The 72,089-nt window shown below is 38.6% G+C and overlaps 1 long non-coding RNA gene across 1 annotated transcript; it reads left to right on the forward strand.

Annotated features, from left to right (window-relative positions):
* Positions 1-16,137: 16,137 nt before the first annotated feature.
* LOC141373565 (uncharacterized) lies at positions 16,138-47,891 on the forward strand. Its single transcript, XR_012379689.1, has 4 exons — positions 16,138-16,178; positions 25,319-25,412; positions 27,807-27,857; positions 47,841-47,891. It is a non-coding gene; the product is annotated as an uncharacterized lncRNA (long non-coding RNA).
* The last annotated feature ends 24,198 nt before the right edge of the window (positions 47,892-72,089 follow it).

A 72,089-nucleotide genomic window follows, 5' to 3' on the forward strand; every position in this document is an offset into this window, starting at 1 on the left:
AATATGTTTCACTTTACCATGTCCCAGCAATTTCACTTCTAGGTATATACCCAAGAGAAAAGAAAACATCACATGCACACACACAAAAAATGTACATGAATGTTCATAGCAGCATTATTCATAATGGTTAAAAAGTGGAAATAGCATAAATGTCCATCTTCTGATAAAAATATGGTATGTCCATACAACAGGATATTATTCAGTGGTTAAAAGGAATGAAGTACTACTACACGCTACCACAGGGCTAAACCTTGAAGACATTATGCTAAATGAAAGAAAGCTATCACCAGAGATCATATAGTGTGTGATTCCATTTCTGTGGAAGCCCAGAGCATGCAACTCCATGGTGCCCCAGTGTAGACTGGAGTGCTTCCAGCTGGCAGGGTGGGGGTGGGAAATGGACAGGGGCTGCTAGGGATGAAGGATTTGTGGGGAGGAGTGATGACAAAGTTTTAAATTTAGACTGTGGTGGTGGTAACACAACTCTCTGAATATATTAAAACCATTTGGTGAATTTTATAGTATGTGAATTTTATAGTATGTATCTCAATAAAGATGTTTTTAAAAAACCAGAACCATACAAATTCTCATGCAGCCTTGTCAGAAGATGGGGGAAATTCCAAAACTCACTGTACTTCTGAGATATTTTTGAAATGTTACATATATTTTAAGAAATTTGTGTAGGCATGTATTCAAAACATCCTGATGTACAAATCAAACTTTTTTTGATTTAAGTAAAATGAGATGGAGTACACTCAAAATGAAGTTAATTCTATCAATGTGATGTGATACCATTGCAGAGTTATTTGATTTTCTCCACTTACCATATTAAATTTTATAGCCTCTTCTTAATTGCTCTTTAGATGAGTAAAATTGTGGTATTATTATGTAGGGCAATATTTAAGTATTCAGGCTTAATATCCAGCAGTTACAGTAATTGATGGATATCCCATTCTTCTGTTGTTCTCTTAGGTGATGGGGATAGATATACCTCCATTGACACAATAAGATCATTTTATACCAATTTTAATGCACCAGCTGGACACAGAAAACAACTTTGATTTCTTGTCCTGTGTCCTTTTAGTCCTGGTCTGGAAACTCATTTTTTCCCACCCCTTGGATGAAATCTTGAGTATTCACATAATAATAAAAACTCATCTAGTCACTTTTAGTTACAAATATAATCTCATTTTATCCACTAAAATATCTAGTTCAAAATTCTCAACTCATGGCTAGTTAGTCCTCATTCCCTCTCACAGATCAATGAGAGGGAGCTTATAGCAAGGAGAGGGAGGGCAGACACATTGTCTTCTTCAGCCTCCTCACTCACTAGCTATGGTTTCTGATTCCTGCCCCCCACCCCTCCACCCGTCCCTGCCCCCACCCTCAGGCTAAGGAATGTAGCTCAGAAACCTGGAAGCGGGGATTTGGAATCACTCAGCCAAGGGGGCCTATGGGGATTGAAATTCCACTCAGTCTGCTCACCAATCCAAGTGCTCTGTGTTCACTGGGGAAAGAGGCACCCTTCGAATTGGCGGAGGGTTACCATCTGTTCACAAGCCTTTTGCCCATGAGGTGGGGCACCATCTACTTTAAAAGAATACCATCTACTATTCTTTTTAAACTAGGAAGTTTTCACCATCATAGAGATGTAACCAAACTAACACGAGTTAGCTCCTTGGTGGGTTCCAGGTAGAGACTACACCAGGCGAGTTGTCACACAAAGGAGACTTTATTTGCAGCAAATAAGGAGGTCACAGGGAATAACTTCCAAAGCTGTGATGACGCAAGTGGCAGTGAGTGCCACCCTTTTATTTAGGGTGAGGATGAACATTCAGAAAGGGGTTTTGTCATTGCATGTAGAGGCAGATATACAAGGTTGTGCAGGCCTACTTAGAAAACTTGCCTAAACGTGTATCCTAGTTATGTTAATATTAAGGAGCTTGTGCTCCTCCTTGGGTGAAGCTTTTAACATTATAATGAGGTAGCAGTAACTGTTGGACACTCCATGGTCCGTCTGCATAGGTGTGAGTGGATGCTTGAGCTCAAATTGGTCTAGGCCACACCAGAGCTCTTTCTGTTGTCTGCCTTTAAAAGATTAGGTTAATATTCCTGTGCCGCAGGGTGCGGTCAGTGGGGGTCTTGCTGGTGACAGTTTGAACCTCATTAACCCTATGTGGCATGGTTCCAAATCTGGAACTCCCCTGTACCACCACTCCAATACTTCCCAAATCTTGGGGGATGTGTTTTCATTTCATTATTCTATGGGCTACCAGAAGCCTTGAACACAACTGCATCTTGCTTCAGCGACTGCCTCACCCTGTGCTTCACCCTCCCTCCGCAATCCTCACTGTTTGTCTAAATCATATCTTTACTTTCAGTTCGCCCTTCTTTGTGAGATCTCCTGATTGCCTTGGTGTCTCATCCCCCCAGGCTTTGAAAATCCAAAGCACTCAGCACCCATTTACTGAGTACCTTTCTAACAACAGTTCCTTCCCATCCTTCCTCTTCCTTCTCGGTCTTCTCCCCTTCCTCCCTAATTTTCCCCTGCCTCACTTTCGCCCTTGTCCTTTGTTTCTCTCTCTCTCCTTTTAATCTAACTTTTACTTCCATCTAAATATACGTACTTAGTGTAAAAAGAAAATTGTTATAACTCTCTTAACTATAAAGAATAGTTTCATACTTCCAACCTTCAAGTTCTACACTTCAGAATGATGACTTCCTATTGCTTTTCTTGTCTCTTTGGGCATTTACCTCCATGTTTCTATGCCTTTGGCTTATATTGCCTACACTGCTGCCTCTAGACTTTCTTTTTCAGATTTATAAATTATCTCTTTCATTCCCTCTAAAAAAGAGTAGGATTTAGTACTTTTATGTCAATGCCAATGTATATACTTCTCTCCCCCCCCATCTTTCCATCATCGTTCCATGATACTTTTTAAAATCACTATTTAGTGTTTGTTTTATTATGTTTAAGATGAATTTTTGTTCACGTTGAGTCTTGTAAACAACATGGTTACATTTCCTTTCTTGTATAATGTTTAGTTTTTTCTTGGATTTAATCATTGCTTCATTTATTTGCTTGTATCTATCATTAATGCATCCATTATCTGTCTGATTGAACTCTAAACCCCTATAAATGCAGTCAGGCATACTAGTTTTATGGGTTTCTTGATGAAACCCTTCCTGGAACCCTGTTTTCCTATTTTGAACTTAATTGATTGCTCTATTAGCTTTGGCACACTTATTCTCCTGGGACTTTCCTTCATCTTCATCTTGGGAATTCCCTTAGCTTCTCTCCTACATTGAACTGTAGTTTCTGATTCATTTCTCTTTCTTTTTTTTTATTTTTTTTAAAAGATTTTATTTATTTATTTGAGAGAGAGAGAGAGAGAAACAGCATGAGAGGGGGGAGGGTCAGAGGGAGAAGCAGGCTCCCCGCCGAGCCAGGAACTCGATGTGGGACTCGATGTGGGACTCGATCCAGGGACTCCAGGATCATGACCTGAGCCGAAGGCAGTCGCTTAACCAACTGAGCCACCCAGGCGCCCCATTTCTCTTTCTTGATTTTTGTCCTTGATTTGGAATACATATGCCAGTATCCTCCCCCAAAAGCGAGTGTCTCTGGTGTGTGTATGTGTGTATGTGGAGAGTGGGGGATATGGATAATTATTTAGAAATTTTGTTTCATGCCTGAAAATGTCTATTCTATCCTCATACTTGATTGATAAATTGGTTTGGTATAGAATTCCATGTTGTAGGGGTGCCTGGGTGGCTCAGTCGTTAAGCGTCTGCCTTCGGCTCAGGTCATGATCCCAGGGTCCTGGGATCGAGTCCCATATTGGGCTCCCTGCTCGGCAGGAAGCCTGCTTCTCCCTCTTCCACTCCCCCTGCTTATGTTCCTGCTCTCGTGCTCTCTCTCTCTCTCTCTGTCAAATAAATAAATAAAATCTTAAAAAAAAAAAAAAGGATTCCATGTTGTAAATCATTTTCCCTTAAAATTGTGAAGGTTTGGCTCCATTGAATTCTAGCTTCCGGCGTGGCTATGGGAAAGCTCAAAACTGTTTTGATGCTGATTGTTTTCTGCAAGTTTTTAAGATATTCTCTTATCTCAGGCTTTTCTGATGAAGGTCCTTTTCATTCATTGCATTGTATGTAATAGATTCTTTAGAATTTGTGCTCCAAACATTTATGAAGTTCTCACTCTATGCAGGAACTATTTTAGAATTCATGTCTGGAGTTCTGTGAAGTTTTCCTTTATAACAGTAAGGAGATCTTACTACATCCTACCTTCCATTTTCTATTTTCTCAAATTCTGGAGCTCCTATTATCTGTCTATTGGATAGTTTGACTTGATTTTCTAATTCCTTACCTTTTCTCTCCTGTTTCCAATTTCTTTTTCTGTTTATTCTCCTAGTCAGGAGATGTCCTAAGTTATTTTCATTCTTGTTTTCAAAATGCAATTTATTTTCCTAACTGTCTGATTATATTAATTAAAATCTTTAAGGTTTTTTTTTTTTTCCATTTTTCTTGTCTCCTCTAAGTTCTTTTTTTTTTTTCTTCCTGTTTTGGATTCCATATTTAATAATAGCAGCTTCTCTTATCACTGGCTATCACTCCATTTCAGAGTGAGGTTCTAAAGCATTGAGAACAAACTATGGGGACCAGGCGCATAGATTAAAAGTGTTTTCTCTCAGACTAGTAAATTCTTCTAAAGCTCTTTTCCATTCTCCTGCCAAGGAATACAGTTCTGGCAGCCTGCAATCCAGGACCTCCAGGGGAAGGGGTGGCCCAGGTACCTCACCATTTAGGATGCAAATGGTCACCTAATGCCTTCTTTCAGTGCTGGCCCCTCTTCCATGGTCAGTGTGTCTGGTGTCCACCACTCCCAAGCTTCATTTTGATGGGACTCTTCATGACAACCTTCTCAGTTTCTTCCAGAGCAAGGGAGGGGAAGCCGACCAGCCGTGTGAATGAGAAAATCCCCATCTGGGGATTTGATCCCCTACAATGTTTCAGTTAATGCATCTGGGGTCAGCTGCCTTCCCATCTTCTCCTCCTTCTGCGCTGTCTGGTGCTTCCAGTCCCCGAATCTTTTCAGGGTCCTGTGGTCGCTGTTGGCTTCTCTCCATCAGGCGTTCCCAGAAATTCTCAGAATTCTCAAATCTAAATTCCCAGAAAGCTCAAATCTATGTGAGTTACCACTTACCCATGACTCATCTGCTTTTTTGTCTACGCCTCTTCTCTTTGTTCTTGTCATGTGGGGGCTTTGGGAAGATAAGATATGTGTTCAATCTGACACATTTAATTTAAAGTCTGCTGTATTGTTTCTTTCTAACCATTGGCCCTTTGGTCTAAGTATTTTCTCTTCCCCTCACTTTACTCTTCCCAGTATCCATTTACCCCACGGCAGTGGCTGTGGCCTGCTACTAGTCTGTGTAGTGGAAAGGAAAGTCATGGCAGGATTGGCTGTCAAAATGGCAAGGAATGAGGGAGAAGCTGAGAAGGGTGGCCTGAGCTCAGGGACATCATTCCGTGCTCAGAGAGGCTGTGGGTGTGGATCACATTTGGAGGACAACGGACTGGGCGCGGGATGGGAGGTAGCTGGTCAACAACAGTGACCCCAGGCTGGGGATTGCTCCAGACTTCCTACAGAGGAACAGGCTAGAGATTATCTGGGCCTGGTCAGGGAAACTCCTCAAAAACTCTAAGCAAATCCAGAGGTGGTCCAGAGCCCTGGGTTCACCACCAGTGGACATGCTGTCGTGACACGTACAACAACAAAAAGCAAGAATGATCTTCAGAGTCTGTCTGCTGCATTCATGTCAGAGCTCCATGGTCTGCTAGTTGCAGAGACCCTGGAAAACTTGCTTAACTCTCTGCGCCTCATGTTTTACAACTGTGAGACGCTATCATTAGCCATACCTTCCTCCCAGGGTTGTTGTGAAGATTAAATCTGTTAATATACATAAAGGGCTTAAAATAGTTTCAGATACTTCACCATAATTCAATAAAAAAAATGAGGGGGTGGGGCTAATCCAGTCATGTTTCATGTCCGACACATTTTAACACATGCTCAACAAGTGTTTTTTGATGAAATAAATGAAATATATTTAGAGATATATTTCATATGGGGCCATTTTTGGCTTTGAATTTTATTGTCAGTTTCTATGCCTGGCAACAGAACTTTCAAACAACCATTTTCATGGGTGCTTTTAGTTGGAATAATTAGCCACATAGCACTGCATTTGAAGAGACATACACTTTCAAGTCTCTTCTAATAACACTGCCAGATAGACAAATCATGACTGATTAACCAAGAGCTATGCTTTGTTTGGTCCAGTAACAACTCTGCCCCAGACACGTCGGCATAGTCTTCCAGGACTCTGACTGATCAGCAAGGAACCAAATGGCTGGTAATTTCTAATTTATAAACACTGCTTGACGTAGGCAGTTGGGCACTCTGCCACACTGCTATGGCCTGAAATGGCCTGACCACTTTTCAATGCACTAAAAGCAATTTCAAGTGGCTTAACAACTCCTTACCCACCCCTCCGCTGGGGTCCACAAACGCCATTGCATGGAGACGCCTTTGAGTGGCCTTAGGACAACGGGTTCAGGTTACAGCTTCATGGGGTTTCCAGCTGAACAATGAGTATATTGTGAAGGCCCCATCTGTCAGAGTAATCAAAGTATAAAGAGGGAAATAATACAATTAAACCTTTAATATGCGTACATTTATCTTTGGTTTTTCAAAACTGATCTCCATTTGGCAAGATTTCCTTTGGCAAAGAAGTCAGAAATTGGCATTCTTTAATATAAATTGAGATCTTGCCTAAAATGAGTCTCTGGGTACAAAGATGAAAATAAGGAGAAGCAACTAGTACTATCGTGGGGGGTGGAATCCTGTTTATAAACCAAGTATACCAATAAGACAGATAACTAACTAGCTTAAATTAAACACAACTTTTATCATTAAAAACAATAAGACATTTCCTTTTGTGGATAGCATGAGAAGGCTATACATGGGGAAAGGAGAGAATAGAGATCATTCCTGATGGTAAAGGAAAGCTGTCCTCTCTGGTTGCTGAGACCCCAGCAGCATCACCACTGGAATCTATGTTCCCCCAGTATTTCCCATCTGTTTTCACTTTCAGCCCACTTGGCAGCTAGAGTCACCTCCTGGACCCCTGCTGTCTGAGTCTGGTGAGATGCTCCTCTACCTGGTCAGATGTCTTCTCTCTGGTCACCCCAAAGTCATTTCTCACTTTGTGTCATTATCCGTCTATGCAGCAGCTACACACAAGTCCCACTTCAGGGAAGCCATCCTCCCTCTGTGACCTGAGCCCATGTGGCCACACCCAAATGAGCCATCCTTGGACTCTGCCAGGGTCTCAGGCTGTGGCCACATGGTATGGGTTGTGATTTCCCCACAACTGGTTTTCAGTGCATTGACAGCAATCATTACCCATCAGGCAGGAGAACTCAACATCCTCTTCTATCTTCTCCATTCCCTTAGGCCAAGCCACAGAAGATACACCACCCAGGTGCTATGACCTCTTCTTGTTTTTCTGGTAAATGATTTATTGGGTATTCGGGGCACCTACAACCTTGTCTGGGTCCAGAAGGGCACTGAATGAAAGGCAGACACCCAGACATCCCTTAGCAACTCTGAATGCCATTAGACTGGTGTCCTTCCTCCAGCAAGGTACGTTAGATCAAGGGCTCATGCTCATTTGTCTAGACAAGATCCTGATCTATTTAATGAATCTAGTCTTACAAAAATCTCAGGTCCAAGCAAGGGCACAACCCCAAGACCAACCCTAAAAAAATATGTGTTCAAGAGTTCAAACGGGGTTTCTGGGCCATGTTTTGTCTGGCCAATATGGTTGCATGATGTTAACATGATATTGGTAGAATGACCCTGAAGATGATTAGAGATATGCAGTAATCTGTGTAGTACACTCTTGATTACCACTGAGTTGTTTTCTATTTTTCTATATTTATAGTAGAAACAACCTCCTTGGGAAAGCAAAGGGTTTGCCCAGTCCTAGTCACATCTGTAATGTTTCTGGCATTTAAAATCTGGGTTAACCCTTACTGTGGTCTTAGTCTATTTGACCCTACCTAGAGAGAGACCAAGTCTTCTGACTTTGAAGGAGGTAGGAAATTCCTTCCCAGCATTAATGTCTTGAGGAAACAACATGGCCAAAGTCAATCACCTAACCCTGGAGCAAAACTTTCAATGATCAAGTCCTCCTTTGGCCACCTAGACTGCCACCTCTTAGAAGAGTTAAAGCAGACCTAGAAACTCAGGTTTCAAGGGATCAGGTCAACACTTTAAGGAGTTTCATTTCTCCATCAGGTAAATTAGAAGCAGCCAACCAGGAAAACAGCATATCTATCAAGATGGACTATCTGTACAATAGGTTACTCCAATTGCAGAAATATTCCATCCTTACAACTTTAAGCTATAGAGGAATGAAATGAGTCAGTAAAAGCAACTGATCATTATGCTATGTCCCCATCAGTCCCAGCCTTTTAAGCAAAACATCCACTCACTCTTGGTTCAGAGATCGTAGAATGCACCTGTGAGCATCAGACTCATCTCAGATATTTTCCCATCACCCTCAGGCTTTCCTACTGGACCCACTATTCTCAGCTCTTCAATCTTCTGGTACTTTGGATTCCTAAAACCTGACTTTAAGGCCTTTTGCTATTTTATTTATTTATTTATTTATTTTAAGATTTTTTTTATTTATTCATGAGAGACAGAGGGAGAGAGAGAGGAGGAGAGAGAGAGAGAGAAGCAGAGGGAGAAGCAGGCTCCCAAGGAGCAGGGAGCCCGATGTGGGACTCGATCCCAGGACCCTGGGATCATGACCTGAGCCGAAGGCAGACGCTTAACCATCTGAGCCACCCAGGCGCCCGGCCTTTTGCTATTTTAGTACTCCATTGGAAGCTCTTTAATTTTTTTTAACCTCAAGCTCCTACTAAAATCTTGGGACATCAGCAAGAATATTTCTTTACAAGTTTTGGCTTCATGGGGGGCCAACTTTCACTCTTGTCCTGCCGTTATGGACAGGTCAGCTCTCTTAAACTCCTTTTTTCTTACTAGAGAATGACTATACATTAACTAAAACATAGTAACATAAAATATCTTAATTTAATTTTTTTTTACTTTTTGCTCTAACTGTATTCCTCTTCTCCCTACCCAAGCACACAGTGTTGTAAACCAACCTTACTTCATTTTTGGAGACTTCATTTAGATGTGCTCTTATGGTCTCTCATCTGTACACCCATGGCCATGTCCCCATGTTCTTGGCCCTGAATTAAGCAATCCATCAATACACGCAAACACAATCATAATAAAAAAATATCACACTGTCTTTCATCCTTAATTCCCTCTTGCAACTGTATTGTTTTTGCCATATCTTGAAGATACGATTTTTGGCCACCATTTTTTCCCCAGGTTTGGTTAGTTAAGTGACTTCTTCCCATTTCTACCATTTTCTCCCAAATAATTCCCCGGCCACCTTTACACAGCACTGAATTCTGCAACAATCCTAGGAACCAACACTGAAAATTCAGTGTTTGTTCTACAGGACAGAACTCAGGACAGATAAGGCAAAATTATAGCAAAAGCAATGGCATGTTAACATAAGGAAAATCTAGCCATGTAGGGTATCCCACAATGATACTGGATGTTGCAGAAGTGAACTCAACACCAATGAATAAATTAAATTCCATTTTTTTCTGAGGTACAAAAGGCTGAGAGTAAGCATACCAAAGCCGGGTGAGAGGGCAGACCACTTGCAAAGGACATGCTAAGGGAGTGAAACTGGTTCTGTCAGCAGAGAGAATCACCATAGCCAGCCAGGAAAAGAGAAATGCTGAAGGAGAGATAATCAGAGTGGACTGCTCCCACCTTCTCAAGCCAAGTCTGAGCCTTGAATATAGAGCTTGATTTATATCCCTGGAGGTAGAGGGAAGCTGGGGAATAAGGAAAGGGATCAGACACAAACTTGAGAAATTTAAACAGGAGTGACTAAGGCTGCACACTGTGTGCACTTTCCCCAGTAGGCTCAGTTTCTCCATGGGGCAAATGAAGCTGGCCTTGAGCCATTCTGAAAGAGTCTCCATCCAAGAGGACTGCCCAAATAAAGAGCAATTGGACCTTAATAAAGAGAATCTGTATGTGAAGAAGTACTAGAGATCCAGGAACTAAGAGAGGGAATAGGAAACTGACAACAGGACAAAGCATTCAAGTATCCAATAATATTCAGTTGATAAACACACATCCCCATATGTGGAGGTCCTTTGTGTGTTTTGAAGGTGAGTGGAATAGATGGCCTGGAATGATGGTGAGTTTGGGGAAATATCATTGGAGGGTTATATATTAGGACCACCCTTTTAAGGGTCCTGACTGTGAACCTAAATTCCACAGAACAAACCAGTAAGTGAAGTTCAGTAGTTATTGGACTAGAAAAGGTCATGATTATAGATCATATTCTTCCTTTTTTTTTTTAAAGATTTATTTATTTATTTATTTATTTATTTATTTGTCAGAGAGAGAGACAGAACACAAGCAGGGGGAGAGGCAGGCAGAGGGAGAAGCAGGCTCCCCGCCGAGCAAGGAGCCCGATGTGGGACTCGATCCCAGGACCCTGGGATCATGACCTCAGCCGAAGGCAGACGCTTAACCGACTGAGCCACCCAGGCATCCCAGATCATATTCTTTAACAACCACTTATTTCCCTGTTATGGACCAAATTTTCCCAAACCTGAACTGATGTCTATTGAGGCCTACTCTTTCATATTCTTTCCTGTATTCTTGTCCTTAGCTTTCTCCCTTCCAAATTTTTTGTTTGTTCATATGCAATGAAGTCATAGTCAATCTTGTCTTCAGTGTCCTATGCTTGTGTTATTTTGCCTGCTGAAATCCTACCTACTTTCTGTGACTATTAACAGTTTTATCAGAGATTCCTTGTTCCACCTCTTATCCACCAAACCCAAACTTCCTGTCTGATATCCTCACTTTCTTAAAACTGCATCTCGTTCTATCATCAAATCATATTACTTGAGCCTTTGCAAACTCAACTCAAAACTTGGTTCTCCTATGATGCTTGTAAGACTTCTGCATAAATATGGACATTCTCCCAAAGGAAAAATTCCAAATTAAAGTTGTTGAAAATTACAACCATTCTAAAAAAATTCACTGTGATCCACCTCACTCCCAAATGCTATTTTTTTCCTTAGCTCAGCCTGGGCTCTTTGATATAGGGCTATGTTTTGAAGATGTACAGTATACCTGAACAAATGTCTTACTATTAAAATTGCTAATGATAAAGATGCCTGTGTGGCTCAGTTGGTTAAGTGTCTGCCTTCGGTTTAGGTCATGATCCCAGTTCTTGGGATTGAGTCCTGTGTCAGGCTCCCTGCTCAGCAGGGACTCTGCACCTCCCCCTGTTGATGCTCTCTCTTTCTCTCTCAAATAAATAAATAAAATCTTTTAAAAAATAGCTAATGTTAACAGTAAGTAGTTAGATAAATGCTTTTGGCCACTTTCTAGCTCTGAGAGTTTCTAAATAATAACAATTGATGATATTAATAGATAATCATGGAAAGAATGAGCAACTCCTATATCTGTAAAACTTTATTTTTCAGTACCCATTACCATGGTCTCTTGATACTTCTTTGCGTATTTTCATTTGTTTACTTGATGCTACAGTCCTGGAATTGCTCTTGTGGGACACATACAAGGAAAATGTCTCTGGTCTCTGAGTCTTTCTTGATTCATCAAAATTTATTAGAGAAGTGATTATATTGGCAAAGATTCATAGTATTTTGCTGCATTTGTTTGAGTTTTTTTGTTATTGTTAAAATAACTCACATTTGGAATAAAGACTCATATTTTATACAGTACTGTTTGTTACCTTTATTTTACCTAAGGATGCCATTAAGTATATTTTAAAAATAAGTCTATAGAGAAGGATTTTATTTTTGCTTTTTAGTTTTAATGTTTGAGGGTATATATATGTATACATATATATGTTTGAATGTGTGTGTCTGTGTGTATTTTAATGATTCCTTTAGATTTGTTCAACATATCCCTTTTTGTCTGTTTGTGTAGCTTTAAAAACCAATCATCATTATTCTGGCTTCATGTTAAAAAGTTCAGATAAAATGCAAAAACAAGAAATTGCACCTGATACTTGAAAGCTGCTATTCCTGACAGCACTTCATCTTCTCTCATGCCCATATTGGCTTTTCTCCCAGCCCATCCATTTCTTAATGTAAGTGTTATAAATTGCTCTAAAGTGCCATAAAGCATAATAAACATAAATCAATATTTCTTGGTTAAAAACTTAGAAATGCTGATCCAGCCCAGGTTGGTTATAGATGTCCTGAACCCATCATGTCCCCTGGTTATTTTATCTTACCAGAAGCCATTTCTGGGAGCAAGAAGGCCTCTCTTTTTGTTTTTCTCTCTGCCTTAGTCACCCGGACACTTGCAATGACACATCAGAACGGATTGTGGGGAAGATATCATCCGGCAGTCTTAAAAAAGCCCCATTCTTTTTCTTGTTGGCCTCTGATCTTGGCAACTTTGGAAGAACGGAGTGACATTCTCAGACAAAGTTAGACCACAGGCCGGCAATATGTCAAGCTCGTCTGAGGCAAATTCCAGTTTGTCGTGGGAAAAAAAATGCTCATTTTCTTCTGAGACTCAGTGAATTAAGCAAAAGCCCACTTCTTCCGTTCTGGCTTGCAAATGTGGCATCTGATCTAAATGGAACACCTGCAGGCAGCTTAATGACAAAACCGACCCATTTGAATTTCTGCTATCTTTGGAATTTTTAAACATGATCATATGCTGCACCCTTGGATATAAAGCCACACCCTCTCCTGGAAATGACAGCTTGCCCCCACAGCCAACTGATGCTGTTTAGGTGGTATGGTTGTCATTTATTCTCATCTCAAAAGGAATGATTGAATGGCTCTGTGGTTTCTCCCAAGAACTTGCAGAGTTATAGAGTATGAAATCTGCAAGCTCAGGTGATCGTCTTTCTTGAGGAGATTTTCACAGGCAGCTCATTGGAAATTGCACGAAAATGTTGATAGGACATTAGACAAAGTGGTTTTATTAGACTTCTTGATTCATAGCCTACTTTTCATACCAATTGGGATCCAGTGCACATGGAGGGCAGACTGCCTTCTCCCCCAAAGCTCATCCTCCTCTGACCAAAAGCAACACTCTTCCCACCACCACCTCCCCCCAGAGATCTGAAAGCAGATTTTGCCCTAGAAAGAGGCAACTGCTTAGTTTGTGTACCATGTGGATGAAGGAGGGGGAATTAGATGGACTCCATTTCCCTGATTATCTCCTTTCCACTTTCTCCAGTCTGAAAATCTTCCATTAGCCATTCATTCCTTTGGATTCTGGAAACTTTTGGATCAACAGAAAAAAAAAAAAAAAGAATGACCTCTAAGTATCTGAAAAGATGCCAAACTGTATTCATAATAAGGGTAATATAAATTAAAATCATACTCAGATACCATTTTTTAGCAAGGAGATTTGCAAAAACAAAATTTAGCCCTTTTTTTGGTGAATCTTTGTACAAATAGGCATCCTCATAGCATTGTTGGTAGGTACAATCCTGGTGACGGAGAATTGGAAATGGCTATCAAACTTATAAATGCAGTTACCCTTTGATTCCAGCAATCCCAGTCTTGGCAACTGATCTTACAGTAAAAACTGCACATATGAATGAAAAATGGACAAAGTTATAGATTGAAAAACTCTAAATATCAAAATTTCAAAAAAACCCAAATTCCATCACTATGGGACTGGTTCAGTTGATCACGGTAGAGTACAAAATGGAATATTATGCAACAGTCTACAAGAATAGGGCAGCTCTTTATATACTGATAAGGAAATATCTCTGGGGTGTATCTTTAAATGGATAAATGAAGGCATAGAACAATGCATATATGTTAATATATTTATACATAGAAAGGGAGGAATAAAAATTCATTATTATTCTCTTTTGATATTTGCATAAAGATATACTGAAAACATACTTGAGAAACAAATACCAGTGGGTTAACTGTTGAAAGTGGTAAAGGGAATGCAATGGATGGGATCCGAGAGAGGAGTAAGAATTCTGTGTTTACCGATTTTGTTTTGGGACCATGTGAATGCGTAACCTATCAAAATTTTTGTTTTTAGTTAGAGGTCATATATTTATGTACTTAAGTATGCATTTCGTATGTTATTGTTTATTTTGGTAAAATATAGATAACACAAAATTTTCCATTTCCACTATTTTTAATTGTCCAAGTCAGTAGCATTAATTACATTCATGATATTGTACGACCCTCAGTACTATCAATTTCCAAAACTCTTCATCATCCCAAACAGAAACTCTGTAACCATCATACAGTAACTTCCTGTTCTTCCTTTTTCCTATTCTCTAGATACCTCAAATTCACTTTCTGTCTCTATGAATTTCCCTATTCTGGAAATTTCTTATCAGTGGGATCATACAATACTTGTTCTTTTGTGTCCAGTTTATTTCACTTAGCATAATGTCCTCAAGGTTTGTCCAGGTTGGTCCATGTATCAGAACTTCATTTCCTTTTATGCCTGAATAATATTCCATAAAATATGTATATAACATATTTTATTTATCCATTCATCTGTTGGTAGACACTAAGGTTGTTTCCACCTTTTGGCTATTGTGCATAATATACTGCAATGAATGTTAGCAGGTGAGTATCTGTTTGAGTCCCCGTTTTCTTTTTTTTTTTTAAACACTTCTTTTTTCTTTTTATTTATTTATTTATTTTTATTTTTTAAATGTTTTATTTATTTATTCATGAGAGTCAGAGAGAGAGAGAGAGAGGCAGAGGCAGAGGGAGAAGCAGGCTTCCCGCGGAGCAGGGAGCCTGATGTGGGACTCGATCCCAGGACCCTGGGATCATGACCTGAGCCGAAGGCAGATGCTTAACCATCTGAGCCACCTAGGCGCCCCTGAGTCCCTGTTTTCAATTGTTTTGGTTATATAACTACAGGTGGAATCGCTGGGTCATATGGGAATTCTGTGTTTAACTTTTCAAGGAATTACTAAACTCTTTCCCTAATGGCTGCACCTTTTTGCATTCCTACCAGTAATGTACAAGTGTTCCAACTTCTCTACATCCTTGCCAACACTTGTTATTTTCCATTATTGTCATTGCAGTCATGCTAGTAGGTATGAAGTTATATCTCATTGGGATTTGACCTGCTCAAATTTTAAATTAATGAGAAAACTTTCATAAAAGTCTTCTATTAAAGTATAATAACTATGAAAAATCCACCTCAATCCTGTTATTAAATTTAAAAGTTCGTTGACAGCTTGCAAGAGCCCTAGCTGTTGGGGGCAGGGACTGGGCAGGCCTATCTTCTGAATGTACATAAAAGCCACTCATACTTATGGTTATAATTATTGAGTGTCTACCAAATGCTTACTGCTTTATGTCATTATTCTTCCCCCACAATACTGTGAGATAAATATTTTTATCCCCTTTTTACAGAGGAGAGAACTGAGGGCCTTCTAGGATAAAGAACATAGCCAAAGTCAGATCTTTAGTAAATGGCAGTGCCAGAATTTGAATCAATTATCTGCTTGACCTCTGGTCCTATGCATTTTCCATCCTAATCGGGCGTTAGAGGGACAGAGGCCACCAGCAGGGGACAGAAGGCCATTGGGTAACATTTTACCTACTATAATTTTGCACACATTGGTTTTTGTCAGTCAAACTTTTTCTTGTCCAAAATTTGTTTCATTAAGCCCAAGCTTTTTCCTTTCTTTCTGATTCCATACTGTGGCATCTGTTCTAACTTGCACCATTTTCTCCAAAATCTTAGACACACAAAATACTTTGTCAAAGAACAGAGGCCTTCCTGTCAGCCTGGAACCTGAGGTTCTCTCATTTCTCTGGGACCTGTGAATGTCTCAGGACTCATACCGCAATTTTAAATATGCCTCCAGCCAAATGGCAGATTCCTCCAAAGAGAGGAGTAAGATGTCATGCAAAAGAGACAGGCTGAACTCCGCGCTGATCTGAACTGGGGCCTGCCAGAAGGAGATAGGAGAGCACACCCAATGGCCAGACATTCCATCCATGATCTGGTAAGTGGAAGGAATGATCAACACCTCGGATAGATTATCATGCCCTGTTCTGGGCATAGGGCCCTCATCTGTGCATAGTAACCACCAAAAGCTGCTTGGGAGGTACCTACCCCACCCAGGAGAGTTCACTGCAGAACTAACCAATCACCTCTACATGGGTCCACGTGTGGGTGATGCTGTTAGCAAGGCCGAGGCAGCCCATTACTACACAGAGAAATGTCAAACCCTGGGAGAATCTTGCCAACTGTGCTAAGCTCTTTTCCTATAGAAACACAACACAATTTTTCCCACTCCATCTCAACACAAAGAAGCTTTTAATGGAATATGTTACAATGGAGGCATTTCACCCGGAGAGGAGTGTGTCAAAACAAGATAGTACTCCAAGATGGATTTGTGTCCTTTGAATGATTATGTAAAAATAATCTTTTTAAAAAAACTTTTTTGGCCCAATTTATGAGAAAGTCTTTTTGTGCTAATTTTTAAAACTACCCATTCAGAAAAAAAAAAAAAAAAAAACTCTGACCACATTGGGTAGGCTGTAGATTTGGGTTCAAAGGGAAGGTCAAAAGCGTGTGAAATCCAAAGCCTCTTGGAAAGATCTGGAATCTGTATGCCCCACCGTTTCTTTCTTTGTGTTACTTGTAGCATTGTGACCAACCACAAAACCCAGGACTATGTAAGACCCTATTCCTGCCCTCTTTTTTTCAGGTTTAATTATTTTCAAATTAGTTTTAAATAGGAAAAGTAAAATGTGAGTTTATTTTCACTGTAAACTTTAAGTAGAGAAAAAGTGAATCCTCCTTAACTCTCCAATCTCAGTCCACACAAGCATTTTCTATAATCAAGTTAGTGTGTATCCTTCTGGGTCTTTTACAAACATTTGCACTGACGTAAGTACATTGTGACCCAGCTCTTTAATCAATGAACATCTATTCAACAAATATTTTTTGAGCACTTACTATTTAGAAGGCTTTGTGTAGGCACAGGGGATGTGGAAAGATTAAGTCATAATAGATTAAACACTTAATTAACTTATGCCAGGAATTTACCTTTAATGTTGGATTTAATCAGCACAAGAACCCCTGAAAAGATGTACCACTGTTTGTTTTATAAGTGAGAAAACTGAAGTTCAGAGAAGCTAGGTAATTTACCCAAGATCACAGATGACAGAGTTCAGATTCAAACTGAGCACTAGCAGTTTCAAATCCATATCTTAACAACACAGCATGAGAATGAGACACATTCTCATGACACAACGACACAAAATGAGACACAACGACACAGCATGAGAAATTATTACTGAAATGATAATTGTCATTCCTTCAGTGTGCAAGACACCCTTCTCGGGGTTTACCTTATATTGCCTCATTTAATTTCCACAACAACATGAATACAGACTGTTATCACCCCCATTTTACAGATCAGAATCAGTGAAGTTAATTAACTTACCTAGATTATGTTAGTGATAAGTGGTAGAGCTGGGATTGGAATCCAGATTGACTGGTTGCATAGCTTCCTCTCCTACATTACATCACTGATCACAATATTTTGTGCATAGATGCATACTCACGCTTACACTATGCGGCTCTTAATCACGTTTGCTTAGAATTTTAAACAACATGGAAAAATGCTTAGTTGTAATGTAAATAAAATAATAGAATTCAGAAGTGCATGCACAGTGTGATCCTAATTATATCGAACATATATGGCATGAAAATTTAGTAAGAACTTAATTTGTTTGGGTTCCTCCTGCTTATGGGTGTTTTTTCCTTGCCATTTCCAAAAGGTCACCAAGTCTCTGTGCTCTCTTCACTCAGCTTAGATTTTGTGGGCCAAAAACAGAAGTTGCCAGACACTGAGCAGCTCCCACACCCACCTTCCACACATCCTCCTAGAGGAGATGATGCCAGGTTGTGGGGGTGGGGGTGGTGGCTGGAAGGCAAGTGTATTGGGAGGAGAGGAGGTGGAAACAGGACAATTGGCAAAAATCTCTCATCACTGGAAAGCAGCTGTTTTTCTTTTTGTTTGTTTGTTTCGTTTTCTGGGTGGAGACCAGTCCACACATCCATGGTGACACCCACCCCACCAATAATATGACTGGAAGGAAAGCGCAAGCGCATGGTGAGGGGCTGGGGGAAAACAGGGGCGCTAGGGGCTAAACATTAAGAACTGTGGAGAAAGAGGCCATATCAAAGATCCCAGTTCCTGGCTTTAAAAAGTTAGATAACAATAGTCACCAGTATGGAATGAAAAAAAGGGTATCTTTCCAGAATGTTCTTGACGGCAAAAGATAACATAAAACTTTTTTGGAAGACATCCTTCCACCTAACTTCCACACATAGTATAGGGATTAATAATGACTGAGATTTCCCTCCAAATCTGCTGAGGAGGCCTTAGATAAAACTTGACTTGAAGACAAAAAGGAACATGAGATTCTACACAGAGAAAAGGAACAGGAAAACCTCAACAGTTGTCTTCAGGTAGTGGAACTGTTGGTGATTTTTTTTTTCTTTATAATTTTCTATATTTTGAAGTTTTCTATGATTCTCGCTTGTTACTTACAAAATCATAAAACCAATTACTTTTTTTAAACTCTTATTAATTATGTCACTTCCCCGCCCATCTGGCTTAGTCATGCTTTATTTTCATCTAGACATTTTTACACTGCAAATGTTTGGTGCAAGTAGGACAGCTAGGATTTTTCTCTAGGATCCAGTCCTAGAATTTGCATTTAGATATATGTAAATTAAAGCAATTTAGGCCAACATTATTCTATATCCTACTTGAAAAGAATTTTTAAAGTGTTAAGGAAAACCAGAGGGATTTAATCAGTTTGTTCCATGCCAAACTCTAAGACCAGGATCAGGCCCATAAATGATGGCAGGGGCCAGGCCAATGTCATGAATGAGAGAAGCAACACTTCAACTAATACTCCTGAGTGGTTATTTTGGCATTTAATCCAAACTTCTAAAAAAAGGGAAATTGGGCCAAGTATACCGATCTAAGAGAAAACCCCTACAGGCTGCTTGCATAATAGGAGCAAACACTTTGCAACTTCTCGAGTCAATCAACTGGTTTACAGTTATAGTTATTCACTTCAATTAGATGTGAACTGATGCTAAAAATAGGCGCACTGTGTCAAGTTACTTTATCTCAGACTTTAGCAAGTCTATTATAATGCTATAGAAACTAGTGCATTTTAAAGACCATCTTGAGACAGATCCGTCTTTAGCCAGAGCCCCAAATACAAAGTGGATCCTTATGCCTCAGATCAGCGCCAGGTCAATGTCAGTCTTCCCAGGTGCTTTCTACGCCGGTCTCACATATCTGAGATTTGTCTGAAGGATTCCAGTTGTTTGTTACCAATACATTCCTCTGTGTCCCATAGTCTCATCTATAATTTACCCTCCAGTGTTTGCAAGAACCTATCTCCAGAGCACTGTTTTCCCTTGAGCCATGCCACTGTTTTTTTTTTTTTTTTTTAAGATTTTATTTATTTATTTGACAGAGAGAGACACAGCAAGAGAGGGAACACAAGCAGGGGGAGTGGGAGAGGGAGAAGCAGGCTTCCCACTGAGCAGGGATCCCGATGTGGGGCTCGATCCCAGGACCCTGGGATCATGACCTGAGCCGAAGGCAGACGCTCAATGACCGAGCCACCCAGTTGCCCCCAGGCCACTGTTTTTGAGTTTATTGTCTCATTGTAAGCTAGCTGAATACACACAAACTGGGTCCCACTGCTCAGCCTTGCTTGATTTCTTTGAGCCCACTTGCCTGCTTCCCCAACACTGCCAGACACACCTTAGAAGTATGCTTGGGTACGTGCTTGCCATTCATGGCTGTGGACCTGGACCATCCCTGCTAAAATATCTCGCCCTTGGTATCTCCTCCTGTTCCATCTGTTTCAGTAATGCAAGAGTCCATCCTTTTACCGTCATCTGTCTACACTCCAACACATAAACACGCTTTGTGCCTTGTGATTCTTCACCTCTCATATAATTAAGTTAAATAAACCATTTATTGAGTAACTACCTCATGTGGGTACTATTTCAGGGGTACAAAGATGAAAAAAATTAGATCTTTGCCCCCAAGAGATTTATATTTTAGTGGGTGTAATAGCTTCCTAGGGCTGCCTTAGCAAAGTGCCACACACTGGGTAGCTTAGAATAACAGAAATTTATTGTCGCAGAGTTCTGGCGGCTACTTCTGAAATCACAGCAGTGACAAAGATGGTTCCATCTCAGGGCTGTGCGGGAGTCTGCTCTTTATCTCTCTTCTGGTTTCTGGTAGCTGTGGTCATTCCTTGGCTTTTAGATGGTGTCTCTCTGTCTTCACTTTGCCTTCCCTCTATACCTGCCTGGGTCCAAATTTTCCCTTTTATAAGGAAACCCATCATATTGGGTTCAGTCCCTAACCTACTCGTCTTAACTTAGCTAGGCTAAGTCACTTCATCTTAACTTAGCTGATTACATCAATGACAACCCTATTTCTAAATAAGGTCACGGTGCGAGATAGTAGAGGTTAGTGTTTCATCATATGGATTTTGGGGGACCATGATGCAACCTGTAACAGTAGGAAAATGCACACAAATGACATTAACTGGAATAAACTATGAGAAGCTGACGAGTAATGGTAAGCGTTAAGGGCTAGCAAAGCACAGAGGAAGGGTGTACATTATGACTGGGGTCGACTGGGCAGAGACAGCTCATGGCAGAATGAAGCTGTCATTTGAACAGTATGATCAAGGATTCTCCTGGTGGTGCTGCCACAGAGCAGAGAAGAATGTCCAGCTGCAGCTGAGCATATGAAAGCCTCCTCCTCCTGTGGGCAGTAGGCCAGAGTGACTGGGCTCCTCAGGGCACTCCTTTGACCTGGTTCTGAGTCCACCACAGAGAAAACAGTCTCCCCACAGCATACTCTGTATATCTGCTATCTGGGTGTCAGAGTCTACTGCACTTATCAGATTTATTAGATAGAATTGCCGGAGGGCGGAAGTACCAAAAAGTATGAGTAATTAAAACACTGAGCCGCAATATTATTAAAGGTATATTAAAATCAATGACATCCATTTGAAAAGATATATTTCACACCCTGTCCTCCACAGTGGGAGATGTGGCTGAGCAGAAACAGGTCAAGCAGGGAGTATTGTTAATGAAGGTCCTTGTGGAAAAGGCTGCTGGAGACAAAATGAGTTAAAATCTTTATTGTGTCTTGACAGCCCACATGAATCTATGATGATGATAAATGTTCTCATTTAGAACTTTTCTTTTCCTGAGACATTTTACATGCTATCTCCAATTTGCTTTGAATTTCTCAAAAGACATATGTTCTCAAAAGAAAGTCTCTGCTTGCTTTTCATTAAGTAAGATCTTATCAGGGTTTTTGCATGTGGCATCACGTTTAAACTATTAATCTTATGACAGGATATTAAAAAGAGGGGAGGGGGATTCCTTAACAGGTCGAGGGCCATTACACTTGAGAAACAGCCCTCAGCACCCAACAACAAGCACTGGCCCAGGAACTCAATGCAATGATTAATAAGCACTTTCCTGAAGCTAATACTCTGGGAGAGAAGGTTGCTCCTCAGAAGGGCGCACAGTGGACAGTGGGAGCGAAAATGGCTTGTGTGCCACTGGGCTGGAACTTGGTGTTGCTGGGATCATTGACCTGTAGAATCCTGGTGGGGCACCATGGAACAATTGTTAATTCTCGGCAACATTAAGGCTTCTCTGGTATCGAGACATAAACCAATGGGGTGACAACACAGGTCTGGGGAGAAGGAAAAAGATGACAATTCCCTATCTCTACTATAACAATTCAATAAAATACACGAGCGCATACACACCTGGGAACACACACACACACACACACACACACACACACACACACTCAGACCAACAGAAACATTGGCTTAAGAAACAGCTTTAAAAAAAAAAAAAAGAAAGAAAGAAAGAAAGAAAAACAGCTTTAAAGGTAAGTCTATACTTACTGGGCCATAACACACTATGATAAGACCTTTGACTTTTGTCCTAAGACCATTGGGAAGTCCTTAGCGGATTTTAAGCAAGAAAATACACGATTATATTTGCACTCTTCAAAGGTCATTTTGACTGCAGTGTGGGTAACAGATTTAAAACAGAGCAAGAGACAGAAGCTATTGAAGGAGTACAGGAGACCACCTTGGCCTAAGGCAGGCTGATGGAAACAAGCAAAGCATGTAAATCCCAGCAATATTTTGGATGTCAAATCAAAGGATTTGATGGTGGCTTGAATACTGGGAAGAGAGGATGGTGTTAAAAGGGACTCCTGGATTTCTGGGCATGCAACCAGCTGGATGGTAAGGAATTTTCAGAGACAGGAAAGAATGGGGATATTCCAGATATGATGGAGCCGGTCATGAGTTGGCTTTTGTACGTTCGGGTTTACAATGCTTGTAAAATATTTAAGTACGGATGTTAAGTTGGGTATACCCAGGCTTAATGTAGCCTGGCATCTAATCTATTCAGTATTATCTTACAACTCTCTAGATAGATATCTTTCATTTGTTTTTCTAAGTCAGTCTTAAAGTTTTTTTTGTTTGTTTGTTTTAAAATTCAAATGTTTTTGTAATTGGAAAGAATAGGAGTTCTTAGCTTGTGTCATATTTGTAAATTGAATGTATATAAAATGTCCCAGGAGCTGCTTTTCCCCTTTTTTTAGCCTGGAAAGGTGTTGTCACTTAAGGGAGTAAAAATCATACAGGGGTCAAGGGCCTACCAGAGCACCAAAAAAGCAGGTCAGAGAAAAGAAGTTTATCATCAGTAGGGAATATGTGTTTCCTGCTCGATGTTAACCAGCATTTTCTATTCTTCTCCAGATTATATCCATTATATCCATTTTGTATCTCTACTCAGGGAACACAGAGTATGGCCACGTGGTACTGTTCTGCCAATATGTCAGGGCAAAGCTGCATTTAGACTACCCACTGGGGGTTTAGAAATATGTCCACTCCATGTTCCCTCCAACTAGCTTGAGAAATGTCTCAGAATTTTCTGTAATATTATTCCGAATCATTCTATGAAATAAATGTCAAGTATTTTATCTCCATTTCCCTAAAAGAGAGAACGGGTTGCTAGGGAAAATGCCCAAGTCAGTCATAAAACATTTCCAAAGGGAGGACATATTGAATGAAAATGATAATTCTTGTCTTGTTTAACAAGTTCTCATGGCAGCTCCTGGGGGCAGTAGAATTTATACCCCTACCAGGACAGCCCCAGAATATGGCATCAGCACTGGATGGAAGGCAGTCCTGGGAAACTGAGGACGGTGCTGTTGTCAGCTCCCCTTTACTTGACTGAATAATTTGTCTGTCGTGCCTGGGAGGTTTGCACCTCATGGGGTGGGAGAGGATGCAATCAGGTAAGAAATGTTTTACTTAATCTTTTCTCAAGAAAAAGGATGAGCGAGTATGGCCAGAGTGAAACAGAACTGAGTTTAAAATTTACAGTATCCTGAAACTGAAGACTGGGTACTGAAAAGGGATTTGCACTTTTTGAGCTGCCCCGGGCTGAGAGAGATGGGGTAGCTAGAGAGACCCCAGAGAGACTTGCAGGATGGAGCAGTGCGGGCCATCTTACTGCTCAAGGAACACAGAAGCGTGAAAGAACACCAGGTTGCAATAAACACTGGGTTGACCCCCATTCCATACTTATTTTTTATGATTTTCAACTTTCTCATAAGTCAGATGGAATCACTAAGACTTACCTTATAAAGTATTTGTGAAGATGAAATGAGTGAATGATGCCAGATGCAAGAGCAGCACTTGACACCTGACAGGAGGGCTCTACATAGCAGATTATTAATATTGAAGTAAAGGTTAAAGTATTATTATTAGGAAATTATTATGGATCACAATTTGTTATTGTACATAAGATTTCATATAAAGGAAAATATCTATTTAAAATGGAAAAAAAAAACGACACTTCTGCCTTTTGTCATGAGATGCAACTCATGTTTATGAAGAATGAATCAGAATATTCCCTCGTGCCCATAAAAACCAGTGGGTATGCAGGCTGTGCCTAAGAATTTGTGATGATGTTTAAGGCAAGGCTAAAATGTTAAGATCTTGAATATTGCCATTTTTTGGCAAAAGACCTTGCTGATCTTTTCTGATTGGGTGGAGGAGTCCCAGTATGGTATTTTGGAAAAGTCTCTTTTAAAAAGTAAGGGCATCATCTTTTATATATTTTTCCCTACCGCTTCCTGCTGCTTGAAATTTACATCTAATGATTGGTGCTTATATAGCCATTTTGGGTCATGAGGTGTCTTTAATAGAAATCAAGTAAAGCAAAGCAACAGGATTGAAAGGTTTGTGATTCCAGGTACCATACTAGTACTATGCTAGCTTTGGACTAGAGTATTAATTGTGATAAAGGCCATGCTTCTTTAGAAAAAAGAACCCCTCACTCTGATGGCTAAAACAAGTTAGAAATTAATTTCCCTTTCATAGTTTGGATAAGAAGACCGAGCGCCTCAAAAATCACCCAGGGACTAAGACTGGCAGGGCACTCTGTCATTCTCAATATGCGGCTTCTAGCCTGCCTAATTTTTACTATTTCAAGCCAGTGGAAAGAAAAGAGCACAAGGAGCACACATCCAATGACAGAAGGCACTTACCATTTCTGCTCACATGGTTTGGGGGAGACCATAGCCTCTCAGCCACACCTGCATGTTGGGGAAGCTAAGAAATGCAGTTCAGCTGGACAATCAGCTCCTGTGTCCCAGCGACAACTTTGTTCTAATAGAAGAAGGGTATAGTGCTTTTAGTGAGCAAAGAACAGTCTCCACCAAGACTGCTAATCCTCATATTCTATCCAGATGATAGAAAAATATCATCCATCTTGTTTAAGACGAATTTGGGGCTTTTATTTTTCACAGTTGTACATAATCTTAATCGATATTCTCTTTTCATGGTTTATTCAATGAACTTCTTATCTGTAAATCATAAATTTGGATTGTTAGAGAAAGGCTAAATTACATTCCAGCTGTAAAATTCTAAGAATCATCAAACCTTTCTTTCCCCATGTCCTTAACGAACAACTTGCAGGTTAAAAAACAAGCATTTAATTTTTTTTCCCTCCGGCCCTATGTATGCATTGTAGCCGTCACTTGCAGAGGGCCCGTGGTGAGCTGGTTTGCGGTGAAGGTGAGAAGGCAAGAGTGGCTGCGAGTTGATTCCATCAAGAGCTGGGAAGGGTAAGTCCTTCACCCATGAAAGATGTTGACAGAAGCAGCCACTAAGATTTTCAACCACAGTGAATAGCAGCAGTTGGAATACCAGGTTGGAGAGTCTCTTGTTCAAGAAGGCTTCATCTTCTCAGCCTTCCTAGCAAAAGGCATTCCCACAGGATAAGGGAATTATATTAGTGAGAACAATTTTGTTTGCAAGTGACTGAAAACTTAAGCCAAAAGGGTTTAATAATATATGACTAATATATCTAGAGATATGTTTGTTTGGAGAGAATTATTTCAAGAAGAGCTTGAGTCCTGGTTCAGATGATGTCACCAGATTTATTTCTTGGTTCTGTCTCTTTGGAGTTGGCTTCTTTCTTTCTGTCTCCCTCAGTCCCTCTCTGTCTTTCTCTGTCTCTCTCATCACCACTCCTCCTGCTCTAGAAGATTCAGGTCCACAACAGCAGAAAAGAGGGAGTCTGCCTCCCTTTTCAGTAGTCTGAGAATTGAGTCCCACTGCCCTAATTGGACAGGCTTGGCTTGTATCCCTGACCATGGCCCAAGCACTACAACCAGGGAATGAAACTAGCAGATGACTTAACTTTGGTCCCACAATGCAACCCTGAAGGTCAAGGCGGAGTCAGCTTCATGCCAAGCACACAAGCCGAGTGTGAGGTAGTCAGGGCATTGTGGCCATGAGAAGAGAGAATAGAATAATGAGTGGCAAGAACAACACGTAACATCTCCATACCTTCCTTTCATTTTGTCCCAAATGTGAAACCTCAAAGGGAGACAGTTCAAGGTCTCGTCTAGTTAGTGTATCCGTCTTCAAGTACAACATCTCTGAGTAATGTGCAGCCCTCCCAAGTCATGTTAAGAGGTTGGTCCTCGTGGTTGATTGACCCATGGTTAATGAGTAAGTTTAACTAGCCCAGTGTACTCAGTCCACAATGGCAGTCCATTGTCCCATGACTAACGAGTAAGTTTAACCATCCCAATACACACAGTGAGCAATGGTGGAGAGGGAACGAGGTAACTGTAACCAAAACATGTATTTAGAAAGCAGGGTGGGTAGAAAACAATGCGCACTGAATTCCAGTTCATGGTACGCATCTTATTCTAAGGGCAGGAAAAGCAATGACTCATTGCCTTGACAGGGAAAACTTTGGTCACTCAGTCTGTGTGACCTTGGTTCTATTCTCTGAGATCATTGCCCATCATCATTTTTTTTTTTTTCCTCATTGCTCCTGGTTCTAGTCTGTGGAAGGATCTCTTTTGTGCCTTGTCTTGCTCAAGAGATGGGTACTGGGGAGGATGTTCTTTCAAGATACTTTTTTGGCACCCACTTCATTAAGGTATTTTCAGGGGCCTGGGAATTATTTTATGTGTTGGCCAGAAATTTTTATTGACCTTTCTGCTCACCTCAGCCAATGCCATAGTATAGGTTCTAGCTTTTGCAAAACACCATTGCAGGAATTAACTTTAACATATTCATTACTCTTTTACTTTTACTTGAAAATGATTAAAAGCTCAACTCAAACTGGCTTAAGCAAAAGGAGAAATTTATTGATGGAGATAGTTGAGAAGTCCAGGAATAGCATTGGCTTCAGGTAGAACTTATGTTCAAATGTACACCAGTCTGATTCTCTTGCCTCTCTAACTTATAAGGACGCTTGTGATCACCTTGGGCCTCCCCCGAATAAGCCAGGATATCTCCCTCAAAATCTTTCATTTAATCACACCTGCAAAGCCCCCTGTGCCATGTAAAATGACATACTCCCAGGTTCCGGGGATGAAGACATGGGCATTTTAGGGGGTCATTATTCTACCTACCACAGCCCTTTAAAAAAGACTGGCATTTTGTGATGCATCCAGTCACTCATTCAATGAGTACTTACTGAAGGCCTACTACGGGCTGTGAGATGGGACAACTCTGTGCTATTCCAGAAGCTGGCATTTCACAACGCCAGCAATACACAACACAGATGTGGCTTTCACCCTCATGGAGACTACGTCTAGCAGGGCTCTGACACAAAATAGATATGTAAATAAGCATATATATAATCAGGCAATTTCAAATAGGGATAAGAACTCCGGAAAAAAATAAAATGGAGCAGTGGGATGCCTAGAGGTTGGGTGGGGTGGTTTCTAAGTTGAAAGTTTTTGAGCTGCAATTCCAAATACAAGCAGCCAGCCATACCAAGATATGTGAGAACATTTCAGGCAGAGGAAACAGTTATGGCACAGGCCTCAGGTAGTAATACTTGTGGTATGTTTGAGAAAAAATTTACGCTAGAGCATGGGGAAAGCATGATACAAGAGAGCATCTAGATAGAAGTAGAGGCAGGTCATGTAGGGCAGTGGCAAGGATTTCGGATTTACTGACAGGCTCAGAAGGCATTATCTCTTCCCCCACAGAATGTTCCTTGGTAGAGAAGCATATGATACCACGAAGGACCTGCTCACCAGGTAAGCTGTCAGTGGCTCTTTTCTGGCTGGGGAAAATCTGTCAAAAATCTTCTATTCAGGCCCTTATCCCTGACAGCAGTTTTACTTTTTCCCAGAGAATATTTCTTAACCACACCAGCAGCTTGCCACAGTCAGTACATGGGCAGAATTTAAGCAGATAGCAACAACTCTTTGAGCTTACATATAAATATCTGAATTTGCTGATCATTTTTCAAATGTGTTTTGCCTGTGTGGAAATACCCACGGAATATTCACAGAAAAAGAGAAAATTAGGCGTGTTATCTCCTAGCTCAATGATTTGGTATTGGTTTCTTATCACTACCCAATAAAAAAATACAGATGCTCCCTGCCTCTCCTGGACTCCAACTTCAACTACATTTCAATAAAATCTATTTTAGGTTTCTGCACTTCACAACTGGAGAAATTCTCTGTGTTTCTCAACACATATAAACCTGGCAGGAGAAAGAGCTGAAAGTAAAGGGAAAAATTGTTTTGGTAATCTTACAGTGTAATTCAGCTTGGGGGGGGGGGAAAGTCACCACCTTATTTTTAAAGTCCAAATAAAAAGAAATGTATCCTTTGCTGTGGGGACAGTTAGGCCAGGAATGAAGAACCTAGTTCAGTAGCAATTGGAGAATCAGAGTCAGCAAACAGCAACTAAACAAAAAGCATCATGGGAAAAAAAACAAGACAAACATACAAACAAGGGCTAGCTTGATCCTTGATAAGAATATCAACCTGTCTCCAGTTCTGTCTATAGTGCTGTCCCTACTAGATTTCTCTCTTCCCCCACAACCTCACCCAGTTCATTAATTTATGGTTTATTCTTCCTAGGCTTCTTGTAGCAAAAGTGAGCAAACAGATACATAACCTTATTGTCTCTTCTTTCTTACCAAAAAAGGAAGCATATCACCCTATACTTTGCTTTTTGTCTACGTAGCTTTGAATAACTCCCTATCAGTTTCTCTCCTTCTCACTCCCTCTCCCTCTCTGTGATTTCACACTACTTTGTGTTATGGTTCTACTATCATTTACTCTGGTCTCCTATGAATGAATGGCCGTTTGGGTTATTTCTATGTATTGCTATTGTGTATAATGACGCATATGTAACTTTGGTTTTGTATTTGTGGGACGGTAGCTTCAGGCAAATTCCTAGAAGTGGGTTTGTTGTGTCAAAGGGTAAACACATGAGTAGTTTTGCTAGACATTGCCAAATTCCTGCCAGTGAGTTTGTACTGTGTTGCACTCCCATGAGCAATTTGTGAATGCTGGTTTCTCCATAGTGGGGTGTTAGGCTTTAAAATTTGTGCCAGTCTGATAGTTAAGAAATTGTATCACACAGCCGACTTAATTAGTATTTCTCCTAATTTGAGTAAAGTTGAATACTTATCTCATAAACACCAGAGGTAAATCTTTTTTTCCAGAACTATGTATCTGTGGTTTTGCCCATTTTTCTCTCAGCTTTTGGTATTTTTTTTTTTAAGATTTTATTTATTTATTCATGAGAGACAGGGAGAGAGAGAGAGAGGGGCAGAGGGAGAAGCAGGCTCCCAAGGAGCAGGGAACCTGATGCGGGACTCGATCCCAGGACCCTGGGATCATGACCTGAGCCGAAGGCAGACTCTTAACCATCTGAGCCACCCAGGCCCCCTCAGCTTTGGTATTTTTCCCTTGCTAGTGAAAAATTTGTTATGTATTAGGAAATCAGTCCTTCATGTGACACCTGAGTTTTGTTTTGTTTTGTTTTGTGGCGTCATTTTTTTAGGTTTGGCTTATGGTTTCTTCAACATTCGATTTGTTTCTGTTTAGTAAAATTTACCAACCTTTTCTTTTATTGCAACTGGATTGTGAATCTAGTTAAAAAGGTTTTCCCCGGTCTAAGATTATGAAATATTCACCCATGTTTTCTGCTAATACTCATATGGTCTCATTATTTACACTTCCATTTCAGATTTGGAATTTTTTCTGGTGCATTGTGTAAGTTGGAATCCAGTTTTATCTTTTTTCCAAATGGTTGTCCAGCTGTCCCAAATTTATAAAAAGGCCAGGTTTTCCCCAGTAATTGGAGATATTACTTATACAACATTTTCATAGACACTTGCATGTATTGCTAGGTTTTCTATTGGTGTATTTATGGGCCCTTATCACACTTTTTTAACTGAGACTTAATAGCATATTTTAATACCTGATAAGATTACTTTTCCTTTATTGTTCTTCTTTTCCAGAACTTTCCAAGCTATTCTTGCATGTTTATTTTTTCATATGATCTTCAAAAACATCCTGATCAGGGATGTCTGTGTGTGGAGGGATGGGGGGAATTGTACAAAATTTATACATTCAATTGAAAAAAAATTGATATCTTTATGATACTAGATACTGGATAATGGAAAATATCCAAGGACAAGTACCTCCTTCCATTTGTTTCAGTCTCTGTCTCTATCAGAAGTACTTTTAAGTTTTCATCATATATGTTCTGCTCATGTCTTGTTAAGTTTATTCCTAAATATCAGGACAGAGGGGAAGAATTATAAGAGAAATTTTCTATGGCAACTTCTAATTGTTTATTGTCTATACATATAGAAGTTATTGGTTTGTAGGTAAATTTTATATTCTCTGCCATATCTAAATGTTGTTTGTGTTAGTTTTGTTTAGATTCTGAATTTTTAAAGCTTTCTTTGAGATATAGCCCATGAGTAAATTTGGTAAAAAGGTATGCTGGAAAAGGAGGAATGTTCAATTTTTAAAGTAGAAATTTCAATATATCTATAAACTGATGCTTAATAATTCTAATAGTCAATGATCTATGTTAATTTCTATGTATTTGAATTGACAGTCTATTCATCTCTTTTAATATTTCCCTCCAAAATTATATTTCTCCAAATTTCCCCCTTTTTAAAAATAAATTTTGCTCTGCTACTTTGAATCTGTTACTTGGCAAATAATAATTTGTCTCTAATGTATCTTCATTGTGCACTGTAATTGTTGTCAAGGTAAATATGTGGTTCATATTTTTTCTCAAAGAACATTACCATTCTAATTCATTTTTTTCTGTTTCAACAAACAAATTTTCGCTCTGTTTTGTTTAAGTTCTCCATTTACTATTTGTTTTAAGTATATTTCTTCTGGGGATATGTTTATTTTTGTGGCTATCATATAATTTTACTACATGTTTTCAAACTTAATAGCTATCACACTAAATTTTTTCCCCAAAGTGGATGTGGTGTTGATTCCTACCAGCAGCCAAGGAGAGCTCCAAGTGCATCATATTTTTGTAAAACTCTATAATTTTTGCCCATCTGATGACCATAAAATGGATTCTTGTGAGGGTTTTTTTGGTTTTTGTTTTTCATTTTTGAACACATTTTTAAATATTTTCTTGAAAAATATGTCTTTCACTTCTGCAAACTGCTTGTTTAGAGACTTGCTTGTATTTGCCCTGCTGATGTTTAGGAGCTCTTGGAAATATTCTAGATGCTAATTCTCTGTTAATTATATTAATTGGGAATATTTCCTACCAGTTTTGGGGCTCCATTTTATTTTTTCATCAATCTTTCTTTCATGGCTTGTGCCTTTCTGTATCTTGTTTAAAAATCCTTCCCTGGGGTTCTTAAAGATCATCCCCAATATTTTCTTCTGAAATTTTGCAGTGTTTCTTTTTTGCTTTTAAGTTTTTGATAGATCTGGAATCGACTTTTTTTGCAATGGTGTGGAGTAGGCATAAACTTTAATGTTTTTCTGTGAGATTAACCAATTTTTCCTGCACTCTGTATTTAATAGTCAATATTTTCCCTACCGATTTAAAATGACACTTCTCTTTTATATTAAATTTCCTTTAAGGGTTTATTCATGAACTTTCTATTTTGCTCTATTGGCTTCTTTGTTTTAGCCTATCTTAAAATTATAGAGTGTTATGTTTTATTGCTTTATAATAAAGCTTGATATCTGGTGGGAAATTTATTTCAGTTTTCTTGGCTATTGACTACTCATTACTTTTCATGTAAATTTTAGCGGCTTGTCGAGACTTATAAAAACACTTGTTGGGCTTTGTATTTGAATTTTTCTTGTTTCTATGCATTAAATTTGTGCAAAATAAATATATCCACTATATTAGGTCATCTTACCCATGAATATGGCAATTCATCCTTTATTTAGGTTGTCTTTAATGTGATTTTCCCACAGGTCCTATGATTTGTTCTTAGTTGTGCTATTTGTTCTTATTTTGGTATGAATAGTCAATTACCTTTTAATGAAATTGAAAAGGCAAGAAAAATGCCATATATGCAGGCATATTTAACATTTCTGGCGCACTTCTCCTCTTTGGGTAGATTTGGTTTCCTGCTTATTATCATTTTTCTTCAGCCTGGAGAATTTTTCTTTTTTTAACATTCCTTATGATGGGGCTCTACTGGCAATGAATAAAGTTGTTTGTAATATCCTCTTATTTTTTTCCCATGAGTCTAGGATTTTTAGTGATTCCCCTGCTTTCACTACTAATATGGATAACTTCTGTTTTCTCTTATTTTCTTCATCAGTCCAGCTGGACGTTTGTTAACTTAATTGATCTTTGCAGAGAACCAACTTTTGCTTTTGATGACTTAACTGTATTATATATTTTTTTCTATTTCTTTGACTTTGTTATTATCTTTATTATTTTCTTCATTCTACTTACTTTGTGTTTCTTTGGTTTTCTTTTTCCAATTTAAGGTAGAAGCTTAGATCATTTAGACTTTTCTTCTTTACTAACACAGGCATTTAAGATATAATTTTACCTCTAGGCCCTGTACTAGATGAATTTTACAAAGTTTGTATGTTGTATTTTCATTATCTTTCTGTTTAGAATTTTTCCTAACTTCTCTTGTTATTTTTCTCTTGACTCATGAGTTATTTAGAATTCATTTAGCTATTTTTTTCTGAAAATCTTTTAAATTTTAATTTTTGAGGAATATATTTGATTTGCTGGATATAGTATTTAATTGTAATTATATATTTTTTCTTTTCAGCATTTTAAAAATATCATTTTGTCATCTCCTAGTTTGTTTTGTTTCCAGTAAGAACTTGATTGTGATTCTTTCTCCGTTTCCCTCTGTTTGTTATCTGCCCCCCCCCCCCCCCCCCCCCCCCCCCCCCCCGCCCACTCTTAAAATTTTCTCTTTGTCAGTGTTTTTAAGAAATTTTATTATGACTTGGCTTGTGGCTTTTCTTGTGTTTATTTTCTTGTGGTTCAATGAGATTCTTGGATCTATATGTTGATATTTTTCAGCAAATATAAAAAAATGTTCACTCAGTCTTTCTTTAAATATGTTTTCCGACCCCTGAATCCTTCATGGGATCCAATTACTTGCTTGTTAGATCGCTTTATATTATCCTACAGGGCAGTAAGTCTCTGCTTTGTTTTTTCATTTGTCTGTTTCAGCATTTCTTTTTCTATTTTCTTTTCTTTTTTTTTTTTTAAAGATTTTATTTATTTATTTATTTGACAGAGAGAGACACAGCGAAAGAGGGAACACAAGCAGGGGGGAGTGGGAGAGGGAGAAGCAGGCTTCCTCTGAGCAGGGAGCCCAACGCGGGGCTCAATCCCATGACCCTGGGATCATGACCCGAGCCGAAGGCAGACACATAACCGACTGAGCCACCCAGGCACCCCTCTTTTTCTATTTTCTTAGATTAGTTTCTATTGTCCTATCAGCGAGTTCTCTCCTTTTTTCTCTTGCAGTATATAGTTTGTTTTTACACTTATCTAGAAATATTTTCATTTCAGATATTGAATTTTTCAGCTCTAGATGTTCTAATTTTAATATATAATCTCCATTTCTGCCTTCATTTCCTTTAAAGTTTGATCATACATGTAAAATTTATTTCAACCTCACCAGGCAATTCACTTACTTACAGAACAGCTTGATCTTTTCAAGCTTTTAAAAAATGCTTTGCTATGGTGGGTCTAGTGTAGTTTTTACTAAAATGCTACTTTAATTCTACATCTAAACACATAAGCTTTCTGGGATCCCTACTGGATGCCTAGCATATCCAGTGAGCTCGCTCCATTCCAGCTGGTTGGAACTTGAATATCTCCATGTGCTTCCAGTCCATGTGCTTCAGTTGTTGTTCAGTGCTATGGTGTGAATGCTTGTGTCCCCTCAAAGTTCATATGTTGAAATCCTAATGCCCAATACAATGGTATTAGGAAGTGGGGACTTTGGGAGTTGCTTGGGTCATGGGGACAGAGCCCTCATGAATGAGATAAGTGCCTTATTAAAAGAGGCTCTAGAGAGCCTTTGCCCTTTCCATCATGTGAGGGCACAATGAGAAGTCATTGGGTATGAATTAGGAAGAAAGCCTTCACCAGAATATGGCCATGCTGGTACCTTGATCTTGGACTTGCCTAGCGTCTGGGACTGCAAGAAATAAATTTCTGTGGTTTATAAGCTACTCAGTCTGAGGTATTTTGTTATAGCAGTTCAAATGGACTAAGACAGAAAATTGGTATTAAGAAGTGGGGGTATTTCTGTAACAAATATCTAATAATGTGGAAGTGGTTTTGGAATGGGTAATGGATAGAGGCTGGATGGGTTTGGAGGTACATGTTGGAACAAGCCCTTGTTGCCATGAACGGAACTTTAAAGGCAATTCTGATCAGAGCCCAAAAGGAAAGGAGACCTATAGAGAAAGTCTGAATCTTCTTAAAGAATACTTAAGTGGTTGTGAACAGAATGTTGGTAGAAATATAGATGGTAAAGGTCATTCTAATGAGATCTCAGATAAAAATGAGGAATATGTTATTGGACATGGCAGAAATGTCATCCTTGTTCTAAAGTGGCAAAGAACTTGGCTGAATTGTGTTCATATCCTAGTGTCTTGTAGAAAGTAGAACCTGTGAGCGATGAAATAGGATATTTGGCTGAAGCTATTTCTAAGCAAAGTATTAAAGGTACAGCTTGGCTTCTCTTGAATGCTTATAGTAAAATGAGAGACAAAAAATGATGTAAAGGTGGAATTACCAAAAAGGAAGCAGAACTTAAAATTTTAGAAAATTCTCAGCCTATCCCTATTGCATGAAATGAGAAAGTGTGTTTGGAAGAAGACACTAAGAGTATGACCAAGTGACCCTCCGATAAGGAGATGCATATGAGTGTGAACAACAAACTTAATCAGTCACCCCAGCAGGAAAACAGCCAATATAAACTGAAGAGAAAGGAGACAGAAAGGAATGAAGGAAAGTTGTCAGACTTGTTAGGTTTTACAGGACAGAACCACAAAGTTACTGAGCTGTGTATGTGCAAAACTCTTTATGACAGAAGTAGGACCCCAAAGGTGATTTAGAGGTTATTAGAACTGCCTCATCAATTTCAAAACTGGGGGACATTGCCTGGGTTTCAACAGGCTAGACAAACCCCACCCAAAGCTGTGGAGGCCAGACTCCTACCCAGCAGAGTCATGGGGCATGACTACCTCCACCTAGCTTTTGAAAGATGTATCTGCTTGGAGCTGTGGGTGCACAACTTCAGTGAGGGAGAGACCACTGCATAGAGGCGATGCTCAGAGGAGCCGTAGGAATGGGGCCACCCCCGGAACCCCAGCCTGGGAGGGCCATAGGCATGTGACCAATCCACGAGAGCTGCAAAATGCAAACTGAGCCGTGCCCAGCAAAGCTGTGGGGGCAGGACTGTCCCTCTAATGGGTTTGCTAGGGACCTGTTACCTCTTTCTTCTTTTCTAATGTTCCCCTCTGGAATGGAATAGGGTGTTCATCCTGTTCCCCTGCTGCCCCTGTATTTTGGAAGCACACAACTTGTTTGACTTCACAGGTTCACAGCTGGAAAGCAATTTGCTTCAGGATGAATCCTCTTATCCATATCTGACTTAGATAATATTCAGATAAGACTTTGACTTACACTTTTGATTTGATGCTGGTACAAGTTAAAACGTTCGGGACTATTAGAACTGTAAGAAATAAGTTTCTAGAAACCATAGAAAATGAGTTTCTATTGTTTATACGCTACCCAGTTCCTGGTATTTTGTTATGGTCCCCGAAACGGACTAAGACTTTCAGTTTATCATTACCTACTATGTTTTCTTTCTCCAGGAGTTTTTTGTTCTGCCTGGGGCATCTCACCCTACACAGTGCAACTTAACATTTACCAAAGACTCAAGGGAGCCTCTATGCAGATTTTGGGGGATATTTCTCTGAATAATTTTTTTTTTCTTTCCACTTAGCCTCACAGATTCTAGTTGTCTAATCCTCCCCAAGTTCTGTTCTATGTTTCTTCAATTTAGGCAGACCGTTGTGGTTTGCACTGGGTTCCCCTTCCTTGAACCACAGCCTAGAAAGTAGCTCTGAGAAGAAACCTGGGAAATCACAGGGCTCACCTCATCGTTTCCCTCCTTGCAGACATCACAGTCTTGTAGTGGGTTTTGTTTGTTTGTTTGTTTGCTTTTGTCCAAAGTCTAAAATTACTTGGTTTGTGTATTTTGTTCACTCTAAATTGTTTATATCAGAAGGGCTGATCCAGTACTAGTTACTCCATCATGACCCAAAGCAGAAGTTCTCTGCAAAGCACTTTATTCTTCAAAGAAATAGAGACTATTATTGTTAGGAAAAAAGTCTCAAGGATTATCAATAGGTCAGCCTGCCCCACTCCCATAGGACTTGAGTTTCCTTTTTGAAATATTCAATAAATGGCTCTTTAGACAATATTGAATCTCCTCCAGTAATGATGAGACCATGATTTCCAAGGGAAGCTTACATCTCAGGCTGGTAGGAAAGTCTTCAGCCTCATGAGCAGAACTCTCTCTCTCTGTAACTTCTCCATCATCCTTGTTCTATTTCTCAAGTGCACACATAGAGGGTTTACCCTCTCTTCCCCTAAACAGTCCTACACACAGTTGACCACAGCATCATGTCCCAGCACTTCTCCAGACTAAACATGCTCAGTGCTTACAGATTGAGCAGGTAAGTTCGCAAAAAACAACTGTTCTTTATTCTCCTCCTTGCCCTTGAGTATATGCCCCAAGACTTTTGAAGTCTCAGGAGAAAAGGCCCTCTGAAGCCCTCTTGCACTCTTAGCTTGAATTGGATATGCCTAATTTGATCTAAGGATCACTCAGCTGTTGCAAACACGCTGGGTCATTAGCATCTTTCAGCATCTCCAAGGACCATGGGCAAAGACCCTTTTCCTATCTGTGTGACCCAGAAAACCACTCCTGACCAAGCTTTCAAATGGAGCTACAGAACAAGTAAATAACTCCTTCCTTAACTGGGAAATGGGAACTTGAAGAGAGGGAGGAAATTATAATTCTATTGAAGTATATGTCTCCATTTCCTAAATGATAACTTTAAGAATAAAATTGGACATAAAATTTCAGGCCTCTAAAAGTCAGTTAACAACGATGAGGCATACTTTATGATTCAATGTCATTCATTGCTTTAGTTTATCCTAATATTGAGATTTCAGCACTTTGATTTTATTCTAAAATTAGGATTAATCTTCCTTAATAAATGTCTTATAGTCAAGTTGAAAAAGTACATTGTCTTGCAAAACATGTTCACCTGCATCTCTTCATTTCTAATAAGGACATGTCTGGGGGCAGTGGGCATCACAGCCTAAACCTGACAGTTGTTCTAATTGGTTTCTAATTCATTTCTTTAGGCTGCGCCTTATTTCTTTTGGTCCCCAGGTCTGTACTAATCTGCATAACAGCATTAACAGAACATTGTGAAAAATAATTCTCACTCATTAAAAAAAAATGCAGATGCTAAATGTCACGCATTTACATTTTGAAACAGTGACTTCCTTCAATCTATTTTATCTTATTTAACTTTTTAAAAAATGATTTCCCAAGGGCTAAAGTGTAGGAAAATCTTAGTAAGTAACTTTACCTCAGGCACTTTTTTTGTTTTTTTAATTGCACAGAGAGAGCAGTTCCACCAAAGTGTCTCCTTATTAGCATGTAATATTTTATTATGGCTGCGATTGGTTCTGCAACTGAGGAGAACCTATACACATTTTTTGTTTTCTAAGACAGAATAGTTGATGGCTAATACTTGTTTTCTCTTCACAGACTCTTTCTTTGCCCAATTATACTTGTCTCGTAAACCCTTTGCTTCTTTACATAATGATTAGGCTTTAGGATTTAGATCTGATGTTGGAGTCAGATATTTGGTTATTCAGTTCTACTATCCATAGAGAAGAAACATTTTTCAGTGGCTTATGGTAAAGAAGAGGAAAGAGAAGATTTGAAGTGTCTGATTTTTTGCAGCCTGTTATATTTTCTTGTCACTCCAAGCCATGAATGAAAAAAAAAAAAAAAGTTGATCAGAAGATGGGCCTGGGAGTTATCCTGAAGGAGGGCTTGGCTAGCTACTGCAGGCTTTAACCAGGCAAGGGACCAGAAAATGAACAGCAAGGAGTAACCTGCAACTTCTATCGTCTGATCTTTGCCTTATTTTTCTAATACTTGCTGAATGTAGGTGACTGAATCCATAGCCACTTATCAGCACCAGCTAGAGGTCAAGAGCTTTCTAACTTTAGTGAATTTTCATTAACTTCTCAGGCTCTATGCCACTTTCAACTTTTCCTTTTTCAACCTACCAAATACATTGCATACCTACTGTGGGCCAAACCTCATGCTAGGGGCGGAAGATGCAAAGGTAAATGTCAAGATCCCTGCTTTGAAAGAGGTCACAGATAAGACAACAAAACTGAGAGTTGAAACAGAGTTTAATAAGGCTTAAGACTGAGCTACGCTGGGTCCAAACCTAAATTTTGTTTGGTCAGAGAGAGCTCCCGAAAGGGGTAGCACATGAACTGAACCTTAACACATGAACAGGTAGCTAGGCAATGCAGGGGTGAAGGCTTCAGAAGAGTGAGAAAAGAAGCATCAGTTACAATGGCGTGGAAATCCAAGGAAGCAAGATGACCTCAGGTAATGCTTAGTGGTTTTGTGTGGTGGGGCCACTGGGCATTTGCACCTACATTTTAGGTGGTTTGTTCAATGTCCTAAGGTAGTAACTGAGGCTGAATTTAAACCATATCTTCATGAATCTAAAATCTATGTCTTTAACCCTGACGACCCACACCATATGATTTAAAAGCACACAGCCAAAATTAGGTATTTGGCAATATAAACAGTTTAGTATTATCCCAGTGGGTCTTCTTTTGCAAATAGTCTCAAACAATTTCATCTTGGAGTAATAGACTTGATTTTGCTGTTTATTACAAAAAGTTTTCACTCTCGTTCCTATGAAAAGTATTATTTGTCTAAAATTTCATGCTTAGCATTTAAAAATAATAAAAGGTCTCACTCAGTTTTATATCAATGACAGTTTAATTGCAAGGATCTACTTAAACTAGAGTAATAATAGGATTCAACTCAGGTAAAGAATGGAGAATTTGAGCTTTCACTCATCAATACAACTCTATTCTGTAAGAAAATAATTTTGTCATCAACTGCCTTAATCTTTTCTCAGATTACCTCAATTACATTTTGTTCATTCTATTATTAGGTTTTTCAGAGACTGAAAGGCACAATTTTGTTATCATATTTTATTTTAAGTAGATCAGGTTTGTAGACAATTTGGTTGCAGAAACATCAACAGGATTATCTTCCCTATCAAATAAAGGATGATAATCTCAAGTCTTTGAAGCATGTAGTTCTGGAAGAATAGTTCTGAAAGCAGTAATAAAGTGCGGGGCGGGGTGAGGTGGCGATGGCAAAAGGCCATTGCTTTCCCAGAAGTTTCCTTCCAAAATCTTAGACCTTGCACAGATATCCAAACACCAATGACCACAAGCAATTGGATTATTTACAGTCTGAGCTGTATTTCAGCCAAGTTATTTATTAATTTATTTGTTCATTTTCAGATCAGTGTTTCATGAATTAAACCATGTGTATGTTAAGACAAAAGTTAAATTCACACTACTACTACAGAGCTGAAAATTTCTACAAAACCAGCTTTGTATTACTTTTTAGAAAATAGCAGTGAAAAATATTTGTATGACACTAGTCTCGTACTTATCAGAACCCAGACATGATTTCCTGCCAACATGGCTCTGTGAAGGAGCACCATACTGAATTAGGAGAGGTAGGTGCTAGAATTAAATATTTCACCTCTAACTGTAGGAACTTGAATCAGATATTCACCTTCTGGGCTTTCGTTTTTTATTAAAAAGACACTGTCTAGGCAAGATGTCACTAGGATCCATTCTAACCTTAAATGTTTACAATTCTGATCCAAAAGGAAGGGATTTAGGTATAACACTCCAGTTTGCTACACCCAACGTCAGATGACACCCACTTACCTCGCAACTTCTGGGGGGGTCCATTACCTTCATGTTGTTTCACAGAACTTCAGGCTTTTTCTTATCTAGTTAATTTACAAAAGGATGGGTTTGACATATATTTTGGAGATTGAATTGGCAAGATTTGTTGGTGGTCTGACTGTGGGAATGAAGGAGAAGGAAGTGTCAGAGATGCATGTCAACAATGTTTATGTTCCCCTGGCATAAACCACTGGGTGGATCCTGAAATCAGAAACACTGGATGAAAACTGTATTGAAGGAAACTATCAAAAACTTAACTTTCGACTATTTAAGTTTAGGATGCTTCTAAGAACCGAGTGTATATGCAGCTAAATATAAAAAATCTACTGTTTAAAAGAGAGGTCAGGCAGAGAGATATAAAATGGAGGTCATCAGCATAATGACATCTTATGATGATACTTTAAACTGGAGATATTGATGAGATTGACTAGGAAAAGAGTGTATATTGTAAAGACCTGAGTTTGGGATTAAGCCCCAAGAAATTCACACATTTAGAGTTCTAGGAGAGGAAGATAAACTTGCAAAGGGCCAAAGAAATGTCCAGACAGGCAGAAAGAAATCAGGAAAGTGAGTGTAATAAAAGCCGCTGTCAGAGAAGTATTCAAGAAGGGAAAAGCCAAATGTATCAAATAGTCACTAAGGGAGGAGGTAGAAGCCAAGAGATCAAGGTAGAGAGTAAGCTTACTCTCTGGCATTCCTCTTCTGATCCAAGCGCATACATAGATAAAATGATGAAAACTAATTACACAGCCCAGGCTCACAAACAAGGCAAATATATATAAGTGAAGACAATGCAAAGTGATTAGTGGGACGAAAGCCAGGAGGAGGCAAATGGGCTAGAAGTCTAAGAGTGCTTATATGAAATGCCGGAGGTTTTAGAAGATTTGTCAGGCTCACTCAAGTCAGGAGCGGGGGTGGGGTTGAAAATGTTACTCACTCACATAGTCTGAGACATATCAAGCATTTAATCTAGAGTTGTTTAAGGACACCTTAATTGAATAAGTGACTAAGGTTAAACCAATATCTTACTATGGAGCAGAAAATCCTGTCTACCACTGTAAAACCTAGCTCTGGACTGACTTTCAGGATCTAGGTGAACCTCCAAACATTGGACTGCCCCAGGGCCCAGTCTTCCCACCTCTTCTCTGGATGCATTTACTCTGATGACATGGCCCATGTTCATATATTTAAATACCATCCACATCCTGATGACTCCCAAGTTTATACTGACAGCTTGGACACTCCCCTTTACTTCAGATTCACACATCTAGTTGCCTACTTGTTATCTCTATCTGGATATTTCAAACTAGAACTCCTCATTTTTCCCCAGACCTTGCTCTACTCGTGGTATTCTCCATCTTGGTTAATGGCAAATCTGTCCTTTTCAACATGGAGACTGAAAACTTTGGTGTAATCTTTTCCTCTTCTCTTTCTGTTAGCCCACATCTCATCTGCCAGCAAATCTTGATTTCTCCACTTTCAAAACATATCCAAAATATGACCACCTCTCATTATCTCTACAATGGCCACCTTGGCCCAAGTGCTCAATCTCTCACCTGGATTATTGCAATTCCTTCATGGTCCCCCTGGTTGTACTGCTGCCCTCCTATTGTCTAATATCAATATGGCAACCTGAGGGAAATATGAAACATGTCAGTCATTTCATATCACATTTCTTATCACATCACAGCTTAAAATGTTTGAAAAGTTTTCTGTCTCTTCAGAGTAAAATCCAAAGTCTTTATAATGCCTCATGTTCTAAAATGAAGAATGATGCTACCTATTGTTTAAATATGCACGTGTAAGTAGTAATAGTATAAAACCATGCATGGGCATGAGAGCTTGAATTGTTACCTATAGTGAGGGAGAGAGGGTCCTGAGTTTCTAGACAAATACACGGGGCTTCAGTTTGCTCAGAGGCATCTGTGTTTTTTTTTTTTTTTTTTTTAAGATTTTATTTATTTGACAGAGAGAAAGAGACAGTGAGAGAGGGAACACAAGCAGGGGGAGTGGGAGAGGGAGAAGCAGGCTTCCCGCGGAGCAGGGAGCCTGATGCGGGGCTTGATCCCAGGACCCTGGGACACTGACCTGAGCCGAAGGCAGATGGTTAATGGCTGAGCCACCCAGGTGCCCCAGCTCAGAAGGCATCTGTAAGAGGGTGACTGTAATGGGAGCCTGTGCGATCTCAACTGAAAATGCCCTGGAGGGAAGGAGACATGGGGGCTGATGAATGGAAGAGACCTATGGTTCCAAGGTATTGCAAGCCTATGGAGGAGGGGTGGCTGGCCACTTGAGCTGGATGGATGGGGGTTATGGCTGATTCACAGGTCTTTTTGTGAAGGTCTCCTCCCTCAACCAGGTGCACAAATTTTGTGGGACATTTATCAGTTTTGCTGAGTTCTGGCCTCTGCACTTTCAAAGTACACAACTGGCTTCTCCCAGGTTCTATAATCATCCTGGAGCCCGAGTTGGGAGAAACTCCATAGCAGCTGAGTAAAGTACCTCATTTCTGTCTTGGTGATGAATCCAGTCTTTTGGTCTACAATCTGTATTCCCTTATAGTGAATTTTCTACCAGTCTTTATTGTCCGTTCTGGTTTTGGCACGGTTTGTGACCCTGCATCTCAGTATTTGCTAGACATCCAATTGTTTCATCTACCTTTTAGATTAAAAAAGAAGTTGAAATGCACTTTGTGGTGACTATGATAAAAATATATTAATGGAAGCAGCATGAAAGCAAGAACCAGACTGAGCAGGTAGTCAAAGTGCAGGGACTTCTTACAGGCTTGTTGCCTGGCCACCACTGGAATAGCTGTCCCCTCCCATTGCCATGGAGGAGCTTGCTTTGCCGGTGGAGAGTGATGTCTTAAGTTACTCAGCAGAAATAGCTGCACCATGGACAAAACGGCCTAATACACTCTCATGTCTTTTCTTTCTTTAACTAGGACTCTCTTTTTGCATTTCTGAATTAAATTCTTATCCTCCAAGTATCAATATAAATGCCTTAAAGTTACTACTACCTATCTTGCAGAGTTATTATAAGGTTCTAGAAAATACATACCTATTTACCATATAATAGATGCTTAGTAAATAGTATCATTTCCTAGACAGCTTGTGATCTTTTTGAGGTATATATAGAGAGGTATATAGAGTACATATATACATATGTATATCATAGGTGTATGTATATTGTATGTGTATATATATACATATCCTATATTTATGCACTTTATCACTTGGCAAATGCCAAGAAAATGCCAGAGCCTGGATAAATTTAGATGATTATTCTGAATACTTTCAATAGAGTACCTACAGACTCTGCCACAAGAGGCTTAGAGAGGTATTCAAGAGACCATTTGTACGTTCGCAAAGAATGAAAATAAAGTCTGAGTATCAAGTTGACCCTGACCTTTAGAGAATGTAGAGGGTAATGTGTCTTAAATAGTGAACTGTATTTGCACAATATCTGCAGTGCGTTGGTCCCAGCCCTTCAATGTATGGCACATTCCAGACCTCCTTGCTCTCACTGCCTTGTTCTTACATGTTTGTTCTGTAATTAACCTTGGGAAACTCCCCCCTCCATCTTTACTTCTCTATATTCTTCCTAATAATCATTTCACCAGCTCAGAGTTGTGGCTTGATCAACATCTAAGGTTTTGATTTCTCAGACTCATTACAAGCTGGCGATATGCCATTGTCTTCAGCATTAGCCAGTTCTAGTGAGTAGAAAATTAATTTATCTACTTAAGAAAATTCATGTTTTTTTTTTTCTTTTTTGACTTCCGTTGCTCTGTTTGCCTAAGAAAGATTCAACATAAAAATCTCCCTTCTTAAAAGGGAGATGATTTATAAATCATTTCTACTCAGTCATAAAGATTTTTAAAGAGTGCTTTGGAAGACTTTGGATGTCAGGAAAACATCATAGGCTCTTCCACTTGGTGGCTCTTTGGGTAAATCTGGTGTTTTAAAAGCTCTGTATCTCACTGCCCTTGTCTGATAAGCTCAGATAATAGTGTTTACATCCTGAAATTGTATAATTAAGTGATCTAAGTAACCCATGTAAAACACATAGCCATGTGCCTACCTTAAAGTTAATGCTACATGAAAATGTGGGTCCCTGCCATCATGGAAGTTACAATTTACTTAGAAGATGAATGAACATATTTAAAATTGAATAAAGCGTTCTGCAGTACTGAACTTGAGTGAGCACCTTTATTCAAGGAAAAGACATGGGCTGACATCTGTGATAAGGACTTAAGTTGTACCAGGAGGGCGGAAGAGGAAAGATCAGTGAGTGCAGGAGTAGGGAGCTTTATCACTTACAGAACCTTAAAAGAGTGATCAACACTACAATGAAGTATTTGAGATTTCATCTGCACTCTGAACGAGGGATACAACTTGGGGAGATCCCTATTAGGCGGGCAGTGGGAGGGATGGCATGAGCTGCAATGTTATAGCAATAGGAATAATTTTTTACCTATATGGGAAAGAATGAGATAATCAGCTAATCAGAACTGAAAGTTTGCTTGGGGACCAGCATAAAAAACTTGGAGAGAGAGGTTATATCTATTCAGAGATTTAAAATATGCAAATTCACTTTATCCTAAAGGAAATTTGGAGAACTGTCAGGTTAGTGACATGACGGGACAGGGCTTTAGTATGATTATCTCTGGCTGTTGTGTATGCAGGATGGCATCAGACGTAGGAAACACTGGGGCAAAGCAGCTTGTTAGATGATGAGAGTGATACTGGTTTGTGAGATGGGAATAGTGGCAAATGTGAGTAAAGGAGAAATGGTATGCCCTAGAGCCACTCTCAATAGAGAATGTAGAGGGTTTGGTGGTAGATTCCAAACAGGAAATTAACAAGAGGTAACCATCAAAGATGATCTAGATGAGCATTTATTCATCAAACTCAGAAGGTTCATTCCGTTCACCAAAGAAATCTTTGAAAATGTTCTTTGGGAAAGTGTTCACTGAAATCTGAGTGACAAATGAGACAAAACAAAATCCTATGTTTTTTTAAGGTAACCTATGTGTTGACTGGTTTATCCAGAGAGACAAAGTAAATATCAATGCCAAGTTGTTTTGCCTGGCACCCAATGACCTACAGAATTAAAATGGGAAGACATAGATACCTTGTATTTTATTCACACCTTATGCTCCTTTGCGTGGTGGAGTCAAACTCAGAAGAGATCCGAAAAGAGTTCCTGCTCTTCTCTAAATGTGGCGATGGCTACTCTAACAAGAAAGAGCTTGTTCCCATCCTGTCAATTATCATGTGACCTGAAATTTCTTCTGTGGTTGGCTTTCACCCCATGTGCCTGTCTGACCCTACTTTTTCCCTTTCATCAATGGTGGTGAATGGGGGCGCCTGGGTGGCTCAGTTGGTTAAGCGACTGCCTTCGGCTCAGGTCATGATCCTGGAGTCCTGGGATCGAGTCCCACATCGGGCTTCCTGCTCAGCAGGGAGTCTGCTTCTCCCTCTGACCCTCTTCTCTCTCGTGCTTTCTATCTCTCATTCTCTCTCTCTCTGAAATAAATAAATAAAATCTTAAAAAAAATGGTGGTGAATGCTCTACTCCTCATCATTGACAACAGGCTCACATCAGGTGATCCACCCCAATGGGGAACAGTAAAAATAACACAAGGTCAAAAAAAATTGAACTGAATTAAAAATGTGGTAAGTGGAAAAGTATACACATAAAATTATATCTTTTAGGGGCTACTGGGTGGTTCAGTCGTCAAGCGTCTGCCTTCAGCTAAGGTCATGAGTCCGGGGTCCTGGGATCAAGCCTGCATCGGGCTCCCTGCTCGGCCGGGAGCCTGCTTCTCCCTCTCCCACTCCCCCTGCTTGTGTTCCCTCTCTTGGCTGTGTCTCTCTCTGTCAAATAAGTAAATAAAATCTTCAAAAAAAATTATACCTTTTAGCACAACCTTTAAAAAAGAAATTATATCAAGAGAACAGACCTAGAGAGATCATTTAATCCATTCAAATGGCATCTGGTAGAGCAATGGTGCTCGACCTTGACTGTATATGACAGTTACATGGGGAGCTTCTAAAAGACAATTTCTAGATCTCATTCCCATAGATTTTTTTTTTCAAAAAAATTTTTCTTATGATGAGAACTTCTAAGATCTCTTAGCAACTTCTAAATATACAATACAGTATTATTAACTATAGACACTATGCTCTACAATTATATCCTCAGAACTTATTTTAAACTGGAAGTTTGTATATTCAATGGTATGTAGTGGGGCCCCTGATATCAGTAATGTTTTGAAGTTTCCCCAGGTGATCACTATCAATTGCAGTCGGATTTGAGCGATAGTCTCCATGAGGGTCATCTGAGGCACTTATAAAAATACCAGTGCCTGGGTTCAACTCTCAAAAGATTCTCATTTAAGTGTTTTTGGGTGGAACCCAGGCCTTTGTAGGTTCAAAAGCTCTCCAGGTGATTCTTATGTAAAAGCAGTTTGAGATTCAATGGGCTGATCAGTGGCTCTCAAACCTCAGAATCCTTTGGAGAGGTTGTTGACACAAAGTTGCCGGATTGCAGCCCCGGAGACTGAATCAGTCCCTGTGTGTGGGGCCAGAGAATTTATGTGCCTAATAAATTCCCAGATTAGGCTGTTGCCCTTCATCTGTAGACCACACTCTAAGAACCACTGAAGTAAAAATATTTCATGTTAAAATATCTCCATGCAGTTACCAGGGGGTTGGTGTTGGGGGTGGGGGGGTTGGTTGAATAGGCAATGGGGATTAAGGAGGGCAATTGTTATGATGAGCACCGGTGTGGTATGGAGGTGTAGAATCACTATATTGTACACCTGTAACCAATATTACATTTTATGTTAACTAACTGGAGCTTAAATTAAAACTTAAAAAATATGTATCTCCAAGCAGAAGATTATCCAGTATATTTGTAAATATGTTCTAATACTTCAGTCTTGCCCTCATTCAATCTACCTGGTTTCCTTAGCAATATTGTGATATATTCAGGTCTTAGTGTTTTGCAGTTGGAAGGCTTACTGTTTAAAGTGACGTGACCAGTGAATCCATATTTACTTTACTAGTTACCAATTAATTTCTTCACTTTCTATCCCACCCCCTTCAGAAGAGTGATGAATTATTTTGTAATTTCAGTTCAGAAGAATCTAAGCAAATAATTGCTAAGAATTCGTAATTTGATTTTCTGCTTGTAGGGGTTAAAGTCCACTAATCCACGTTAATTCTTTAAAAATTGTATAAAGACCAAAGAGTAGGAGGCACTGATAAGACACCACTGTAGATATCATACAATAAGCTAAGGTCATGTTGACCCATAGTGTGAGAGAACATCTACTAAGCACAAAAGGAAACAAATTGTTACATTTTATTCTTTCAGTGGTTGTAAAGGAAAGAAGACATTTGGAGGAACAGGATTAATAAAACATTGAAATAACTAGCAAGAAAGACCAATAATTAAAGACGTACTATAAGTCAGACCCAGCCTGAGCAATAGCTCTTCTCTTTTGATTCTGCATCTTTTTAATTACAGAAATAACAGTTCTACCTAGATCAGCCCTCCTCTGTCATCTCCAACAGGTACAAAGCCAGTTTAAGAAAAAAAAGGCTTAAAAAACGATTCATGCTTTTGCTTCCCTTTTTTTGTTTTTTTCCACCTAGTTACTCTAGAAAATGTAAAGGGTAGCTGAACCATCGAGTACAATGACTTCTACATGGCAGGCCCACATCACATCACAGTTGTTGGATTATTCCACAGAAGATTCTCTCAACCACCCGTCAGTGGTCTCGGAGGTAAACAAATCAGAGAGGCTAGGAGCATTGCTGTAAAGCACTGGACAAGTGGAAATCTTTCCTCTTTCCTCAAAAGGCAGATTGTGATGGCAAGGTGAGCGCTGCTCAATCCATGAAAAGTTTAAACTAAAAAAAAAAAAAAAAAAAAAGATTTCGTAAAAATACAAAAAGCAGCTGGCTCTGTGGCTCTAGATTTTAATTATACAAGAGACTTTATTCAGGGGACCAAAATGTTGAGAGTATATCAAGGAGGAGGATATTTTCTTTTTTCTTCTTCTTTTTTTTTAATTTATTTGACAGAGACACAGCGAGAGAGGGAGCACAAGCAGGGGGAGCGGGAGAGGGAGAAGCAGACTCCCCGCTGAGCAGAGAGCCAGCTGTGGGGCTCCATCCCAGGACCCACCGATCATGACCTGAGCCACCCAGGCGCCCCAGGAGGATATTTTCAACCAGGCCAGTGAAATTGACACCTTTGATGTTAACACATATATATAGTAGTAGACTTGAAATTTGAAGGCAGGAATTTTGTTAAGTCAACGCTCTATGTTTTTTCTTGTATATTAAGGTCAGGTCATTAAATGAAAGCGCTCTCCATCCCAAAGTCCTCTATTACACCATTGTGCTTAATTAATCATGGACATCTTACATTGGGTTCCTTTGCGATATAAGAAATTTCCATTAAAATTTTTTGAAAGAATAAATAACACATATCTTAGAAAACAAGGAATAAAATGCAAGGAAATTTAGATGGGTAAGAAAGTTTACATGATTCTTTAAATAAATGAATATATATAATAATAAAAATTGTGGTACCCTACAATTGCACAGCAGCTTTATATTTTCAAATCTCTTGTTTTATCACTAAAATAACCATAAATCAGGTAGATACGTGATATTGGCATTTGACAGATGTATAAACTGAGGCAAGGAGAAATTAAGTATCTGTTAAAGTCAAAAAAAGCTTGTTGGTAATGCAACTGAGACTTAAAAACACATATTCTAAATCCCAGCGTTAGTCATCTCTTTTCTAAAGATAGTGTCAGAATATAGAAATAAATCTCAAATTGTAGACACTATTCTGCATTCCATATAAATTTTTCCCAAAAGGTAATTAAAATGAACCACTTAAAGATAATGCAAATAAAGCACTTTGCTAAATGCCTGACACATAGCAGCATTTACTCTCACATTCAGTATTCAATTTTTTTCTGACTTTAAGACTAAACTTTTTCATATTATATTAACTCACATTATAATCAAGATTTAACATGAGTATTTCTGGGTCTCAAATGAGCCTTTGTTTGATTCAACAACTATTATTGAGAATCTCTTACCTCCAGGGCAAGGTTCTCAGTGCCACAGATAGAAGGGTTAACAGAAGAGATGAGGATTCAGTTCTCCTTTCACATTCTTAAGAGAAATGAGACTATAAAGGAGTAAACAAATAAATATATAGAGATCATGATAAAGCTCTGAAGAAAATAATGGTAGTATTATAATATTATATATTACATATATAATATTACAATAATATATAACATATAATATTATTATTATATAATAATGGTAATATTATAACTTGGAAATGTAATAGCAAATGACAGGGGAGGGAGTTGAGAGTCAAATTTAGATGAGTGGTCAGTTAAGGATCCTCTGAGAAGGTGACATCTGACATAAAACTAAATGGCAAGAAGGAGGTAGCTGTGTGCATAACACTAGGAGGAGAGCATTTCAAGCAGAAGACACACAGAGACGAGGTACAAAGGCCTGGGGGACAGGGTAGTGAGGGTGGTACTCAGCGAGAGGATTCTATAGAGTCGATTAGAAAAATTCATTTAGAAAATAAGACAACTTACTTAAAAATACTTATTCGGGTGTACCAAAGTCCCATCAATTATACACACCCATGGAGGTTAATAGGTTGATATCTCTACTGTAAAATTTTATAAGCCAATCTACTTTAAGACAAAGGGGCATGCTGTTTGAACATCCATTCTGGAGCCTGAAGCTCTTTGAAACTTGGGTAGACGGGGCTCTGTGAAGAAACAGAGGGCTAAGAAAAGCATAAAGGCTTTGAAATACCCTAATTAAAAAATGGGCAAAGGATCTAAAAAGACATTTCTCCAAAGAAGATATTCAATGGCTTATAAGCATCTGAAAAGATGCTCAACATTATTAGCCATCATAGAAGTGCAAATCAAAACCACAATGAGATTACACTTTACATTCACTAGGATGACTATAATAAACAAAGCAAAACAAAATAAAAACAGATGGATAATAATAAATTGGTGAGGATGTGGAGATTTGAACCCTCATATGTGTCTTCTGGGAATGTAAAATGGTGTAGCCACTTTGGAAAGCAATCTGATAGTTCCTAAAAGGTTAAACATAGCATTACCATATGAACCAGCAATCTTATTCTAGGTATATATCCAAGAGAAATGAAAATATGTGACCACATAAAACCTTGTACATGAATGTTCATAGCAGAGATATTCATAATAGCCCAGAAGGGGAAACAACTCAAATGTCCATCAGTGATGAATGTATATATAAAATGTGTTACATCCATACAATGGAATATTATTTGGCAACAAAAAGAAACGAAGTCCTGATACATGCTATAACATGGATGAAACTTGAAAACATTATACTAAGAGAAAGAAGCCAGTCATAAAGGATCACATACTTTAATGATACCATTTATATGTAACGTCCATGATAGGCAAATCTATAGAGATAGAAAGTAGATTGGTGGTTAACTCGGGCTGGGGGATATGGAGGGATTGGGGAGTAATGGCTAAGAGATGCTGGGTTTCTTTTTGTGGTGATGAAAATGTTCTAAAACTGATTGAGGTTCTGGTTGCATAACTCTGTGAATATACTAAAAGCCATTGAAATGTACACTTTAAATGAGCAGACTGCAGGTAGGTGAATTATATCTCAATAGAGCTGTTAAAAAACCAAACAAGGATACTTTGTTTCAAATGATCAGGCTATGATCAGCTACGCATCCAGAAGGGACGGAGAAAACTCTCTTCTGTCTCCTTTACCCTTTCTTTAGTTGGTCTTCCCAATTCTTAGGACCCGGAACTCAAGTTATTTTAATGAATTATTTGGAAGGTTCAAAAGACTTCCATCATTTGCCTGGGACTCTAAATCCAGATGGAATACTTTGATGGGTCAGAGTATTCTAAGTTTTCAACACCATATTGCCATAAAGGCTTTGGACACAGTCCTTCTACATCAAGAAAGGTGATTTTATTTTATTTTTGTCCTCTCACCTGGATTCTTGTGCCACATCATCCCACACAGTAATTCATGACTTCAAGTCTAGACCACCTGATTGGTGGATTGAAAAACACTATAACTGCTATTTATTTGACTCCCCATCTTTTCTTTTTCTGTTTTTTTTTTTTTAAAGAAATGGCTCTGAGTATCTCTCCAATCCATCTAATTATTAGCTTAACTAGATATGATGAAATTTATTTGAAATCATTCCCATACTAAATATCCAAAGACTCAGATACAATTGCTTTCCAATTTTAAAAAGTAACTATTCCCTTAGTTGCAAAGGCAAGCCAAAAAGAGAGTACAATTTTAAAAAAACATACTTAGATAAATCTACTCAAGCATATTAAATGGGAAGAGGAAGTAATTTCACCACAAAAACAAGGCTGACTTTTAAAAAAAAATTTAATTAATTAAAGATTGTGAACTCTTTGATGGAAAGGACTGCTTTTTAATTCACCTTTATACACCGAGAATACCTTGAATATCTTGAATAATGCCTAGCGTACAACAGAGCTCAGTGTGAACGAATGAGTAAACAAATGAGTGAATGAAAAGACTGAATTAGTCACATCTTGTCTTGACTGGAGTCAAATAGGCTCTGGACCCAAGATGACTGGGTACCTAATGCAATATACCTAAAACTTTTTTCTCATCAGTTACAGGGGTTTGCTGATGTGGTGAGGGTTAAAAGGAAACAGTGCCCAGAAAAGAAGTAGCATTAAAAGCCACTTGGGTTCATAGGCGTTACTTTCTGTAATACTTGGATTGGCCACAAAAAGAAAGTTAGAATTCTCAGGTAGTCAGGAGAGAAGAGAGTAAAAGAAGATAAAACTAAGGCATTTTGCCAGTTAAACATAACTGTGATCAGCTTGAAGGTATTGAAAAAACTATGAGTAAAGAAGCCCCCAAATCATTGCAAACCATCGTCATGGCATCATGCCTTCCACCATGTAAAACAGAAACGTTTTTCTTGCTGCCCTGACAACTTTGATGATGGTAATTTGCAAAGACATAAATTATGATTTAAAGAAAGGTCAAAAATAATCTATTCCAGCTGTGGTTTGAGGAAGCTAATTTGAATTTAAAAATAAAGCAAAGTCCTTTTTCATGTCCCTCTTGCCATACAAACCTTTTAATATTGCTGACTCCTAACAGATATTATTGCTTGGTGTCAATAGAACACTCCAAAGAAATATTCAAAGGGGGGAAAATCTACCAATAGTTTGAAGAAGAATCACTGATTGACTCATTGGAAAAAGAGACGAGGTATGGTGGGATCCCAAGCCCAGACAAAGATTGTCCCTCTCCTAACATAGCACCCACGCTTCCTCTTCTGCTCCACTGCTTCATCCAGTCTCCCACGGTGGTCACCTATGGTTTTGGTTAGCACCCTGTTTTGTTGTTCTGTCAGTCCTCTAGGGTACACTGAGGACTCCAATCTGCTCCAGAAAAAAAATAGCCTTTTGTTTACTATTCATCATTTCCTATTGTCTTCCCATTTTATCCTTGACGCTTTTGGGAATCTAATAGAATGCTCCCTCAACCTCAGATTGTTGTTACTTTTAGGTCATTTTGGTGAGGCAGGAACTTTCAGTTACATGATTGATGATTTTCCTAAAAATTTTTCTTGACAAGGAAAGAATCTTAGTGCAGATTATATGAAATAAACATATTCGGCCAACTCCCAACTTTTCTGGTTAGATTAGCTTTCTCTTGGGCTTCTATGTCTAAATTTTCTGCCAAATGTTCAGAACACTTTTTAAAAAGAGTTATAGGAAAGACACGTTATTTGGTCAAGTAATATTATTATTTAAGGATGGGGGAATGAAATTATATATCCTACAGAAAATTAGTCAATAAATTTGAATATGAGATTAGATGTAGTGAAGTTAATTTTGTTGCTTTTTTGAAAGTATAATGAGATAAGTCTCCAAATATTTATCATGTGATGTTATTTACCGATCAATTTCTTATTCCTAGAATTATTATGTGTGCTTCTGAAGAAATTTTAATTTCATGCTCTGTTATTTGATAACTGGTATTTAGGACTGAAACAAGTAAACATCCTATAAAGTTAAAGAAATATTGAGATTTCTATGTTTCTCTTAGCCTCTTCCTTCTAGGATAGCATTCACCAAATATATCATATATAGGGCCATAAAATGTCTTAATATTTCAAATGGTTGATACCATATGGAGTGTATTTTCCAACAACAACAAAATCAAACTAGAAATCTAGATGAAAAAGATCTCTGGAATTATCCCCAAATATCTGGAGACCTAAAAACTCCCCATTACAGAAGCCATGAGTCAAAGAAGAAATTAAGCTTGAACTACAAAAAATAAATTGAATATAAATGAAAAGAAAACATCAAATTTTAAGAGATATAGCTAAAGTGTTGCTTAGAGTTTTTGCCAAAACTTCTAGAATAAATATAGGACACACAAACTTTATATCCTTGGATAAGCAAAAATTCTTAGGACATGAAGAACATGAGTCTTAGGGAAAAAAATGATGAATTAGACTTCACCAAATTAAAAACTTGGTCTTTGAAAGACACCATTTAGAAATTAAAAGGCAAGCTGCAGATTGGAAGAAAATATTGACAATACATATTTCTGACAAATAACTTATATCCAGAATACATTAAGAACTCTTGCAACTCAATAAGACAAACAATTTTTAAAATGAAAAAAAGATTTGAACTTAAAACTCACAACAAAAATGTACAAATGGCCAATAAGCACATGAAAAGATGCTCAACATCATTAGTCATCAGGGAAATGCAAATTAAAAAGCAGCAATAAAATACTATACATCTAATAGAATAGCTAAAATCGAAATAATGGCAGTGCCAGATGTTGCCAAGGATATAGAATAACTGAAACCATTATCATCATTATAGGAAAAGTAAAATTTACAATCACTTTGAAAAACAATTTGGCAGTTTCTTTTTTTTTTAATAAGGTTAAACATCCATTATCATACAACCCTGCAACTCCGCTCCTAGGTATTTATCCAAAAGAAATGAAAACACATATCTACATGAAGACCTGTGACGAATGTTTGGAATAGGAAACTAAAAATCAAAAGTCTATCAGAAGGTGAATAAGCATATTGTAGTATATCCGTGCCATGGAATACTTCTCAGAAGCAAGAAGGAATGTATCTCTGATATTTGCCACAACATAAGTGAATATCAAAAGCATGCTGAATAAAAGAAGCATACTTAAGAAATATGTACTGTATGCTTCTATTTATATGAAATTCTACAAAAGGGAAACTAGTTTATGACAGAAACCCACATTGGTGATTGCCTAAGGCCAGGATGGGTGTGTGGAGTTGAATTCCAAGAAACCCAAGGGACCTTTTGGACTTGGTGGTGTTTGCTTTGGTGCATATGTTTCTCAAAACTCATTGAATGGTACACTTAGAGGGGTGCATTTTACTGTATGCGAATTATGCCTCTTTAACGTTTTTTTTAAAGAGTGACCCCCCCCCCCCAAAAAAAAAAAAAATCACCAAGACTGATTTTATGTCAATGGACTAGAGTACGGGGACTTTTTCCCCCCACTGTGCTTTATATTTGTTCCTCTCATTCTTTTTTTTTTTTCTTAATGTGCAAGTATTTCTTCTATGATAGAAAAGGATCAATGGATTTTAAACCTTTTATACAAAATTCCATACAGATTTGCTCTATGGCATTTCATCCTGCCTATAATTTCTTTGCTTTAAAAAAATTGGAGTGCTAAAAGAGTATTAGAGAGAATATTTAACATCTTTCCCATCTTCAGACTAGACCCTTTCAAAGTAAAAAAAAAAAAAAAAAAATCCCTTCCACATAAGGTCCTCTGCATACATTACTCTCTAGAGAATGGCACGAGTCGGAGAGCCCAGCAGAGCAAGTGTTTACCATCACTCAGCTGCCTCATCCTGACCTCTCCCAGTAAAAGTTCAGCGTCTTTGGAACACAAGGAATACTGTTTCTTTTAAGCATTTCCACAGGGAACTGCTGACCTCTCCGTGTTCTCTTTGTTCCTCTGGTATTAAGGACACTTTGGCAAAGTTAATATTGAAGACTGCAACTATTATAGGCAGGCTGATTCAGTGAGCTGTTGAAATGGTACAAGGATAATTTTGTATACGTTAATTTCAAAAATTAAAAAAGAATACCCAGGCACAGGGCCATGGTGTCCTTCACTACTTGGTAAATTGAAGTTGGCCCATTCCTAGGAGAGGTTTCTGCTTGAATTTGGAAAGTTGGTGCAAGGAAGGCTGACAAGAGGCTGTTTGGATAGGTGTTCAATTAGATTTTCCCGTTTAGGTTGCACTGAGCTGATATACATTTTTGAGTGATTTAATGCATTTTGATTTTCAATTTTCTGGGTCATGTTTTCAAGTGCTCTGGAAGCCAAAAGAACAAACTTGATGAATGAGTGACATCAAAGAGGAAACAAAGCATTCCTAATAGATTGAAAGAACCCCAAGAAAATATCCACAGGTTTCTTCTTCATTTATCTTTTAGTGGCATTTCTTACCATGGTCATTCATTCCCTTACTCATTCTTATGTGTTCTGTCACTTATTCATTTATTCCTTCATTTGTTCGCTTAATTGACAAATGTTTACTGAGTGCATGGAAAGTGCCAGGCCTTGAGGATATAAGAGTATCAGTAAGAGCTATCATTATCTGAACTTCTTAGGTTTGTGGCAGTATACACACTTCATGGCTAACCTGGAAATGAGATGTAATGTTTGTTCTTTAGATGAAGAAAATGAAAATAAATCAGAATTTAAACTCGAATTATCACTGATTCAAAACCCCAGACTCATTTCACTCAACTACTCTGTCTCCCAAATTATATCTTAAAGACAAACTAAAAAGGTCTAATATCAGGACACTATAACAAGCTGGAAAGTGGGGATTCTAGTCCTGGCGCTGACAACCTAGACTCACGATTTTGCAGAAGACACTTTATCTATAAGGGATTTATGTATAAATCCTCTATAAAAGAGGAGATTATTAAATTATTTTACGGTCCCTTCCCTTCCAGTTCTAAACATTTCTAATCCTTTTATTTTTGCTTCAAAAATTATAAACAGTTGACTTAATTGTTCGAGTTTCAGAGGTTTTGTAATTTTCTAAATAATGATTTTGCTTTCCATTTTGTCTCCTTTCTAATTAGCTCATCAGTTAAACTCTGAAATAAAAATGAAAGGAATTGAGTACCTAGTCTGGGGGAAGTCAGATGTTGAGCTGCCCACTGAGTCCAAATAACATCAAGCCACTTGTGAGACTGATGACTTTTAGGCTTCAGTTTTTAAGTTTCTATTTGGCACTGGTCTTTGAACATGACAATAACATGACTTTCTCAATTTGGTGATTTTTAAATATTTTAATCTTAATTAAAGAATAAAGAAAAAGTTGTGTTTGCTGAGCTGGAATGCTCGCCAAGTGTGAGAAAACTATATCTCAGCTGTATGTCCTGTTACATGGTGTTCTTGGAACTTCTCATATGTTGTTCTGTCTGTTCATGTGCAATCTGATAACTGACTACAATTAGCAAATAAAATATTTATATATGCTGCCACACCATCAGTCCATATGTGCCAACTATTGCCAGTTCCTCAGTAGCATTTAGCATCACCCACTGTTATGTTAGTTTCTTGAAATAGACCTTCTGGCGCCTTATAGGAAGTATACCCCCAAATCATGCAATTTCCTCGTTTTGCATGTTTATAGTGGAGCTCAAGTCAGCCTTGCTGAGGTAACCTGTTTGATCTCTAACAAAATTCATCACCACCAACATGAAGTTCTCTTTCTTCTCTCTATGCTAGTCAGTCATTTAACTTACAAGCTACATTGTGTTCCAAAGAGTGGAGTTCATCCACTTGGCCTAGCTGGTCACGATTTTATTTATAAAAATTCCAGTCATTGTCCGAGTACAACTGATTGAGAGCACGCACTGAGAGTCCCATAATGGAAATTTAAACCTTCAACAGATACACACTCTATAATCAGCACGTGAACAGTAAGAAAAGCTTGTTGACTTCTTAAAGAATTTCTCGAAGCTGAAAACCCATAAATGGAAGGGAGGCAAGCCTCTGATTCACTTCTGAATTAAATCAAGGGACATCCAGCCGTTGAAGGAATGCAGGGCCACTGCCCTCAATAAAATATTAGTATGTAGGGTCCTGCCCTTCCTAAGGCCGATCACATTACACTGAGTAAATGAAAGTGAAAGGAAGTGAGTTCTACCTGCAAGCTTAAGTGTGTGTGCAGCCTTATTTACCAGAAAAGCTCAGGCCAATGAAATCACAATAAGAGGAAGAGAAAGAGAGACAGAGAGAGAGGAGGGGGTGGCAAAGAAGGACAGGAGGTGAGCGGCATGCCCCCGGGGCTGGGTCCTGGTACTCCACGCTACTTAACTAATGGTACAGCCAATCCAAATTGTTGAAGTGTGATGAGCAGAGAAAGGTCCTGATTATCCGACCAATACAAATAAGAATATCTCTAACCAAACACAGCTAATGTCTAGTTCCAGGAGATATTGATGCCATTAATTTACGACTGCTATGTTTTTTTATAATACAAACTTTGTTAATAATGCAAAATCTCTCGAAAGGTATAATTCCACAGCTCTCAAGAACAACCTTGAAAAGAAGGTACTTTATACTACAATAATGGTGTCGCCTCACTAGAGTTTGAAGCAGGGAGGGATGCATTATTTCCTGTCTTTTTATATTGTAATAGATTTGTGGTGGGATGCTTTAAGAGGCTCCCACTGTCTCAAACTGTTCCCTTCAAGCAGTGACCATGAACTGGGCACTGGGATGATTTGGACACTTAACATTCTCAAGGACAAAGATTTCTCCCAACATGGTAGAGAAAGCAGGAAGGGAAGAAAAGAATATTTTATCATTTTGCTTTACTGCCACCAAGGCAAACTCAGAGCCACAAGAAAGACTGAAAAGTGGAGATTCCAATACTCAGCTTGCAGTGCCTAATTGTGTACCGTGTACATTAATGGCATCAATGCCTACAAAGGAACAAAAATATGCAGCGTTATTTAAGCAATGGCTTAAACAAATATAGCTTATTTTCAGTGAAAAGTGCTAACTTGGCCACTCACAGCCAAATCTCTTTGCAGGGCCTGTCGGCTACACTGTTTTCCCCAGCATGACAGATTGGATTTAATTGAAAAGTTGCTAGTTTAGAGCTGTCGCTGAAAACTTGCATGGTGAAATGAAAACAGTCTGGTGAATTGTCCTTCAGTCTATTTTTATATAGCCTCTTTATCCTGGTCATCATTTTTTTTTTTTTGGAACCCAGTATGAATATTTCCCAAAGCCATCAAAAATCTTGAATGAGGGGGAGTACTCTCTTCTTCTTAAAGTTCAAAGTCTCAGAGATTGTTACTGTTCCTGATTCTCCCCCCCCACTTCAATGAACTTTATGTGCCCTTTTTATGATAGAGGATGATTTTTAAACAACTGTGTGAAACCTAGTTAGCATGCTGCCTTAATGAGGTGAGCTGAGCAAACTGGAATATATATTCTATGGGACAGTAAGATAATTGAAGGTAAGTTTTGAAAGGCTGAAAATTAGGAGTTAATAAATTTATTTTCCCTAAATTTCTAATTCAATACACACTACTGTTAAAGGATAAACTAAGGCATATTAAAAATTTTAAAGGTTTATTTGAGCAAAAATTGATTCAAATCGGGCAGCATCCAATCTAGCAGATAGAAAGGAGTTGCTGCACAAAATTAAAGACTTCTACAGGCAGATGGGAGCAGGAACCAGGAAGTTACATCAGACCATAAAAACGAGTTGGTTGTTGCAAGATTACTTTGCTTTAAGGAATAGCAAGAGTCTAGCACACAGATTATCTAACTAGTGCTGATCAGGTGAGTCCTGATTGGCTGATTCAGGATTCCATTTCTGGGAGCACTGAAACTGTAATTAGCTAAGTCTCAGTTTGGTGATGTGGGGCTTAGTATAAGTAACTCCATTTGGGACCTGTTTTCTTGTTTTTAACACTGGTACATGTAATTTTGAGTATCTTCATGGACAAAACAGGTCTAAGTAAATTATCATCTAATGATCAAAATTCTTTCACAAAATTAATAGATTTCTATTAATAGAAAGCCACACTATATGCAAGCTTTATGAGCTTGTTCAAGGGAAATAGAAAGCATGGTTGCTATCTGGAAAGTAATAACTTGCTTCGGATTTCAGTAAATATCAGTGAGTAATTATGATGACTGAGGCCCCAAGAAACACAATGCCTTGCTACACAAACTTTATTCCATGAACAAATGTCATCAGCATCACTGGAAACGTGGATCATCAGGCTCTTCCCCAGACTTATGGAGTCCAAATCTTCAGTTTAACAAGACCTCCCCCCAACCCCCCAGTGATTTATATCCTATGAAAATTCCAGAAACACCTCCCCAATGGATAGGTGTAGGTCACCTAGTGAATTTCCTTGGAAAATTTTTGAGGTCTAGAAGGTATCCCTGGCTTCTGTTATTCTAGTTTTTAATCATGTAGTTAAACCTACAGAACAGATGGTTACTAGAAAGAAAGAAAGAGAGAGAGAGAGAGAAAGAAAGAAAGAAAGAAAGTAAGAAAGAAAGGAAGGAAGGAAGGAAGGAAGGAAGGAAGGAAGGAAGGAAGGAAGGAAGGAAGGAAGAAAGAAAAGAAAGAAAAGAAAGAAAGAAAGAAAGAAAGGCAGGCCCAAAGAACAGACACTAAGGACCATGTGGAATGATGACAAACTCAACTGCACACAGGTGGAGAGGACACGTTAAGTAGCTGTTACGCTGACACATATTAGCATCAGCTATGTAAGCATAATTATTGGTCAAGGGCAGATTGTTGTAAAACAGCTAATAAACAGGAAACATTAACTTCCCTCGCACAGGGCCTTTGCAAAACCAATATTAGGCCTATGTGCTCTGTACATGTATTTTCTCTGAAGCCAATTAACCTCTTTATTGGAAAACAAGGGCTTCGTTATTGTTGAACGTGGCAGCTAATCCTTCACAGTAGATAACTTTCATTGAGCATGAGTGGAATGAGCTGTGTTTACTCCACTGACTGACATTCTTATACGATTAAAAGATTAATTGTTTAATTTCCTTGGTATTGGTGCTCGTGAAGGCGAGGAGATCCATAAAACTGAAAACTATGCTTTTTCTCTCATCCAAGGCCAGAGGAGCCATGGAAATTTATATTTGGATGGTATATATATTTTTATTATCCTGACCATGTAAGGATAGATGAGGGCTTGAGTATCTTTGTAGAATCAATTTTTATTCTATTTCCCTATAACTTTGAAGGTTCAGACTGGGATAAGATATGAGACTATAGATTTGTCACATTACTTTGATGTTTCAGACTTGGATTTTTTTGGCTAATACACAGTACCTAGAAGAAACCAACAGAGAAGAATAATGAACACATAGGCAGTAACCACTTCAGTAGATATAAAAAGCTGGAGATATATTTAATAATAACAGTTTATATCATTCAAGTGAGTCCCCACCGAAAGTTGCAGGAAGACATTTCATGAGCAAAGGTGCAAAAATCCCTGACCTTGATGAACTTGGCTGGAAATTAAGGAAGAGATGGGCAGATGGACCAGGGCGACAAAGCATGAGGACAGCAGTCCTGTGTGTCGAGTGTCTGTGTGTGTTTGTGTGTGTGTGTGTGTGTGCTGCGGTATTCTTGGTATTCTGCATTTGTGTTTCATCTTCCCCTGTCCCCTGATTGCTCCAATCTTTTGGATCCCCTAACTCTATTCTCCCACTTCTCTCTTGACTTTCTTCCCCACATATCCAAGTTAAACTCTATTCATCTTTGTTTCATCCTTAGGGTTTGAAATTTCTTTTGTTTCCTTTATTTTTTTAAAGCCACTTCAGTGCATGATGTTGTAGAGATACAAATATCCAGGACTGGCCTCTAGGTCAGGGCTGCTCAGTAGAAGGATCATGTGAGCTACCCCTGTAATTTTAAATTAAATTCTAATAACCCAGTTAAAAAGTGAAACAAATTCATTTTAATAATATTTGTATTAACCCAATGTATCCAAATTATTGCCATTGTAACATGTAATCCATATAAAAATATTATTTTCTACATTTTTTTGCGATTTGAAATCCTATGCGTATTTTAGATTTATGGCGTATCTCAAGTCAGACTAGCCACATTTCGAATGTTCAGTAGCCACAGGTAGCTAGGCTATCATATCATCAGATGTTAAACTTTTTTTTTTTAATTAGATACTGGATTTCTATAGCTGTATGCTTTCAGAATTTGAAGTTCTTTTTTTTAAGATTTTATTTATTTATTTGACAAAGAGAGACACAGCAAGAGAGGGAACACAAGCAGGGGGAGTGGGAGAGGGAGAAGCAGGCCTCCTGTGGAGCAAGGAGCCCAATGCGGGGCTCGATCCCAGGACCCCAGGATCATGACCTGAGTCAAAGGCAAGCGCTCAAAGACTGAGCCACCCAGGCACCCCCAGATGTTAAACTTTATATCAAGGTGAGGGACTTAAATTTTTTTGCCATGAACAAGAAATGTTATTTACAAACAACTATGCATCTTAGACCCAGGGAAGATCCATCTTCAGCAATATTTTTTTTTCATCTTCAGCAATATTCATCGATGACTATAACACACAGGATGTTAGCGTATATGCTGAATGACTGTCAATTTAAAAACTATTGATGGAAGAGTCTAATCTTATTATCTCTTGTTAAAAACCCTCATCTGTGTGGACACAACTACATATTTTGTTCCTCATTCCTTTTTTTTGGGTAAAGGTAGTAGGAGAGAATACTCTGAAGCTGCTTTATCAGGCTTACTTCTTTAAAAAGGCTCCTATACACACATCTTCTCATGTCTGTTCTTCCAGAAAAATCAAGGGACTTGGATAATTCATCCCGAAAAAATGCAACTTTCACCATTTATATTGTGCATCCCATTACAGTGAAAAAAAAAATCCGTTTTTGTCTATCCTTGGAATGTCATGGTATCTCTAAAATATTGGGATATCTATACCCTAACCTCTTTTTAAAGCTCTCTCTGTCTCCTGAGAAGAGATGTGCAGAGCACATCTTATTAGGCAGAAAAGCCCATGGGATATCTTCTCTTTCAAGTACTTTTAAAATCTCCTACTTTTGTTCTGCCACTTCTGGCTACCTTTATCAAGGGAGAGAACATAATTCTCAAAGTCAACTCTGTGATCTAGATCACAGGGCAAGCTCTAAAGTGGGTTCATCAAAGACAGCTCATACTATCTGTTGGGCACAAGTTAGGGAAACTGTAAGGGAATGGACAGAGCCCCCATTTGAGAAGATGTGAAGTACGAAAACCCAAACCCATTAAACAGCTCCATTAGAGGGGGTTTCATCTAAAGGCAAAATGTTTCTTCTTTTCATCACAGGATTGCTTTCAAAGTCTCTCCATCTTCCTTGCACTTATGTATTTGTTTATAAATCAATAACTATTTGAAAGAGAGACTGGAGAAATGAGAAAATGAAGACTAAAGTGTTGGGAACCAGTGCCAAATTGAGAGTGATCAAAAATGAAGATAAACCATTTCTAAACTTACCCTGTAAGTCAGGGGAAAATAAGACTCGCCATTTAAACGTTCATTTCCTGTTCACTTTCACCTTAATGTGTGCCTGCACAAATTATAAAATGAAACTCTATAGTGACCTTATACTCAATAATGGCCCTCTTAAAATTTATGTCCATGAGCACCCCTACACACCCCACCACTATATACATACACAGGGAGGCATGTTACCAGCTTCCTTCCAGACAGCTCCACAATGTCTCTGGAAGATGATGACCATTGATTAATGTTTGAGGGGTGCCACTGCACATTTCCAGAGCGGCTGGAAAGCCAATTCTTACCAAAACAGCTGCGAAGCCAGACTGACTTCTAACCTCCCCTGTTGAATACAGGAACTCTTGGCACAATTACAGTGCAAATAGCACAGAACCTATGGGGTTACCATTATAGAAACAGACTTGGCCAGCAGGAAATGTTTACATCCTGCATGGAACTCTGATGTTTGACATGAAACAAGAGCGGCTCATCATGGTTTCAGAAAACAAAAGCCTCCATCTTTGAACTTGCCTCATAGCCCAAACAAACAAATATTCTTACTTCCTTACTATCAAATGCCTCACTTCCAGCTACTTCTTTCAATGAACTTTGAATGCTCGTTAGATATAGGAAATTAACAGTCCTTCAGGGCTCTGCCTGCAGTGAAATACAAGCCACTTCCACCAAGGAGAACAGTAAGACACAACCAAGATAGATGGACTCTGAGTTGATCTTTGCAATTCCTCAAACATCTCCTAGGTAAGTCCATTATCCATTAATAAAAATGAGCTAGGCTTCTTACTACAAAAGCAAGATAGCCAGGTTGCAATACAACTTACTGAATTTGAACCTTAGAACTCAAGAGGTAGTATTAACGTGCTGCCTTATACTAGATTCTCCATGATCAAACCTAGCCTTGGGAAGGAGGCTTATGGGACTAAAAGAAACCTGGGTGGAGAGGTTTTGGATCTAGAAGAGAGGAGTTAAAGCCCTTTTCCAAGTTCCAGCAGCCCTTGGCAAAGGGGTAGCACCAGAAAACCACCTGGTCACCCAGCTTCCTGCCAGTAACTGGATAGAAGACAGAGGCTCGTACAGCTCTCCAAAGGACTGTTAATCAGTATTATGAGCAACTTACACCTGATACCCTGATCATTTCCCCTTCCACACTGGCAAAGAAATAAAGGGACAGGAAACACAGAAGAGAGATTCGATTGTCATCTTTCTTTCTTTTTTTTTTTTTAAAGATTTATTTATTTATTTGAGAGAGAGAGAATGAAAGAGAGAGAGTACATGAGAGGGGGGAGGGTCTGAGGGAGAAGCAGGCTCCCTTACTGAGCAGGGAGCCCGATGTGGGACTCGATCCCGGGACTCCGGGATCATGACCTGAGCCGAAGGCAGTCGCTCAACCAAGTGAGCCACCCAGGCGCCCTCGATTGTCATCTTTCAACATGGTTGATATGTACTTTCTTTTTTAACAACAAATCACTGGTTTTGCTCTTTCCTTAAAATTTTTTGCTTGTGAAATGCAGAAACTTTCAGAAGCCAAACAGTTTTGTTTTGACTTCAGCAGGCAACTGGGATTAGGCTATATTGGTTTGTTCCTTTCTCGTGTTAAGATGACCATGCAAATGTACCCGCTTCCTAACTGCAGAAGGCCAAAAGGAAATCAGACAGTGAAAAGGAAATTGTGAATAACCATTCCACTTCCAGGCTTATTTGAATTTTATAAGCATATATGGACAAGGGAATATTGAAAAGCCTTTAAGGCAATGTGCTGGGGTGGGATGCAGATGGGTTTTAGGACTGGGAACATTCTGATTACTTGGGTGATTTTATGAATGTATTTAATCTTTGAGCTTCTGTTCCTTCAACTACAAGATAAGTAGCTCTGTCTCAGGACAGTAGGGTATAGTGGATAAGAGTTCAGGCTGTTGCAGACACATCTGCACTTGAATATGAGGAAGGAAACTGCTTCTCAATTTTTAAAAATCTTAAAACTCACCATTGTGGTTGTTTCTTCATCCAAATGGCATAACAATTTTTTTTTAATCATGACATTATGTATTAGTTTTCCTATCACAGCTATAACAAATTGCCACCAACTTCATGACTTAAGATGATGCAAATTAATTATCTTACATTTCTCTAGGTTAAAAGTTTGACACAGACCTCATTAGGATAAAATCAAGGTGTTTAGTAAGGCTTTTACCTTTCTGAAGACTCTAGGAAAGAATCTATTTCCTACCCTTTTCCAGCTTCTAGAGACCACCTACATTTCTTGACTCAGGACCCACTTTTACTGTGTTCAAAGTCAGCAAGTTTGTTTGTTTGTCTGTTTGTTTAATTGGGCTCCATACCCAGCATGGGGCCCAATGTGGGGTTTTACTTCAAAGTCAGCAAGTTTACATCTCTCTGACCATAGCCAAGAAAGTTCTTTGATTTTTAAGGACTCATAATGACTATATTGAGTTCACCTGGATAATTCAGGATATTCAACCCTCATCTCAAAGTCCTTAATTTATTCATATCCTAAAAGTCCCTTTTTTCATATGTAAAGTAGCATGTTCATAGTTTCCTAGGAGTACAGTGTGAATATTTTTGAAGGCCATTATTCTGCCTGTCATATCCTGAAAAGTGGCAGAATCTTGTAAATGCTCTTTGTTACTTACAAGAAAACATCTTTGCAACCTTTATTCTGTTTTGAGGATACACATGGACAATTTTAGAACTAGTCTTCCAGGGGTGCCTGGGTAGCTCAGTCGTTAAGCATCTGCCTTCGGCTCGGGTCATGATCCCAGGGTCCTAGGATCGAGCCCCACATCGGGCTCCCTGCTCAGCTGGAGGCCTGCCTCTCCCTCTCCCATCCCCCCTGCTTGTGTTCCCTCTCTCGCTGTATCTCTCTCTGTCAAATAAATAAATAAAATCTTTAAGAAAAAAAAAGGAACTAGCCCTCCAAATAGTTTCCTATTGTCAAAGGTGGTAGGTAATATGAAAGTAAATTAATTAGTAAGTAAAATTAAATACATACAGTTTTGGGGTCAGGTTATGTTAAAGATATTTTCTTAATCAAACTGTTTTTTCAAAAATTAGGTAAAAAGTGTTGAATAATCTAACAACTAACTTGAGTATATTATTCAAAAATAATAATACCAAAGTTATGTCTTAATCACCACCCAAATGTCATCAGCTTTATTTCTGCCCCTTTTAAATTTTCCCACGATAATGAAATATATCAGTGACTCTCATATTCTGATTTTTTCTCACTATAAGTGTAGGCCTTTTTTTTTTTTTAACTCAAATTGTTTTCAACTTATACCATCCGATTATACTCAATGCACAATGCAATCCTTCTGGTAACATATTCTTCTCAGTGTTCTTTGCCAGATGCTCCCTGCATTACTAAAATTTAAATGCTAGAATTACCTAGGAGTCAGCACTAGGGTACTATTATTCAGTTATACTTAATTCTTGGCTGATCATACCTGGTCCCATAGCTTTATATAACTTCTTTTTCTGAGTAATGACAACATTATATCCCTAGATCCAACTTCCTTCAAGTTCCCATATGACATCTCTATCTAGATGCCTAAGAGCCTTCTGAAACTTACTCCTTCTGAAGTCTTTCCCATCTTGATAAATGGCAATTCTATTCTATCTGTCACCAATTCTGGAGTCCTCCTTGATGATCCTCTCTATCTCTCACAATCAACATAAGTAAATTATGACAGTTCTCCTTTCCAAATGCATGCAGAGTCTGACCCTAGTCATACCACCCTGTCCACAATTTCTCTAGTCCAAGTGACCATCATCTCTCACCTGGATTATTGCAGTAGTTCCCAAATGGTCTTCCTGTTTGTATCCTTGGTGTCTCCTCTGCTCAGAAACATGCCATGGCTTCCCATATCACTCAGAAGAAACTACAACATCCATGTTATGGATACAAGGCCCTACGTGATCTGGCGCTGTATCTCACTGTGCTCATTTCCTGCTGTTTTCCCATTTACTCACTGAAGTCCAGACATGCTGGCCTCCTCGGGTCCTTCAAACTAGCTATGCTGCCCACCTCCCTTTTGCCCCTCCAGATCCACTCTTCATATTTCTCCCCTCTACCTTGTGCCCTAAGCTAAAGGCATCTCACTTCAATCTTTCTTCTACTGCTCCTTGAACTCTACTTGCATAAACCAAATGAAAGAAAGCAACTGTGGAAGATATAAATATTGCTTAAACATAGAATGAGAACTGAACCAAGTTGAAGACTGAGACAAGCAAAAGTAGACTTGAGGAAGGCTGAAAGTTCAAGGAGCAGAACTGGACGAAGGGAATGAGGGCAAGTCTAGACTTAGCAGAAGAAAAGCATTCTGCTCTAGAAACACCTGGAATTGATGGATGATCCATTTTTCCTGACCTATTTTCAGGAACAAAATAAAAGGCTGGATTGATAAAGTATGTGTATGTTCAGAAATATTACTTATTCATTAAAAGGTATATTTAAGGCATAAGTTGTGTTTATTGAGTAGTTCATTTTCTAAATTGTGGAGCCAAGCAGAAGAGAGTATAAAATAGAAGCAAGTAAAGTTACAAGAGTCAAAATCACCTTTCTGTCCTTATAATTACTGAGTTGCAAATATACAAAATAAGTAATACCACCTGAAATCACTGTTGCTTAATGGCAGTTGTGAGTTTCAGGAACTATACATGAATTTTATCTTTTTGTCAATTTCCCCTTACTTTCATAAATAGCATTCCCAAACATTTTGCATTAAAATATGTATGGGTTTTTTTTTTGTCTGTTTGTGTTTTTTTTGGAGGGGGTTGATGAGAATTTCCTAGTACTATAAAAAATAAAACAAAACTGTTCAGGTCTTTAAATGTTAAGAATATAGTTCAGGGGCACCTGGGTGGCTCAGTTGCTTAAGCATCTGATTCTTGATTTGGGTTCAGGTCATGATCTCAGGGTGAGCTGGAGCCCTGCATCGGGCCCTGCGCTGGGCATGGAACCTGCTTAAGATTCTCTCTCTCTGGGCGCCTGGGTGGCTCAGTTGGTTAAGCGACTGCCTTTGGCTCAGGTAATGATCCTGGAGTCCCGGGATCGAGTCCCGCATCGGGCTTCCTGCTCAGCAGGGAGTCTGCTTCTCCCTCTGACCCTCTTCCCTCTCATGCTTTCTATCTCTCATTCTCTCTCTCTCTCAAATAAATAAATAAAATCTTTAAAAAAAATCTAATAAAAAAAAGATTCTCTCTCTCCCTCTTCCTCTGCCCTCCCCACCCCCATTTGCATGCATGCTCTCTCTCTCTAAAAAAATAAAATAATAAAATAATAAAATAAAATTAAATTAAATTAAAAAAATAAAAGAGTACAGTTTAATCCCCTCCCAAATTTATTATCTTCTCTATGTTAATCACTTATTTATATTCTAAAGATACATAGACGAATAAGATGCCTGGTTCCTGCCCTGAAGAAATTTACTGTCTAATAAAAAATAACAAGTATTTTGCAAGTAGTGATTATTAGCAAAGGTTTACTAGTAACCTGAATAAAACACCATGGGAACCAGAAGAAGAGAATTGGTAATAATATTTTATGGAGGAGAATCAGACTAGGAAAAGATCAGTGAAAGTTTTAAAGGGAGAAACATTTGAATTGAACCTTGGAAGTTATTTTTGTGTTAAGACTGATAAGAAACATCATTCAGGTGAAGAAAACAATGGAAGTAAAGATGGGTTTTCAGAAAATAATAGAATAGAATAATCAAAAAAGTGGATAGGCATAAAAAATTAGTGACATCGAGGCTCAGTAAGGCTAGATTGACTCACATGAAAGGTGGAGAAGGCCACTTGTTTCTATATATAAAAATATGGAGGAATGGGTAAGAAATGACAGATTTGAAAGATTTCAGAGTTAGACTTGACAAGACATAATGATTGATTGGATTTGGATGGAGAGAATGGGAGAAGTCAAAGCCGGCTCCTAAACTTCTAGCTTGAGGAATAAATGAATGATGACATTCATAGCTAAAATATTAATAGAGTACGGGGATCGGGTGTGAAGACTTAGATGATGGGTACAGGTTGGAACATGATCTAAATGGGAACCTCTACAACTTCCAGGTAGAGATGTCTGATAGAAAACTAGAAACACAAATCTGGAACTTTGGAGTTTTTAGGACTGGAGATAGAGGTTTGAGTGTGATTATACAGGTAAAATTAAACATGTGGCTACTTCATGCAACTGATGGAATCAACCGGGGACAAGAAATCAGGAAAGAAGACTGGAGTCCCTAGACCAGAGATATATTGCTAGTACGTGTTCAGCCATGCAGATTGTGCCCTGTACGATGCTAGAGACATCACTCACTTAGACTGTGAAATGAATGGTGTCTACTGGAGTTATTCAGCGTAGCCACCCTGACACTGGAGAAAATACACCAAGTATAATATTTCAAGAGGAGGGGTAGGAGACTGGAGGATCATGAAGATCACCAAATATCGGGAGTAGAAGAGGGAAAAAATCAAAACATGTCTGAATGGAAATTGTCAGAGAGGAAAGAGGGAAACCAGAAGTATCGTGTTTAGAAACAGAGGAAACATTTTCAAAAAGAGCATAATCTACAATATTAAATTCTATGAAAAGGATCAAATAAAATGCAGGATTTAAAGAGTTCTTTGTCCCTGGAAATTAGGAGGTGATTGCTGGTGCCAGTAAGACTGAGATCCAGGTGTAAGTCAGAAGTCAGAGTGCAGTAGGGTTAAATAATGACTTGGAAAAGAGAAAATGGAAGTAATGTGTGGAGACTCTATCTATAAGGATATTCATTTTTGTACTCCTGTTGTTCGAGTATGCATTTTATCTCCCTTTCTAAATTCTTCATTCCTTCTAATCAGAGACTATTTCTTTGACTCTCACACAGAAGCCAATGGTGCTCTATGAAAATTGTACACTTTAAACTAATGACTAGGCATTAAATTTTTCCTCTTATAATATTTATCTGACTCTACAACTGATATTTTACCGATTATTTATTTACATGTCTGTCTGTTTAGCAATAGTGGAAATATCTATCTCTAAGCTCTATCTAATAGATTGCTAGTAGTTGCTTGAAGATCTGTGTTCAGAAGAATTCTGAGGTTTCATATAAGTTAAACTCAAAAGTTTTAGAAGTATCTGTCACAAAAGAAGAACTGGGGAGTGCAGCCTGCTCATGTTGAGAATGCGGACTTTTTCCATCTGTCTCTATAGCCCCAATACCTTGTATGGTGTCTGGTCTAGGCAATGAATAACTGTTCAGTGAACGAATACACAAATGAATGAATATACTCTGAATTACAGTGGGTTTGACTTGGGCCTTGATAAATAAGCAGGATTGAATTTGACTGGGTCAGTGCTTTTCAACCAACCAATGTCATGATACACTACTTATGACATGGGCTATAAATAATTTGCTGCTAAAAATAATTTACAAAACCTTGCCAGTTATATCATTGAAAACAATAGATTGAATTTATGGTGTATAATAACTTCGTTCTCATTCATATTCCAACTTGATTTCCTGAGTAAAAGATAAATGAGGAGGTTTAGAGCTGAATTTCTGAGAAGCATAAGAAACTCTGTTTACATGCAGCTATGGCAGTGTTTCCCAACATAGGCTTTGTCGATCATGATAATGAGGGACAAAGAAAACCATGAAAAGTGTTGAATATCTACAGATAGCAGAGAGGAAAATGTCAGGTGGAAAGAATATATCCCAGGTAATGAGAATAATAGGAGCACAGAGGCCAGAATGTGGTTGGCATAAGAGAAGGTCCTACACTAGCCTAGCTAAGTGAGTTGAAATGTTCTGTGGAGATGCTGTAGAGACATGAGAAGGTAAGGTCTCTGTACTGTCACTCATTGGGTGGAAATACTGGAAAATAATGCTTTTCATTTACCTGAAGAAAGGGAAGTGTATTTCTATTTAATGAAAGATTCAGTGTGCCTTATTACCAAGCAAAAACATAGTAGAAATAAAAAGCCATTCAGTAAGGTTGGAGACTCTGGTTCAAGGAGGGCAATGTCATAGAAACATCTACTGGTCAAGTTTTTCAGTCTAGCCTCCTTCATAGATGAAATAGCCATTATCCTAACAGTGTATGAAATGCATACAATATAAATAAGTAATTTCATTTTGTTATTTGAGGTCATGTTAACCTTGAAGATAGAGCCAAGTACTCCCTAAGTTAATCATCACTTACTTTGGAGTTTGGTGGCTGTTTCAGCTTGAAGTTCTGTCCAGAAGAGGCATGGGAAAGGCTGTTGAAATGCTATATTTATTTATGTAAGGTCAGACTAACCCAGAGCATTATAAAGTGAGAAAAGTTTAGATTGGTCCACAGTTGTGTATGTGATTGTGCAAAAGATAAGCCTTTCTTTGCCACCCTACAAGGTCACACTACTCTTAAATGCTGAGTGCACTTTACTGAAATAGTAAGCATTCAACTGAATGTGAAGTAGACTTGATGCATAACATGTCTTGAAAGTTATATTTCAAAACATTCTTTTCAGTGTTTAAAGGGGCAAACTTATATATTAAGAGTAGTGTCAGATCTTGAGAATTACTTTAAGGCATTACAGAGAGACCTCAATTATGAAGTTTAATATTTCACTGACTCATGTCTAAACAATCAGCATATGTCTTGGTGAAGAGCAGGCCACTGGCCTGAAAATTAACAATTAATTTTATATTAAGTTTGGCAGAATGGGAACAGCACAGTCAATAGTGTCAGCAAACAGCATGATTTATATATCACTTTTAATTAAACATGAATTCTTTAAAGTTATTATAAAAATGAACACATTAAATTTACTTCCTTTATCATAAATGTTTTAGTAGGGGTATAATGGGTGCATTTTTATACATGTGCTTTTTTTTTTTAGATATTGTCCATCTGTCCCACCTGTCTAAATGCCAATATATGGATCTAAACAATGATCCCAAAGATGAATGACCCAAAGGAGACTTTCAGAACAACTGATAATGGAGCTGAGATAAATTTGATATTTTAAGTGATCTTTTCCAAAGAACAGTGTGCTATTTGGAAACAACCATTCTTATTTTTCTCACCATTAAATGTTTGTCAGCTCTTATTATTGCAAGTCAAGCTAAAAACTTATGACTAAGTAAAATTCAGAGGGAGAAAGAATATTTCTATATGTCAA

This window comes from Callorhinus ursinus, unplaced genomic scaffold, assembly GCF_003265705.2.
Source record: "Callorhinus ursinus isolate GAN/ISIS: 27379988/994484 unplaced genomic scaffold, GSC_fseal_2.0 scaffold1, whole genome shotgun sequence".
Classification (NCBI taxonomy): domain Eukaryota; kingdom Metazoa; phylum Chordata; class Mammalia; order Carnivora; family Otariidae; genus Callorhinus; species Callorhinus ursinus.